Genomic DNA, 72,089 nt, shown 5'->3' on the forward strand with positions numbered 1-72,089 from the left:
GTCCAGCGCTGAAAAAATCCTATTTCCTGATATAATCCACGATCTTTTCTTACTTGTCCAGCATGCAACAGGGCTGTAAGTAAAGATCCTAAAGCCCAGGCCAAGCAGCTATGCTACCTGTAGGCATATTTGTAATATGTGGGAGGAAATGTGCACAAAAGCATGAAATTGCTTGTAATAGCACTTTTGCTTTTGAGACCTGGTAATACATTTGGCAGGGTTGGGAAGGAATGGCAACAACTTCAACATGTATATTATTCTTTTTGTGGTAGAAAACCATTCAGAAAGAAAGGACAGGATTTTTGTTTTAGTTTTTACCCTCAAATGATCCTCATAATATAGTATTGCTCTCAATCAAAACATATGACAGAAAAGTTTCGGAGTGGTTCTCACATGTTACATTCTTTCAGCAGCAAACATGTAATCATCCTGGCTGCTCTCTCAATTACCTTTGCCCTGTTCCCCTACTAATACTGTCTGGACCAGTATGTTGTGTGACATCACAGATTAGATGAGTTGGCCATGTCTGCACTTTTAGCTCTGGCTGTGAGAGAGGGAATGAAAGAGCTAATAAGAGACAGGAGAGCATGACTGTTCAGGAAGAAATAAATTTTTTTGGAGGATACTTAACAATTGCAATGTGTCACTGTTGCACAAGTTGACTAAAATTTGGTAGATTAAATTCTTTGGTCAGCTAATACATCCTCAGACAGCATTGGACCATGTGGATCATTAAAATTTATGAACAAGGGCTAAATTAATAAGTACACTACTAAAATGAATGTTTGAGTACTTTCTTTCAGTGATTACAGATGCTCACTGCGTCTTCTCAGTTCTACACAGAGAGCACCAGACTGCCCAAAGTTTAGATTCCTTTCATTCACTAAAATTTGCCCTTTACAATCAAGCACCTCTAAATCACTTTAAATATATGCACACATTCAGTCAGCATATTGAAGGCGTTGCTGATCGGCTCTCCTCTGCAGTCTGACAAGTGGTAAGCTCCTCTTAGAATAGGAGATTACTGCCTCAAATCCCAGCTCTGCATGTATGTACATCTCCTTAAGTCAGCTTTACCCCTCTGTAAAACCCCTGGGTGATTAGAGACGGCACAATGTGCTGCTCCCTCCTACCACTTCCCTCACCTGTCTCAAAATGATAACAAATCAAACACCCCTGTAGGTGCTGTGTGGTTTGGCTTCAAAAGGGATGCATGTCTGATCATACCTCTGTGTGAGAGGAAACAATGGAGAGAAACCACCGCCTGATGAGGATAGAGTTACTGGGAACCAGGGAGGTGTGATGGCTAATCAGGGGAGGTCTAATTGATGTTGTCACATTTTGTGACAGGCTTTGGTGAGAGGTAATCAGCAATGGATGACCTTGTGACTTTAGCTTGACTGTTTGCAGGGTGTCCCATCTTGGCAAACTTTGCTGCCAAGCTTTGTGCTTGTTATCATTTCCATCAAAGACAAAATGTGCTAAAGTAAAAACTTCAAAAGGCAATAATGTTTTGTGAGAATAGAACTGTCTCATCAGCGTAAATCATTAACCAAAGCTGCCAAGTAGAAGAGAGACCATCCCAGCTGTCAATTTTGGATTGAAATGCAGGGTCACATTTTTATTCTGGGTCACATTTTTTCCCAGTACATGTTGTGCTCCAGTGAGTAGTGCAAAATACCTTTTGGTACACCCTTGTACTGTAGTGCCAAAAGGAGACAGTTCCAGTGTCAGCTGGGGAACAAATCTTTTGAGTTCATTAACAATCAAAAGTAAAGCCAGGATAGAAAAAAATAATTCTTTGCTCCATTTCAGAAGTTACAAGAAATGTTTCAGGGCTTTGTGCTAATGCTGTAGGTTGAACAACATGTAGGAATTAATTAATTAGTTTTTTACATCCAATGCCAATGTTTTGAAAATTCTCCCTTATATCTACACATAGCAAATATGGAATGTTTCAAGAAAGGTCTTGGTTATGAAATTAAGCTATGGTTTAAGGTGCCGGTGAACATAATCAGAACTGCTTGCTGGGACGTCAAATAGCCTCAGAAAACCCCCTACTCTCCACATTTCTGATGTCAGAATTGTGGGTGGCTGTGTCCAACCATTTCAGGAGCTTTTTCAAAACCAGTGGTCCAACATCCACACCCACTTCACACAGTGACTGGTCAGCAGTGCTGAGATGAGAAAGTAAGCAGAGGTTGAACTTCTTCCCCCTGCTCTTTTTTCATTCATTGCACTATTCATTCTCAGTGCTACTTCTATCACTTTTCATGTGTTCAACCGAACTGCAAGTGCCTTTCAGGGATGATTGTCTGAAAATGAGCAATGTTGTGATCATATTTGAACAACTTTCGCCTCTCGCCTCTCTTTGTGACAGCTGGCCTTTCACTTCTCCTTCCAATGTAGCTGTTCAAATCAACAATAAGCACTTTCGATTTCCAATATATTTGAACAAGTCTTATGAGCAAGTTCTTTTCTAGCATAACCCAGCCCTCAGAGTTAGGCAACCAGAATGCTTGGTTAAGTGTTAACTGCTGGATGGGACCCAATACACAATAATCAGGTGAAAAATCACCCAGTGTTATTTCTCAGGGAAACTGGGCTAGTAGCAACTGACACTGTGCAGTACAAATTGACTATTGTAGCACTTTAACTTCATGGAAGATATTCAAGACAATAGCTACTCTATGGCAAAAACCTACACACTTAATAATGTGTGGGAAGCTGCTCACCCAGTGCAAACAAAATAAGACCATCACACTGCCATTTAGTGTTCCCAGCATGTTTTTAATCAGTAAATATGGAAAAACCAGTGCTTCAGAATGCCTGAAACCAGTGCCTGAGTTTGGTTAATGTCCGGCTACAGAAAATGTCTGTTCACAAAGTTCAGTGGCATAATAACCAAACACCTTGACCAGACACTTAGACATGTAGAACTCAATAAAAGTTGCATGAGCTTTATGTAGACTGAACAGTATCTGAATGTTATTGCACAGACATTTACAGTCCAACACATGCTGTTGTGGATGGGTAGGTACTGCAAAGTTTTTGACCAAATCCTGTGTCCACATGGAACAATCTGAGCCAGGAAGGTAAATAACTACCATTTACAGTATGTGCCCTGAAGTAAGGCACTAAAAGGGAAAATCCACCTTCAGATGTAGAGTGTTGTGAACTCCGTTGAGGGTGTCTTTGACACTTCCTCTATCACTTTCAAATTCCATTATTACATTTTCTGAATCATTGAATGTCATTCATTTATTCTCCATTATCTTTAGCCTTCAGTTGCAAGTAGTAGGGTACAAATGGTAGCCTGTCCATGAATTAAGCTTTAGTGGATCCACAGAGTGGTTAGCAGCAATGATAGCTCAATTTCACCTGCCAGCAAACATTTGGATACATGTAAGTGAAGGATGATGAGGACAGCTATGATGAGTAGTTTAGTGAAGTCGTGTGTCATTGTCATGATGAAAATGGTGGCAATAACAATTCATGTAGTATTGGGTCAATGAGCTTCTGGAGTTATCTGGAGTAATTTGTGGTTGTGATTTCTGTTTTTTAATTACACCAACAGTGCATTTACCTGCTTCAACCTCTTCTGCTTTAGTTATTAACCACATTTCCCTTTTCAGCAGTCCCAAGAAAACATACCTAAACCTGTACAATACAATAGCAAAGGTAATCTAGCTGTAGTTTTTCTGGTGAAAAGAGTCCTGTATTACTAGTCATGCTGCTGCATTGTCGATTTTGTGCCTCTGTGTGTCTAAATGACTGTTAGCTCTGGTTTTGTACAAAATATGACCACTATTCCAAAAGAGTTGAGACACTGGGTACTGTGTCTCAATGTACTTGAAAACAGAATGCAATGATTTTCAAATACTTTTGGACCTATTTTCAATTGAATACAGTACAAAGCCAATATTTTTAATGTTTCAGCTGGTAAACTTTACTTTGTTTTTTTGTACTTTGTGTTTTTCGTAAATATACACATTCTGAATTTGATGCCAGCAACACCTTTCAAAAAAGTTGGGACCAGAGCAACTAAAGACTGGGAAAGCTGTGGAATGCTCCAAGAACACCTGTTTGGAACATTCCACAGGTAAACAGGTTGATTGTTAGCAGATGATAGTATCATGATTGGGTATGAAAAGGGCATCCTGGAAAGGTTCAGTCGCTCACAAGCAAGGCTCAGGAACACTCAGACTTCCTTCGGTCAGATATCAACAACATCCAGCAACACTGCCGACTTCCCTGGGCCTGAGTTCATCTGAGATGGACTGACACAAAGTGGGAAATTGTGCTGTGTTCTGATGAGGCAGCAAACTCAAATTGTTTTTGGAAATCATGGGCATGTATGTCCTCCAGGCTGAAGAGGAAAGGGACTGTTCAGATTGCAAAGTTCCAGCATCTGTGATGGTATGGCTGTGTGTAACATCTGGGAAGGCACCATTAATGCTGAAAGCTACATACAGATGATGTCTCTTTAAGGGATGTCCCTGCATACTCCAGCAAGACAGTGCCAAACCACATTCTGTACTTGTTCCAACAGTGTGGCGACATAGTAAATGCAGGTACTAGACTAACTGTCTGCAGTCCAAATCTGTCTCCCAGTCTCCCTGTCTTTGTACTGTATTCAACTGAATGTAAATCAAAAAGAATTTGCAAATCTTTGCATTCTCTTCTAATTTTCGTTTTACACAGCATCCCAACTTTTTGGGGTTTGCAGTTGCATTTTTGTGATTGCGAACCACTTGCCAACTGCATGTTTGCAATTCTACTTTTCCCTTCCATTTAGTTTTTGTGTTTAAAGGTGGATTTTTCCTTTAAAACCCTAAAATTTGTTGACAAAGATCAAATGCATGCCAAGCCAATCCTCACAAGTTTGACAAAAAAGCATGCGTGCAGTATGCCATCCTCAGACCAGCAGCAGTGCACAGACCCTCTGAGGGGATTGTTTGATTCCACGAACACTGTACATCCATTTTTGAAAACTTTATTCCTGAAAATCAGACCATTTTCAAACAACACAGTGGAATCTGTTCTTAAAAGAGTTACTTATTGTTTTTACTGATACTCAAGATGACTCATACCTCATGGTAACCCAGGACATGCCTTGCTTTCATCCCAGCATTCGTCTGTTATTTATCACTCCTTCAGCTGGAAGCTCCTTCTTCAGATCTGACTGACTAACTCCTCCTGTCTCCTCACATACCATCTAATACGCAACATACCTTTACTCTTAACACTCACTTCTCTGTGTTCTGCAGTAACCTTTGAGGAATTTGATAATGGATGATTCATATCTTCGTCAAGTCACCTCTGGTCTCTTTCTGTCTCACTGCACATTTGGGGATTTGCTTAATTTGATTCTTCAGTTTCTCTGTTTTTTTTTTCTGCTGTTCTGTCTAAAGTGTCACTTCATGTTTATGTCATTCTACCATAGTTTATCTCCTCTGTTTCTCTCATAATGGCTGTACCATTTCATCACACATTGAGGACATTTTATGAAGGCTGCAGGTCAAGTCAACAATTTGTTTCGCCGCTTTGAAAAATGTCATTATTGCCTATTTTTTTTACAGGGTTTTTTTGTTTTTTGGGGTTTTTTTTGCTGCTTATGATGTTTCAGAAACCCCCTTTTCTGTCACAGAATGCTTTCTTTTCTCCATGTTTCAGGCTTAATTAGGATCTATATTTACTTATTAGCAGACAAACAATAAAGAACATAATGACTCAGGCCAATTAGTTATTGACTTTCACCCTTAGTTTTATTCTGAAATAGCCTTTTGGGTTTTCCAAACTCTAAATAGTCCAGTATAATTTCAGATAATAAGAGTCTCATGGTGATGAACATCACTTAAGTTCAAATGTGAAGTCATCCCGCGTTTGTCCTGCATTAGTGCTGTACACAGTGGGAGCGATTGTAGAAGTCCCTTAGATACTTCCTGCATCCGTTCTGCATTAGTCCTGCAGATAATTACGCCTAGAGGAGATCATGAATTTGGTTGTGTGTGTCAGGGTGTGCCTGTGTGTATCAGTCCGCAGCTAATCTCACACACTACTGGACCCATCAGCTTAATATTTTTCGTGCACATTTATCAAGCACCTCTCATGATGCAGTGATTTGCAATTTTTGAAAAACCTTTATTTCTGACTGCTCTGTTTTGCTGTGTATCACCATTGACTTCTGCCTCCTCACACCTCTTCATCGGCCCCAAACAATCAACAGCTTCTTCAGTTCAGAATCTTGTTTCCGTGAGGAACAATGTAGCAAAAGGCATTTCTGGCAATCACCTAGGCTAAAAACAAGGCTTGCCTAGTCGGTTGCAGGCCTCTTGGCCATTGTCCTGGCTCAAAACTGACATCCATAGAAAAATTCTGATTAATTAGATACCCAATATGACAAAACTCCATTTTTTGGCACCATCTTGACTTTAACTCTGACAGAGATCTGTTGATTTCCGCCATCTAGTTTGACCTATACTCTGAGGCAGCTGGGAGTTTGAGCAGCAGGACTTTCTAACTTCCTTTTGTCGTTTACATTGCCAACTCCACGTCCCCACTGACCCCATTAGATAAGCTCCAGCTGATATCTTTGTTCTCTCTCTCTGTTCTGTAACTGGTGCGATAACTGAAGTGTAAAACATCTGATCAGATAGCAGAATAAATGACTATTGATTAGACCTCTGATCAAACATCAATATCTCTCTCACTGGCTGAACAGCAGAAGTCCCGGAAGTCCCAGAACACAAGACTGGAAAACACCACCAGATAATATTTTGGGGGATTCTGTTAAATAAACATTTAAAGGACAAAGGTTATGATAATCTATATGCTTGTCATGATCAAATCCCATGAAGATGCTTGCAGTAGCCATGTGTCCTAAGACCATCTGCTCCTACTAATATTCTTTAAAAGCCTGTCACAAATACTTTATACGTAGTCTCTTTTCTTTAAAAAGGCTAAATACATTAATTTAATACTAATAATTGGCGCATTTGTTAGGGTCTATTTTCTGCCACACATTTGGTTACAGATTTTGTATGTGGGCTCGAATAAACTACACTCCCCACATTTATTAGAATGGAGGACCATGTCACCCATTGCAACAGTGCTGCCCTTTGTTTTCAATAGTTTTTGGACAACAACGGAGCTCTATGGCACAGAGGTTTTGGACACACACACACACACACACACACACACACACACACACACACACACACACACACACACACACACACACACACACACACACACACACACACAGTACTTGTTAGTAGGATCTATTCATTGTTAGTTTTTTTTTTTCTTCTTTTGCTATCAATAACAAAAACACAGAATATCTCCAGGCTCATCCTTGGACTTAAACCAGTACGTTAATTTAGCTGCTTATAAAAAGAGACCTCACAGCTCCACTTTGCTTAGTCTGAACTTCAGTTGAGGGGGGTTCTCTCTTGGTTCTGATGAAATTTCCAACTTCCCAGTGTACATGTAAAATGCAGATGCCATCAAGCAAACTAACAAAAAAATCCCATGCTCACAAAGTGGTATTGAAGGATTTTACACACAATGGCAATAGAGTGAGGGACTCCTGCAACGGCTGCTGCTGTGTAACAACTGATAATTGGCTGATGCCTTGGTGAGAAATGTAACAGCTTCTACCGTATGTACTCTATTAGAATCGATCCAATGCAAAGTCAACAGCAGATGATGAATGTATTAGTTATCAGAAATTGAAATGGGTATTTGTTAATAAAATGTGTTCAATTTTAAGAAATATGGTTTTTATTCATAGGAAGAAACAAAAACAGCTGACAGTAAAACGTGGTGAACACAATCGTGGTGGTCTGAGGAAAACCAAACAGTTGGGTTTTCTTAAATCTCTGTCAGTCACTGCCAGCAGATTCCAAAAGAGGAATTTAGAGTCTTATTTTGTCAAAACTGTCTTCCAGAGGAATGACTGGATTTATGGCAAAGTACAATAAAACAGTATGGTCAATTGTGAACATAACGTAAATGTATAGAATGTTTGGTCACAAATCTCAAATCTGTATTTTGGTGATGCCTTTTCCCCTCTGATATAGTTGTCTGTCTCATTAAGGGGTAATGCTAAAGATTTGGACCTGATATTTGTCCATGGGACAGCACAGGTCCCTGCAACTATGTCACTTTTTCAGTTCACCCACAAAACATTTGCAACAACTGCTGTCTGTGAGTTACCACATCCTTTGTCTCTGCTCTGCAGCCGCACTGGTCAAGGCACATGTAAAGTCTTACTGTGAAGCACCTTTGCTGCCCAGCTCTGTATTATAGTCTCAAAATGAGTTCATAGCTTGTTTCATTCCTTTTTATAGACATTTTTTCCGTTTGAAGAAGACTTCAATAAATAACACAAATATATTCATACGTCATATATAGATAGATAAACATGTATAAACTACATGCATTTCATATAATTTAAATAATTTATATGTACAGTTCCCCCTCACACACTCACCCCCTCCCTCCCTATCCCCTCTCAAACGAGTTCTTCTGTAACAGCGGCGCTGCACTGGCATGTGGACTTGCAGCACATTAATGTGAAATATCATTTAAATGGACCCAAGATTTCTTCGGTAGAAGTATCGTTTTATAGCAGAATGTGGCTCTTCACCACCATGACACATAATCCTGTGGCGGGGAGCACTGTGAACAGGAAATAAAATCCTATACAGGAAGTAGAATTCCAAGCAGGTAGTCCCCTGCAGGGTTTGTATTGTTTTGTTTACGTCCTGTGACGTTTCCTTGACAATGCACAGACACAGGAAGTGTCTATGCGTATCCACCTCCAGCCCACTGAATTGCGAACCTGCGTCAGCGCTCGAACGTACGTCTGAGTCGTCTTGCACTGCGAATTCCAGTTCTTGTCATCAATGCCCCTGCAGCCACCTTTAAAGGGCCTGGGGGTCCGGCAGCGGGTCTCATAAAAGTACTGTTTGATGTCCTGCGTGGCACTGGTTTTAATTTTGGCCAGAACAGTGACAGGGTCCCCCCTAGTGTCCACTGCTTGGGTTTTATCTGTCACCCACTGGCTCTCGCTGTCGCACACAGAGTATTCCCCACGATAGCTCCTGTGCTCAGCGTAACGTTTCTTTCTTGTCTTGTTTGCTGCTGGCCCTCCGTCCAGTCCGCCGCTCATGAAATCGTCAGCGAGGTACAGCGGTGGCGGCTGCAGTGGCGGCCGGTCGCTCAGCAGCACCCGAGGTGAATTGTACCGCTTGTGCTGCCTGAGAAGGTCCGTGTTCAACAGCATCACCTGCTGGTCGACCACATCGTCACTGCTCACTCCGCTGCGACCCCCCATCCCCCACTGCTCCGCATCACCTTGCTCCTCCAAAGGAAAGTTTGCACTGAGGAGAGGAGGCAGCGTGTCCCGGGGCTCCATGTCCCGGCTTTTCCCCTGTTGGCTTTGGTTCCCCCTGATCTTCCCCCTCGTCAGGTCAGCCTGAAGCAACTGGATGATTAGTGAGTTTAAGGGGTCGGGACTCGGCTGCTGCTGTTGCTGCTGCTGTCCCTGGCGACTGCTGTCCATGTTGGTTGCCTGGATACCATAGAGGTACACGAGGACCATCACATACAGCAGGATGGACATCACTAGATTCACCTGTAAGATCTGCAAAGACAGAAGGAGAGAAACTCTTAATATATATGCACATACTTCTGATTTTCTTCCTGAATTTAGAACTTTTCCTTCTTGGTGAACAATTAACATGAACATCAGTCTCCATGTAGCAGAGGTTTTCAGACTGTGAGGTGTACCATGGGAGATGCTGTGTGAGGTTAGAGGTGCTTGCCGGTACGGTGTTCTCAAGACAGCAGGAAATGAATTCTTGTAGTTTGGCTGGTGATTTGGCCGCTTACCAACATGATCAACAGTTGAAGCTGCAGCAGCGGCTGTGACACACAGCTCATGGAGGATATTGAGGTACTTTAAAATCCTTGGCACAGATTGTAGATTCAGTGTGGGTTATGCTTCCCGTCATTATCTCATTGTCATTATTTTGCAAACAAACTTGCCTGAGCTTGCCTGAGGGGATTGTTCAGTTTTCTCTCAGGGTTAAAGCTGCGATAGTCTCTGAGGCTTTGTGGGAACTTTTAGCTTGAACTTGGTTACCACAGTGTAAATAGCAGCTGTGTGTGTGCACGCGTGCGTGTGTGTGTGTGTGGATGAAGACTGCGTTTAAGGTTAGGGTTTGGCAAGTAGTGGTTGTGGTTATGATTCGAGTAAATCTCCAGGAAATGAATTCAAGTCTATGTCACCAATAGTGATGGAATCAAAGCTGTGTGTGTGTGTGTGTGTGTGTGTGTGTGTGTGTGTGTGTGTGTGTGTGTGTGTGTGTGTGTGTGTGTGTGTGTGTGTGTGTGTGTGTGTATTTCGATATGAACACACAGTTATGGGAACGTACTGCTGCATGTACATTAATAACTCATAATTCTGTCCAGAGTAATACATGGAAATGCTTGGCATGAACAGTTTTACTGCACAGAGTGAATCCTGGCTCTCACACCTAACAAACACACACTTTGTCGTGTCGCCATAGCGTGTCTCTGTCTCTTTAACAGCATCAGATACTTCGGCGAAAAGATGACCGAGTGAATTTGAAAAGTAATGTCACGCTGACTGTAAATTAAAATGTCGTTTACAGGTGGAGAGTCAGTTTTGTGATGGGAAAGTTGCCAGTTCGATTTCATGCACCAGCAGGATGACTCTGAGAGGTAAGTCCCTGCTTCATATTGAACAGTCTCTATACTGCGTAACCAGTTCAAGAGACACTGAAATGTTAAATAGATTGACTTCATGTGTAATCACAGGTAAGGCCTTAAAGTAGACAGAGCTGATCTATAAGACACAACCGGCTTTGAAGCCAGTTGTATGGTCTGTGAAATATCAAAAACTAAACACTTTATGGGCTTTGGTGCCTTCAAATGTGACATTTAAGTTACATTTTATTTGGGCACACCAAATCCTCTGCTCAAACCGAAATGAGTTCCAGGTTTTTTTCATTTGTTTGGGTGTTTGAGTCTGTTTTCTCCTCCACAGGAGTTTAAAAAGCCTGTGGTGATGAGTAGAACATTCATATAGTGTCACATCAAGTATTTTTCTAATGTTTGTATGTGTTGATGCAAAAGCAGATGTTTCAACGCCACATGCTTATTCCCAGTCAGAACTGGGGCTGCTGGTGCAAGCCTTATTCACAAAGTTCCACATATTAGCAGCCACCCACTGCAACCAGTTTTGCCACTGAACAATTTCACAAAGTGAAACTTGTAAGGAAGGGAGTGTTTTTCATTTATTTCCTTTTTGTCCACCTTTTCACGGTAAGTCTGGAGATTTCTTCCACCTTTTAAATCTGCAATGGCTGATATTTCAACAACTTGGGTGCAGGAGAAACAAACACTGACACATGAGCGGCTTTTTAAGATGATATGGCAAACTTGTTAGCATCTTTAGCTTATTCACACATCCAGCAGACACCGAGGAATAGTAGCATTCATTTGGAGCTGTGCTTCTGGCCACCTTACAAATATCAGTTTAATATTCACTTTCCCTTTAGCTCTATTTTCTCTCTCGACAAACTCTCTCTTTTTTGCTAAAGCAGCTGCCAATCCTAGCTTGACGTTGCCAGGCCCCCTGGCTAATAAACACCAGTATTTCCTCTAAGAAAAATGAATACAATCTGTCGAAAAATCAGCATACTTTTCTGATGTTTGACCCTGTGTAATCATAGTATTCCCACTGATAAGCAGGTGGCAATCTGCAGTTTTTGCCCACGAACACATTGACTAAACCTTCATGTGACGAGCAAAGGTTCTCATGTCTTTAAGAGAGGAGGAGAGAAAAAGGTGAGAGATGATGGACAAACAGGCAGCTGCAAACAAAAAGAGGTGACTTGTTCCCATCAGCGATGTTATGGCTGAATGATACAGCTGTTGAATGGAGGGAGGGAGGGGCATCTGTTCAGCAGCAATGTCACCTTGCAATCAATGGCTCAGAAAAGACATCTGCCCACAGACACACACACCCACACAAACTTACTGTGATCAGTTTTCTGGAAATCTTACTTACAGTATGTACACTCATACAGCTACACTCATACAGCTACATATCAGAGAAATTTACACTGTTGGACGGGCAGTTTAAATTGGATCAAGATCAATGCAACGGAGCCAGAGAGATGTTCTTTTTATTCCACACATTCTTCTTCCTTGTTAAAACCTGCTGTCTACATGACTCACAATGCCACCTGACCATTGATACTTCTTTAACATATGCAGTAGTACTTCCAAAACCTGTAAACAGACTTTGATGTTAAGAGGTGCCCTTAAAACTGATTTATTTTAGCTGTAACATGGACTCAACAAAAACCGTCAGGTCCATATAAAGACACCTGCAAAAAAGCTTTGCCAGTTAGCTCTAAAGTGTGCAAAACAGACAGGAATTTCAGTAGTTTATGAAATACGAACTGAACTAAAAAAATACTGCATCTGCCCTTATAAGCACATCTGGGTACTGTAGGGTTTATTACTATTTGCTCCTCAGCCTGAAATAATCTTCCCTAAAAAGAAGCAGATGTGATGAGCTCCTATTGAAGCTCACCCCCAGCTGTGGTGACAGGGACTATGTTGATCCTGGTCTTAAATGGAGCAGGGCTGTGTATGGAAAATCAAAACCATCACACTTTGACAATTAGCAACCTTTCAGTCTGAACTCGACATCTTTGCCTCTGCTTTGATGATTAAATCCAAATGTATAAATCAAACACCTGGCACATGAACACTGCATATACCATAATCACTACCAGAAAAGCCTTTCACTAATTTCTGATGGTGACATTCTGGCTCATGAAGCACAGTGGGTGATGATAGCTCTCTCAGTGGGCAGTGTGATAATGAGACAGAGTGTGTGTGTGTGTGTGTGTGTGTGTGTGTGTGTGTGTGTGTGTGTGTGTGTGTGTGTGTGTGTGTGTGTGTGTGTGTGTGTGTGTGTGTGTGTGTACGCACTGTATGCTGTTCTGTGTTTCTTTGCCCATCGTCCCAACAAACGTCTGCACAAGGACGGGAAAATGAGGAAACACCTCCCCACTGAGGACACTTTGCCCGTCCTCACCTCTACGAGAAGTTATTTTGGGACAAGGACTGGAGTTTAGGGCTAGGCTTGAAATTAGGTGCTGGTTACACTGAGGTTCAGGGTCAGGAAGTAAATGCAGTCACTGAAAGTCAAAGTGTGCATGGGAGAGAGATGAAGGGAAAAAAGAACAAGGCTGACAGATGTTAATGCTGCGGAAAGCTAAATGCAATAAAATATATTGGTGTGCAGGCACAGATTGTCAGGATATTATCGGTCCACCTGTTTCAAAGGCATCCAGGTGAATGTATTAGAGACACACTGTGCTATGTTCTGTTTGAATTTTCTCGACAGTAGCTGAGACGGAGCTCACTCCCGCCCACCTCCCCCCAACTTGACTGTTAGTGCATATTACGAAAAACAGCATTGCCTTTAGCTTGAGGTCTGAATAAGTTCAAGATTTCTGGGTGGATTTAAAATGTCCCACTAGCCAAAACAGTCTACCGAAAGAGGACCATGCAATCCTTTATTTGCAGCAATGGGCAAAACTTTTCTGCCATTGGATCTGATTCAGAGGGTGTTGGTTAGCTCAAGGAGTAAATGCACTGTGTACATACTATAAATTACTAACGGAGCAGGTCTGGGCAAGAAGAAACATCTGAAGCCTCAGGGAGCTGTCAGAGGATTCCTCGCATTCATCTACAGGTCATCAGAGATTGTGAGGTTTTGTTCAGAACGGGAAATTCGTAGCCGGTGCTCATTATCAGCCTGATGTTTTTAGGGTGAGGTCACCATCAGCATCTCTTTTGTGAGCGGGCAGTTTTCCTTAAATTAACTTTTTCACTCAGACAAGAAGAGATTCGATTCAGCAGTAAGCATGTTTACAAGAAATTCACCATGTGCCTCTAAGTGTTGTGCTTCACACTTTAATAGATAATTGCTCAAGGAAAATATATTTTTCATGTGACATTCAGATGTTGCTGTGGCCTGAAAATAGGCACAGAACTGGGTGAAACTGGAATGCAGGATTTTGGGACTTCTGCACCACCACATCACCCCATGTGACTCCCATTAAATTATCATGAATATTGGCCAATTATTTTCTGGCATTTTCTGGTGCCAGCTGCCACTTCTCCTGCCAAAAATCTGCCTAAACACTAAATGAAAAACAAGATTAATCTTTCCTTTAAAATCACAAAGTCTGACACACACAGAGAAAAAAAAAAAAAAAAACGACCTTGGTTTGGGTGCTGATACCAAGTCACGCAAATTATTATTAATCAAGACATGTTAGGAAGTTTTCCTCTACTAGATGTGTTCACTACTGGATCAAAAATGCTTAATGGTGACACTAAAATCAGTTTGTTATAACAAAGGTGGCACAGCTGGACTGGTCTTGATTGCTCAAATGTCAGTGCTCAGTATTTAAATCATCCCGAGACAAACTTTTAAAACACCAGCGCACGAGGCAAAAAAACATCTGAGAGCTGATACTCTGCACCTGATTGATGTTCTAAGCTCAGTAATTGTTAGCCGTATCAGCAGCATAGCTCTGGAGATCACAAGGCCACTCACTCAGTCAACAACCAGATGAATTGCCATGAAATGTCATTCAAATATTCACACAGATACTTTGGTTTATGAGCAAATACCTGCAAAACCAATAAGATTTCCATCACCCTCAGCTGCACCTTGTGTTTAGTGCTCATTAGCAAATGTTAGCATGCTAACACTGTGAACTCTAAACTATGATGGCGAACAGGGTAACCACTGTCATTGAAGGTATTGGTGAAGATGTTAGCATTTAGCTCAACGCACCTACTGCCTCACAGAGACACGACTGTGTCTGTGTTTGGAAACATCTCATGTAAGCCGTTTTTGAGTCAGCCATATCCCGTGCATCAAAGACCAGATTTGCTTCAACTTTAAGAAATTCAGCTCTTGTATCTAACTGTAATCGTGTGTAAATCATGCATGCACATGTTTTAATTCAGTTCTGATTCTCTTTGCATCACTGTCCTCCCTAAAACCTGCATATGACAGCACTTCCAACATATTTCAATCATGCACTGGTAAATTCAGCATAACCAAACTCAAGTTGCACCATGGAAGTTCAATATAAGTGAGCTTGACACACAAAACAGAAAGGAAAAAACATGATAGACAAAAAAAACATTTGTCACAAAGAGTCACCAAATGACTAAGGGTGAAGTGTTTTATCCACCTTGGTTTACTGTCACTGACACGCAAGACAAACATTTGAGGACAGGTCAGGGCAGGTATTTAAGTGTCAGCTCCAACATAAGATTACGCAAAAAAAAGGACCAGTTTCCTTCATTCAAATGCCAGAGTCGCTCGGCTAATCTCTGCCCTCAGGCAGCGGTGAGGGACAGGGAAGGAGTCGGGTTGGTCACTGGGACAAAGGAGGGAGTGAAGGAAGATGTGAAGGGAAGGATGAAAGACAAGAAGAAGACGTAATGAGGATGACAGGGAGTGGTTCATCAGTAGGGAAATCAACACAAACTGTCATGTAACATTAGTGAAAGTCACATAACTGTACTTGACTACTTAACAATCCAAAGATTGACATTGTAAGCTAGTATTATTAACTATACTGTACTATACGGAGTACCTACACCTCAAAGGCTGCAGATCTGTGCTCTATGGCTGATCTAGGCGCACAGAAAAAGCAGTCGGAAATAAAGGAAAGACTTGCTCTGGCCCATTCCACCAAGTAGAAATAGCAGTAGGATGCAACGCACTTACCAAGATCTGACTTAACTGTGCGTTTTAGAATGAGAATTTTCTAGAAACCTGGTTTGGACAGAAGAGGATGCACCCCTACCTGAGCCCCTGCAGCCAAGGGTCTTACTTGAGACTGAAGCTTTGTGCTGATACTGAATTAAAGCTGTCCTGTCTGCTCAGTTCATAGTTTCCCATCAACCTTTTTTCTCCAAACAATACACACTTCTCTTTCTACTTGAAATTTCTGTATAACCTTGATTTTAAAATTTATTGTTCAGTTTTTTCCCTCACAAAGGCCATTATTCAATACCTCAAATCCAGCTGGCTAGAGAGGAATGCAATGACCTGCTACACACACAAAGAAACACCAAAACCTCATCCAACCCACCATCACAAGACCTGCGTTATATTTAACAGACGCATCAGAAGCTTTTCAGGTCAAATGGAAAAGGATTACAGAAAGCATAAGGAGCACAAAGCCTTCTTGCTCAAAAGTAAAAAGGGTTTATTTTTCAAAGAACTAATGTTTGCGGACAAGTTATTAATATTTGTCTCATTCCATTTGCTCCCTTCATATCTTCAGCTTAGGAGGCTCAAGACCCATTAGTTCAGTGTCCAGCCCGCCTCCCCTCCCTCTAACATTATCTCTTCCTCATCCGCTCATGATCTCACACTGCTCATATTCATCCTCACTTCTCTCCTTTCTCCATCCACTTGTCCTACTTGCACACAGGAAGAGTGTTATGTAATTCAGAAACTCCAAAAAAAAAACCAATAGAATTCAGTCAACCTGAAGTTTTTTTTCCAAAATACCGAGGCATCTTTCTTCACGTTCCAAATCAAAGATTGTCCAGCACTGAAAGCACAGTCTCATTTATTAATACAAATCATTAAATGACCCCAAATACTGAGCGTGTGTGCACACGTTTATAAGTTTCTAAGTTCTCCCTTCATCACTGTGTACATCCATTTCCTTCTCCATGTCCAAAACACCTCTGCTAATCATTCCCTTGGAAATAAAACTGGGTAAATTGCCAAGATCCTCGTCTCACCTGCTCTCCACGCTCACTGAAGCGGTTAATCTGGCACATGCTGGCGCTAACGCTTCGAGCTGCTGTGCATAGAAACGCACATAACATACGGTGCAAGTAGGCACAAATGTGACAGTATGTATATAAGATGGAAGAGCTGCCCTGAGGTTACATTTGCCAGAGATCCGTGAATGTGCAGTCTGTGGGAGCCACAGGTACGAGCTGCAGGCTCATGCCCTCTCAGCTTTTAACTCCTGAGGGATTGATGCAGATAATCAGCCTCAGCGTGGAGGCGTCTTAGCAGGAGCAGCAGTGACGTACTGGACGGCTGCAACTGACTGTGATGAGACGGACAACATGAGGTTTTGTGTCTTTCGTGTGCACATGCATGGCCGGACACCATGATGCATGTGTGAAGGAGCGGTATCGCAGGTCATTCCTTCCTGCAGCCGTCAGACTACACAACAAAAACTGCTCCAAGTAATCAGGGCAATAATCTGTGCAATAATCTGTGCAATACAACCTGTACATAACAGTCTGCAAATACTATTTACATTTAAATTTACATTATATTTACATTACATTTAATTTTTTTATCCCACTCTTTTGTATATACTTGTTGTTTTAAATTTGCATGCACTTGTTATACTACTCTATCTATCTGCTTTATTGATGCTGCTGTAAATTGGAATTTCCCCTCGGGGCACTAATAAAGGAATATTGAATTGAATTTAATTGAATTGAAATTGGCAACTTTGATCCACTTTTAATGCAAACAGATGTAAATCATAATGATCAGAGGTTTGCACAATACAAGTAGGGGGCACATTATTTTGGAGAGTGTGCATGAAGGGAAAAGGACATCAGTGCAGGTGGAAACTGCTGATCACTTCAGTGAGCAAGGACGGTCAAACTGCTGAAGCTGGAATTGGGGGGGCTGCGTCCAATTTTAAAACAACTATTTCTGTCACTTTTTGTGTGCATTGCTATGAATGGATTCCAGGAGAGACTCTCTGAAAGTGTCTCGGCATTTTTTCCACATCCTTTGATTTAAACATATTAAGTTATCACACATTGCCCCATATTTGCTTTTCACCCTGCCTTGCTCCGTAGCAGCGCAGGCAGCATGGCTTTACTATGTGTTTATATTCCACGTCGCCTTTTGATGTCAATGAAACAGTTCACCACAAAAGAAAAAGTCACTAAAACAATCTCCTCCACTGACACATCAGTACATGCAGCAACAGAGAGCAGGCCTGTGTGTGTGTGTGTGTGTGTGTGTGTGTGTGTGTGTGTGTGTGTGTGTGTGTGTGTGTGTGTGTGTGTGTGTGTGTGTGTGTGTGTGTGTGTGTGTGTGTGTGTGTGTGTGTGTGTGTGTGTGTGTGTGTGTGCGTGCGTGCGCACGCATGTGCTTTTTTGTTGTTCTTCTATGCAAATGTCAGCGGAGCCTGAGGCAACGAAAGTCCGATCATGTCGGGGTTTGTTCTGTTTGTGTGTGCATCTGAACTTTTGAGTGATGTGGCCCAACTCCAGGAATGTACACCTAACATGTAAAAAAACATGAAAAATGTGTCTATGAGCATGTGCATGTGCGTCATCACTCTGAGCCTCAAAAACAACCCTGCTTTCTTGATGCGTATCATTTCGTGTGTTCCTGTATTTGGCTGTGTGCATGTGCACATCAGTGGGGTTTTTTGTGTGCATGGTGGATTGTGAAGGACATAGTGGACACTGCCGACTGCAGGTTAATTCAAGCAAACATGAAACCACAACCTCCTCACTTTGAGGCAAATAGACATTTGAAGGATTCAGAGAATGGGGAGGAAGTAAAGCTTGTGGTAGTGAGGCACCTAAATACTGATATTTGCCAGGAGAGGACCATCAGGAGAGGGAGAAGGAGCTGAATATGGCAGCAAGGCGAAGGATGAAATAAAAGCGGGAGAAGATTAAGCTATTTTAAGGAGTTGGGATAAAAACGACGGTGACCAGCAAATCACTGTCTAACCTCTGAACTGACTGTAACTGGGACGCTAGTCTGGTAATCTACTGGCTGTAATGCTTAATAAGGCAAGCCAACTGCTGCCAAAGGCAACAGAGGGAAAGGAAAGGAAAAACTCGTAACTTTGGAGACATTAACTTGTGACATCCAAGCATTCAAACCTGCAAAACGTCAGCGTTTGAGCAAGCATCTAGCAAATAACACTTGTAAATGTAAAATATGAGCACAGATGTATTTATAATTTGCACCTTACCTTCCATGTGCAGCTTTACCTGGCACATCAAATGGGTCATTCAACTCATGAGCTCTGTCTGGACTCGACAGGAACATATAGGGTCTAAGTTGCGCTGACCCTGAGTGTAAGGGCAAACGATTAAACTTCTGCTTTGGCTGCCAGGCTAAAAATGTAAGAACACCTGCTCTAAACTAATTAGAGATTCACCGTTGCATGTGGAGCAGGAGGAGAGCAGTACAGGCGTGCCTCCCCAGAACATCTCGGCCAGTTGAGTCATCCCAACCTCACAGTGCGAGGAAAGGCGAGGAGCAGTGGGCCGTTAGCTCATATGCTGCAGTTGATGGTGCAGATCTCCCAAAACGCAGCAGTGAAAACAACTTAAGTGTTAAGTTGCGTTTTGCTTGTCATACTTTAAGACAACATTTCTCACAGGCTTGTTTTTACTGCCTGTTTCCAGGTGGATGCTGTTGGCGGTGAGTGTTCCACTAGCTCAGTTACACAACAGACGCTTTCTGCAAAGCAATCTGATTAGTCAAACAGGTTCCCACTGTGCTGTAATTGACACACAGCTATATGTGTTTCACAGTGTCTCTGCCAGCTCCTGCGGTAACTGCTAGAAAATTTCCTGTGTGTGTTTCATTCTCATGCATGCTGTCTTGAGGCAAATTCTGCAGATCGTACATGACCCTTTTTGTTGTCCTATATTTCATCTTACACCTGTGGCAGCTTATTGTCAGTAATTTGCAACAAAGATAAGTAACAAACATAAATGCTTAACTGTGCAAGTTATATGGACAGAGGACGACCCTTTACTGAGACTGGAAATCATGTCTAAAAACGACTCATTTTATCTCTGATCAACCTAACAAAAAGACTTTGCAGCTGGCTGCCTCAGCTTATTCACATTATACAATCTGTAGTTAACAAAACTCACACAAGTGAATCAGCAGCCATCTTTCACTTTGTAGATATACTGGATATACTGAGCAAGCAAACCGCTGAAGTGTTTGAGCAGCTGAGGATAACAGAAGTACTACAACCACAGTCACTGGTGATAAAATGTTTGATTTTTTTTTGAGTTTCCTTTCATGTAGTAACAAAAACCTAAAAGTTTCTCATGCCTTTCACCCTTTAACAGAGTAACATGTATGGAATCAAAACAACTGCAAAAGTAACAGAATTTCAAAATAAGACAGCTGCTAGAATAAAACACATACACAGAGGAAAGACAAAAATACAGAAGTCACATAACTGTAGAATAAATAAATATTATGACATTAACTGTTAAAAAAATTATACAGCTGATGCAAATTAAATAATTATTACAAAAAATAAATTGAATATAGCCAGTTGATATTTAAAAAAGCCCCATATCACCTCTCTAAATATAGATTCTGACCCCACTGGCAAGCATCAATGCCTGCAGTTCCCTGAATATGACTTCGGTAAACACACACTGGGCTGAAACACACACTGTGTTGCCCAGTCTGGACCACCTACAGTGTTTGAATAGTTTCCCTGAAACGCTGTAAACTGCCATAGTCCAAACTCAGTTGGGCTTTTGGCACAATAAGGACAAACTAAGCGTTGGTCTTTCATATTTTTGTATCAGGTGATAGAAGTGAAACCCTATGTTAAAATCGTCTGGTTGCACTCATAATCAGGCAAGATTACCAACAATAAAAAATCAACCCCGGACCCATTAGTTACAACTTTTCCTCTTTGTGGCTCTGAGCAAAAAAGCCACAACTGCACCGATTTGAGAATGTCGCGATGGATGGAGTGCGTTACAGTTAAGGTGGAGACCCCAGTGATGATGCAGTCAGGGGGCTTAGTGACAGGGCTTAGCGAGCAGTGTGCCAAACCAGCAAATCCTCCAGAGGGATTTTCACCCGGCAATGTCTGAGCTCTAATACTGTCCAATTGACTCCAGATGTTACGGCAGGGAGAGAGAGAGAGAAAATGACAGATAGAGAGATCCAGCCTGCAGCTCAGTTTCCAGCCAAGTATTTGTTCTGCAAATTCTAATTCATCAAGACAGAAAAACTGAGGAGAAATATCAAAGGTTGTTTACCCCCCAAAGAAGAGCATAAAGAGAAATGAGATGATTGACACTGCTAGTCTCGGCTGTTGTGTAGGCATGGATATGCTTGCAATCAATGGTATGCTAAATAGCTACATTAAATTACACAACTATTCACAACTAGTGGTTTGTGTGGTCCTGAGCTGCAAAATGGTAAAAGGCCAAAGTGTTTTTATGCAGCTCAAGAAAGCAAAACTGATGGAAAGACGTGATAAATATGTGCAACTAAATTTTATGCAGCGCTCACAGAAAATGCAAACAGCGCTTATGTTCAGCATGTGTACTTGTACAGATGAGAGATAGAACAATAGGAGGCCGAAGTCTATCTGGAGTTTTTCATCTCAAACTCCCTCTGGTCTATTTCTGTGAGGAAAACCTTTAAAAGCCAGAGAAGTTTCACAGGTTTTCCACTGGTTACAGAATTCTTGAAATATCCCGGGCAGGGGAAAGTTGTGGTGCCATTCGCAGACTATCAAGGAATTTAAAAAATGAGAATGTGTTTAACCACTTGGTTCACACTGCTGTTGCATTAGAGAGCTAAATGGAAAACAATATTCAGAAAGCACATGCAAATACAGTTTTAACTCGTGGAAGTGCTTTAATATAGATTTTTTAAAAAAAGGTGTGGCAAGGTCATAGTGGGAACACCGGTGTGGAATTCTTCCATCATGACAGTTTGCCAGTGTGAAATACTGACCATTTTGGAATACACACCCGCCTTCTGCAGTGAAATCTCTTATCTCCTCTACCTACTTCTCTCTCTCCCCTGTCCTTCCTTTTAGCCCCAACATCCTCTTGCTTAAACATCAAAGTTCTTCTTTTCTAAAACACATTAAAAGTAATAGTTCGACATTCTTGGCAGCTTTCTTGCAGGAAGTTGTCTTTGTGCTGTGTTGGAAGCAACTGTGTGTGTGTGTGTGTGTGTGTGTGTGTGTGTGTGTGTGTGTGTGTGTGTGTGTGTGTGTGTGTGTGTGTGTGTGTGTGTGTGTGTGTGTGTGTGTTTTGAATGTTGAACTATTCCTTTAATAAGCCTTCCAATTGTCCACTTCCTGGGGGTAGAGGAGCATCCACGGACCCCCACTATGAGATTTAGTTTGTTAAGACGGTGCGGCTTATCCTCCTTGTCTTCCTCCGCCTCCCACCTTGCTCTCTTTTCACCCTCGGGGGGTTAAGGTAAGTGAAGGGAAGGGCAGAATTCCAATCATAACACTGAATGTTTCCCTGTCTCCTGCCAGGTGAGTCATCTGCATTCACTGTGATTATCCCTTGAGAAAACTAATTTGTGCCTGAGTGTGGTTGGAAAAGTGAATGTCTTTGGTGTGGTGTATGTGTTCATGTCAGCTTTTAAGAGAGGAAGAGTGATGTCAAAGTGTGTGCGATAAAAGACGCCACGTGTGTTTTGGAGAGTTTGCCGTGTGTGCACACAGTTAATGTACATGTACTGTACACTGCATGTGCATACCTACAGGTATACATTCCTTCAGCTGACATGCAAAGGCAAAAGGTGTGTACCTTGCAGCAGGTCTGACTACATATGGCAGAAAGGGAAGAGAGAAAATGTTGAAAACAATGTTTTCGAAAGTGACCCCCGCTTGATCCTTTATTGTCCAACATGACTTGGTACAGATAGGCTGGTGTATGGTGCGGAGGAAGGGAAACTAAGCATCACTCACTGCTGTGACTCGCTGTTTTAGACAGAATAATAATGAAATTACAGTTCAGTTCCTGATTGTTGTGGTGGGCCAAACAGAGGTTTTGGTTGGACAGTGGAATTTATAGCTGGATGCAGTCTATCAGCAAGTCTATCCATCAGCTAAAAACAATAAGCATGACAGCCAAGCACAGGTTGTTCCTGTAAACACTACAGACTATCTAACAAAGTTGATTTTTCCTGCAGGGTTGACCCCCTTATAAATTATGCTTTCATGACAGGGCTCAAATGAATGAACTATTTTAGAACTGCCAGTAAAATGTATGATTTCACCTCACAACTCACAGAAAATAACAATAGCAGTTAAAGCAGTGGCTGGCTCCAAATGGTAATTGTTTGCAACTGAGACATTTGAACTTTAACACTTGAACTTTAACATCAATAAACTGCACACAATCCCTGCTGCTCAGTGAAGGGAGGAAAAGATCTGAAGTCCACCACAGAGGTACCTTAAAAGCACCCTGTGGAAGTGGAACTCTAATAGCTCTATGGAGCAATGGGTTTACCAGTGGGCCCCCATGTTGTTTGTTGTTGGAGTGGGTGCACATGCGCAATGCAAAATACATTCCTACAAATGCTTTCACACTATTCCACTGATCTGCCAAGAAATGCAGCAATGTGGCAGGCAGGCAAAGGCAGGAAAGAAGTTGACTGCAGGCATGTGAAAATAGGTTTAGACAATGCAGGTTACTACATTGAAAAGATATTTGGAGACAACCTTGTGGTTTAGGGGCTAAGACGCTGTCCATGAACCACAGTGTGGTTGAGGCTAGAGCCTGACCTTGGACTCCTACTGTGTGCCGTTCCCCCTCCTTCCTTCTCTTTTCTAAAAAAGGCAAAAATATGTCATACATTATATTCATATAAAAGAGAATTGGCTTTGCGAATGTTTTACAAGGAAGGGATTGGATGTGACACGTTGGTAGGGCCCCAAGGATACACACAATGTGTTTTGTTGAGTACCGCTGAAAGTAATCAAAAAAACTCCTCAGGGCACCTTTAATTCTGTTTAGAAGACTTTGGAATTTAGCTCTTATGAAACCCTCTGGCATCCAAGAAATTAGTGCAAAGAAGAGCTGTATTGCACTCCTTTGTTGCAAACCTAATTCGTGTTTTAGGCTGACAGATGTATGTTTTACATTTAAAGTTTAGTATTGTACTTCCATTAAGTCAGAGGACTTGTGCGAGACATATTTTAAAATAATAAGTCGAAGCAGCAGGGGCTGCGATATGCCTCAAGCTCTCAAAGCTAGATCCGACATTTCCCATAATGCAAGTCATTAGCGTCTGAAAAAGCGCGGCGCAGATGCAGACGTAGCTTACCACGCACCACTGAGAGGCCACAGCATGCCTCACCGGAGCGTGCTTCTGTTTATCCGAGGCTTCACACTTCAAACACAGGAGACGATCTGCTGAGTGAAACCAGCTGCTGAAGTGTTTGGGTGGCAGAGTGCACTTGCAGACTCCCAACCCTCAGTGGCACATGTTTGTCCCTGTCCATCAGATGAACCAGCGCAGCAGTGTTGACACACGCCTGTTTAGTCCTTGAGGGAAAGATAGAAGACGAAAGCCTCCGTCCATCTCCATCTTACACAACAGGCCAGACAGACACAACAGGGTCGCAGTGTTAGATTTCTGCGGTCTTTTCAAAGGGTGAAGGAAAAGAATGTGTTATTACTTTGATGTGGTTTTTCATTATGCCCTCTATCTGACAGGGTCCTCTCTGACTGGGTTACACACAAACACACACTCAGCAGGGGTTTGTGCTCTTTCTTCCAGCAGCCCTCTTTTTTTAAAAAACAAAAAAACTTTAGAGTTACAGTTCACTTCATATCACACCAGCGCTTATCCACAACGTCTCCACAGGCTTGACGTGGAGCCTCAGGAGGAGAGTGAACGAAGGCCAAACACCGGAGAGGGGTCGACAAATGAGAACTGTGTGATCTGAGCACTCTGCCAGAGATGTGGTGGATGGGAGTGTCAGCACTGTTTATGTGTGAGAGTGAGAGAGACGGAGCAGTAATAGGTTGTAATAACCAACCCAAATCAGCCGCAGAGATCAGGGAAGCTAATCCGGTGTCAAGCCTAATAGAATCACAGACACAGGAATAGACTGTAGAGCTCAACAGTGGCTTTGACCTTGCTCCAGTGTGTGTGTGTGCATGTGTGTGTGAGATGGTAGTATTTCCTGGATTAATGGTCCAGGGACCAGGGCTGGATTACCAACCGGGCAGTGTGGAAGTGCCCCGGAGCCCTACAACTCCAAGGGCCCCCAAAAAAGCTCCAGGCTGACTGTGTTTTTGCTTTTTAGGTTTTCAGCAAATACTAGACGTTTCAACAATGAATAAGTCGCAAAATGATTTCCTGAAGTAAGTTTTGATACGGACCCTTGTGGTCCAGCTGCTATTTTTTACCCCTGGCATTTCACAGAATAGCAGATGACCTCATGAGCAAAACAAAAAAGGAATTTAGCGATATTAAAGTCGATAACTATCGAGGATGAACTTTTTTTTCCTCCCTTAAACTTTTCACATCAGTGTTTGTTTTAACGAAGCACATGATGTGCCTGATGCCAAGTGGGAGAAATCAGAGCCCTCAAATTAAACTCCATATCTCCTACTTGTATTTCTAATAAACTCTCAAACCATGATTAGCTAAGGATCAAATGAGTGTCTAATGTAATGTGCCACATGCAGCACACATGATCAACCTTCCCCTTAGTGACAAATGAAGAACGAACGGCACAAAATTACTACAAGCGCCTCAGCAAACAACAATTACTGAGTTTCTGGAACAAAAGTCAAGATGGATTTCTTCATGGTAGGATCTGCTCTGCTGTTTCGTTCTCCCCGGCACTATTTGTCATCTGACTCAGAACCTAAATGAGTTTTTTTTCACACCAGTGTATCGCACTGTTAAGGGAAGATGGTGGAAATCATAGCCAGACCTATGGGTTGTGTTTCCAAAGGAATGCTTCAAACTTTGACAAAGCTGTGCACAAGCGTACGTGTGTTTACTGTCATTTTATACTTCCAGCGACTTCCCACTGTAACTTTTAAAAGAGGAAATGATATTCTTCTTCTTACAAATTAATTGTTGAATTCATGAACAGTGAAACACATCGATACAGTTTGCTGTCACAACCTCGTTTTGCATGCTGTCACCAGTGGCTTATGATGGCTTCTGTTAGCTAATAACAAAGCTTAGATCACTATTGTTGTTTAAGGGACATTACAGATCAGTTCGCTGATTACTTAATCTTCTCATCTAGCAATACTGTTAATTTTTCATTATTTATCACTGTCCTGTTATTGTCACTTGCAGCAACATGGCCATCCATCCGCATGGGGTTGCGGGGGGGCCGGAGCCTATCTCGGCTGTCAATGGGCGGGAGGCGGGGTACACCCTGGACCGGTCGCCAGCCGATCGCAGGGCACATACACACAACCATTCACACTCACACTCACACCTAGGGGCAATTTAGAGTCACCAATCAACCTAATGAGCATGTTTTTGGTCTGTGGGAGGAAGCCCGGAGAGAACCCACGCATGCACGGGAAGAACATGCAAACTTCACACAGAAAGGCCCAGGAGTTGAACTGGCGACCTTCTTGCTGTGAGGCACGCGCACTACCTGCTGCGCCACCGTGCAGCCCAACATGGCCACCATTACAAATAATGGAGACTCTCTTTAGTATCACTAAAAGTTCACAAAAATGTGGCTTGTGTGGACATCGTCCCAAAGTCAGAACATTTCACTGACCCTCACTGGGTTTTACTTTGAGGTGATAGAGTTTGGGTTAGGTTTAAGTGATAAGGGTTTGGGGGTGAATGCTGTCATTGAAGGTCATCATTAGTTTGCTCCGGCCAGTTCTAAAAACACCTGCACAAACTGTACTGTGAGCACTCAGGATACAAGCATCCCTGAACCAATTGATATGTTACATGTCTGTGCACGTGTGTTTACACTGTAAAACATTCACTGGCTGAAATTCATCAATATTTCAACATGTTTCAGGCTCCCAAAACAACTATTTTGAGGCAAAGGTCTCTCGATGAGTCACAACTTAAACGGCGGCACCTTCTTTGCTTCACTTTACCAGACACCTACAGAGAGGCAAGCCTAATGTTCCACCGACTGCATGTCACAGACGTCAGATTCGTTCCTGTTGGCTCAAATTCGACGCTGGCACCGTTTTTGGTTCCCATCCACAACTCTTCTCCATACACAAAGTGAGGATTCAAAAAGCAAGATGTCTTCAAGCAGCAGCAGAAAGTGAGCGCCTTGTCCTCAGATACCTTTCATCTCAATCCAGGAGACAAATCCTGACTAGAGCCTTGTTGTACAATCAGTCAATACGGAATGATACAATTTGCTCTTGAAAGACGAACACTGTGTTTCGATTCTGTGCTTTTCATCGCTGTCAGAGCAGACATTGCTAAAAGTAAACAACGGTTATCTGAATGAAACTCTTCGGGCGCTTTATCTTTTTGATCTCCCACAGTAGAGAGCTATGCCGCTTTGTTAGCTACTTGGCTGTCAATGCGGTTTTATTTTCATTTACCAAATGAAAGAATCTCTAGTATTTCACAGTTTTGCTCCTCAGCATCTCTCAGCTTGTGAATGGTGAGAAGCAAAATTTTTCAGTCCACCACAAACAGCCGAGTGTTGACAGGATTGTTTGAGGATATGAGGGTTGCCTTCCAAACATGCATTACACTGTCCTGTCAAAATACGTAAGTGTCAAAAACAAACCTCTTCTGGAAGAAATGATAGAAGAATAAAATTGTCATCACTTCCAAGAGAATGATGCTAGAGTTTCTAAGAATATTTTGGCAGGCTCCTGTCAAGCCCACTGTGTTAAATTAGCGTTTTTGTCCATCCTGATGTTCTTGGCGCCTACAGCACTGTCTGAGACAGGATGTTGTGTTTTTCTCACAGAGCACGCTGCAGCCTTCGCCATCCAAACCAGCACTTAAATACTTTCACAACGCAACAACCACATGGACCCGCTTTTATAATCTGGTCATCCTGGGACACATCACGGCTCCTGTCACACCAGGATGGCAATATTAAATTGACCAAAAAAAAAAAGAATCCATTTCTGTCCCATTTTGTTTACAATGCGAGCATTCGGGAGAAAGTGAGGAGTCTGTCCAAAAAACAATCAAGTTGCTATTTATCTTTCTTTTCGTTACCGTCTTCTCTGTGCCAACACCAGTCCTCCAAGCAGCCAAAACTTTGATAAGTCTGCTGAGTTGAATTTGGATTCACATATTTAGCTATGTATGACTAGCATCAAGCTGTGTCACATCGCCATGATGTCCTTACTGAAAAATGAGGTGCAGTTTTATTTCTGTTCATCTGAGGCTCGGGGGTCACATGGCATTACGAACGCAGTCAAAGAGAGCTTTCTGCATGCACAAGCTAGACTTTGTAGCCATGCTAATGGCTTTAGTGATGGCAAAGTCAGTCTATCTGATAGACGGTCACTCAATAACTTTTGTGATCCCCTGACTCTTCCTCGAGCACCACTGTCACGCTGACATTCTCGTTTCGAGTGCAACGTCTGCACAACTAGAGGTTGGAGAGTGATGTGATGAATTGCCAGGAATTTACAGCTTCATTGAATGTTCAGGAACATGTTTAGGAATTAATGCCATACACTGACTATCTAAGAGTACACACACACACAAATCAATAACCTCACTGAATGCATTCTTTATGTTCAGATACCACAAACAATGTTAAATTATCAGATCATCTCTGCACTCTGCTCCATTCCCAGTATACTTTGCATGCTTCCAAGTTAGTCACATTCTACTCTGAGGTTCTATCACGGATGTTTTCTGCAAATGCAAGTGCATACGTAAGTCGGCCGAAGCTCCTTGTTGCAACTAGTACACTGGTGATAATGTGAATGTGAAATAGCAGCTGCCCCCCAGTGTAGTGCTTGGAATATCATCAGAGTGCCACTAATTTACCCCAATTATTCTCCTGCTGAAAGGTTGTCTGGGCATGTAAAGTTCTGCACACCGTCTCTCCAAAAAAGAAGTGCTTACTCTTTCATTTGGTGAAAGAGAAGTGCTAGAAATGTATATCCTGAGGACCAGGCATGGAAAAACACTGACATGCAGAGGAAAGAGCTGCACTACTCAGGCTGTCACGTTAAACACTGAGCACCCATGGCACTATTGTTTACCGTATTCCTACATTTGAATGTATGCAGGTATTAGAATTTGCCGTGAGGCCTTCATTTGCCTTCGCATGATGTTAACAGCTCTGTTAACTGTTCAGGCTCTCTGCGAGTCATGCAATGCATTTCCAGTACAAAGGAGGATCGTGCTTTTCCCACATACGATGCCCATTTCGTCATTTGTGTTTTGCAATGCTTATTAGATGGAAACAAAGTAACCGCAGCTGTCCTTCCACACGCACTGTGGCAAGAAATTATGCACTTCAGTACCAAAATGATACTTTTCCTTTGCTCTGGTTTTACTAATTGTTTTACCATCTATCCTGCATTCTTAATTCATGCTTTGATGGGAAACCTTAAACCTTAATGAAACCACGAAACAAACACAGTTGAAGTCATAAAAATACATGAAATAGTTGTTGGGTTGAGTTGATCTTGGCCGTTTTTTTATGACTAATTTAGCTGATGCTTTGGAGACACACTAGTCTACAGATTACGACTAAGCAGGGACATCAGGATTCCCAACCCTTTCAGCATGCAAGGCCAAGCAAACAACATATGAGCTGTCTGATGCCAGTGGATCCTGTTGAGAGTAAAGATAATGTTAATGTCATCTCCAGTAAAGACTCTCAGCGGGATATCCACTCTGTGAGCGGACGAACACATGCGTCGCAACAGCGGTAGCCTCCTATTCAGTGATGAAACAAAGCCAAAAGGCAGGGATGCAGCTGCGGGAAGACCAGGCACAGCACTGAGCAAGGAGTATGAAATCCACTCTTTGACAGGGAACCCGTGTTGGTTTAAAACAAGGAGCAATAACATCTGTTCTTTTAGATTTTAAAACGCAACATAAATGCCTCTGCTGCCCACCCATCATCATCATCATCATCATCATCATCATCATCATCATCATCATCACACCAACATACACAACTCTGCAGTCTTAGTGCTCATAAAACCTGCAATGGACCAGCGCCCTCCTCTGGGTTGTGCACGGCCAAAGCAAATGCAAAATCAAATAAATAAATAAACTAAAGGGGGATGGGAGGGGATCCCTTCACTGACCTGCCCTCCCAGTCTCCCGCTGGGGCTTCCAGTGGTGTTGCTGCAGGGGGGCCTGTCACTCGCCTCTCCGATGGCCCAGTCTGGCCTCATTCCTCATTGCTATATGAACCTCATATTATTAAACAGTATTGGCCATAATAACTACTTGAGTATATTCTATTATTTTCATCAATGTGTTATTAGTGGTTAAATCATATTGATTAGCAACATATCATTCAACTACGTGTTCTTTCTTTTCTCTGCCATGCGTCATACTCCTTACTCCACACGCCAACCTGACCAGGATCACTGAAGACACATGTTGATACCTTTCATACAAACAACCAAACACACGCACACACATTACCCACACAAGCCCCGACTAATCCAAGACAATCCCTCCTCCAGGACTTTACATACATACATACACACACGAACACATCCTCACCCAGGTAACAACCTCTCCTGTCCACACAATCATACATATAAACACGTGTCATATAAAGATATATAGATTTCCACTATATTTATCCCCATTGCTATTATTGCTGTAAAGTCACTACCATTTTGTTTCTGCACCAATTAAAAAAATACAACTCTGACGTCTCAGATGTGGGAGCCTCCAACCACATGACCACACCACACCAGCACACTTTTTAAATCAATGAGGGCTATCAAGTGCATTATCTTTGACAGATTACATTACTACTGTCAGTATTTGAAGAGCACTTTGGCGATACTGCATCAGCTCATGGCCAAGCCAATAGAGCCATTTGAATTTTATGCATCCATGTTATTCTTAGCGCATGAAAAGGCGACAATTTGGAGATACGTGGTTCCCATCAGACAGCAACAATATATGATTTGAAGACATTTTTCAACAACAGTCCTAACTTCCTCAAGGACTAAGTTTAGGGTTAGGATTTTGTCTTTAGGGTGAAGATTAAAGTTAGGATTAGTCTCATGTTTGGGTTAGAGTTTAACTAAATGTGGGGACAGGTAGGGATTGTGTGTGCGTGTGTGTGGTTTAGACTCAAAGCTGCAGGTTTCACCCCGAGGCTGTCTGAACATCTGTCAGCTCAAATATCAAAGGTGGCCACGAACCTGACACATCGGTCCTCACAGATGTCACCTACAGGCATCTCTTTCCATAAGAAGAAAATGAAGGTGGCTGCTCCCTTCTGTTCGAGCTGTGATTATACAACAGTATCGGCCAAACCATCTGTGACAGGTATTTTAAAAACAGCCTCTCTGGTATTACCGCTGTGACGGAATCATCTGTGTAAAACAAGGAGGAAACACAAGAGTCCTTTCACAAAAAGCAGGTTTTCCAGCTTTTTCCACTTCAACTAGTGGCCAAAACATCGTCTCCATGCCTTTTATTTTGCAGATTAATAAAAAGCAACTCGGTGTAAATCACTGCTGAAACAGACTAATCTGAATTTGGTTGTAGTTTCATAGTGAATGATAGTTAGGAAACAATAATCACCTGAATGGAAATTGCCCCCTGATGCTAATCTAATATTATCACTAAATATCATCCAGCAGCACAGTTGATAAGTTGGTAATGTGTGTATGTGAGTGCAATGTTACAGTACTTGATTAGTGTTTCCATTTATGGTCACGTTTTACTTTATACTTCTACTCCACCAGACTCCACAGGGAAATATTGTGCTTTTTATTGTATTACATTTCCGCATCTGACAGCTGCAGGAACTTGTTGCTTTTCAGGTTAAGAATTTACATTTAAAAAAGTGGTCCAGAAAATCCAATGCACTGTTGAATGTTAAACTGGTGGTTTCCATTTCACATTTCTATGAGTAGCAAACAGTTTCTTGTACTTTCACTTCAGGAGGATTTTGAATGCAGGACATTTCCTTGTAATGTATTGGCCCTTTACTTTTGAATACTTCTTCCGCTACTTAATACATTAAACACAGAAGCAACTTTCCAGTTTCTGTAAATATGTTTTAGAGTTAAGTGGATTTTAATTGCATAAAAAGCTAAACGTATTGAATACAGATAAAATCAAACCTGCAATGCACCTTCACAGGTGAGATGCATTGGAACAAATTAATTAGTTTAATTAGTTAATTAACAAGATTAACTACAAAACTGATCAGCAAGGATTTATAGGACCTGCATGCAGAAATAAAAAAAAAATTGTATGAGTTAAGGCAGGAAACTTGCAAATCAATCAGGAAGCAGTCAATTTGATTAGTGACCTGCTTCCCAGAAATTAATCGTTAGCATGCTGGTGGACAGAGAGGAAGCTGCCAGAGATGTGCGCTGTCAGTTTGATAGGATTAAACAAGACATGTGATTTCTCTGCATTCATCTATTTTACTGTAAAGTTTAAATACACTCCAGCAACGTCCAGACATAATCTAGGCTTGAGATGTCTGGTAATGTGGATCTAAAGTAATCAAATGCTGCACATCAACATAGATCAATGGCTCAGTTATAATCTACATAGAATAATAGCCAGATCTGTAGAGGCATATAAGTAAATGAAAGATAGGCTTGTACTGGAATTCAGCCGAGTCAACACTATCAGTGATCAGCTGTATCAGGATCAGGACGCTATCAGGAGGTCACTGAGTCTCCCTTTTCATGTGGAAACAGACAGAGTGAAAAGAAAAACAGGCTGGGAGGGAGAGTCGGAGATGAAGAGGGGGACGTAAAGAAAGCGGGCAACAGATGAGGGACGTAAAGATCCAGACAGTGAATGTGAGGGAGATAAAGAAAATCGTTGAGACAGAGAGGCAGATTACCGGGTCGGACAGAAAGGGGAGGGCTGAGCTGTCATATGACAGCCGGGCCTCACCTTGAAACCACATGATCTCTATCTGCTCTGTCGGGGCATTGTGGGAAAGATGCTGAAACTTTTGCTTCATTAGAGCTGTGCTAGGACTTCAGTTACGATTCAGGATCGTTTACATGAAGGTAAGCAGTTTAGGTTAAAGGTTAAAGGAATGAATTCCCTAAATGAGCGTCCTGACATGATTATGTGTGTTTCTGCTCACTGCTTCTCAGCACTGTGTTGTTTCTGTCTCCCTGCACGGAAAGCTGACTGATCCAGATCCTTACAGTATGTTTTGCTCTAACTAGCCATAAGAATGTGCAGCGTATAAACACTCCGCTAAATGTGTAAACCATCCCGGAGCAGGCAGGGCTGTGAAACTGCAACCATATAGGATGAGGGCAACAGCTTGATCCACACAGAGGAGGAAGGGGAGTGCAGAAAAAAAGCCTTGGTCCTAAACACAAGCTGAGCTCACCAACAGCTTTGCCTCTCTCATCCCTTTGGAATGAAGCAGCACAGACCTGCAGTTTACTCACATCACTTCACAGAATCTCTTAGTATTTAGGTTTAAGTCAGGTTTAAAGGACTTCAGTACACACACACCTTGTAAAGTAATGTCACTCGTGTTCACTAACTTGCTAGAAAAAGGTCCGACTAACCCTTTAGGTGCTTAATCCCAGTAGCCTTGCAAACACCACATTTGACGCAAATCTATCCGAAAAGTACTTGAGCTCCACTCGACTTTAATTACAAAACCCTTCAGTGTCTTGAAAAGCAGCAACAACCTGCAAGAGACATCCGCTAAGTGCTTGTAGAGCTGCAGAGGGGTGATGATGCACCTCAGGGAAGGCGGAAGTTCCTGTTGGTGTGTTTGAATGTGACATGACTGGAGAAAACATCTGTGATATGACGTAGCAATTTCACAATTCCAGTGTTTTGTTCACTCTCACCAACTTTGTCTTCTTTGGACAAGTTGATGTAAAAGGCACATCATCAAGCACACGGTGCAGTTGTGCTCTAAATTTGATTTGATCTTAATGCAAAGCTGGTGACTGGATGATTTGGATATGTTCGAGTAGATTTTCCAAAAATGGAGCGTAACTGAAAATAAAAGTCCCTTGACATGAATCTGGATCAGTGCCAAAATCAGGTGATCTCCACTTGATGCTGCTACTGACTACCCCGAATCAGAACCGTGGATTTTGCCTTCCATCTCTGAACAGCCAGTGTGTTCATATAGGCTTTTTAGACATGTCTTATTCCAAACAGGTGATGGTGATCTGCCTACAGTCTGACATCTGAGTTCTAACAACCAGCGACCACCTTCTGGCAGGGCTGGATTAAAGCATGAGGGGTCACCTTCTTTTGTTCACCTGGCTTGTCTCTCCCTCCGTTGTCTTGCTAACAGTGACATAATCAATCTCGATGAGCTGTTTTGAAGTTGAAGTGCAAACCGAATAACACATATTGCCACAGCATGTGGAGAGGTGAAGAAATGTGAAAGATCACATGTTGAATGAATAGATTTTCAGAACAGGGAGGCTCAAGGACATTAGAACTTCCACTCAGTCCCTTTAGAGGTGTCATGAACCCATATGAATGAAACATCTGTGATGGGATGACAGCAACGATCCACCGCAGCTGCCTTTCCCTTGTTAAGTGTGTGGCTAATGCTGTAATCCATTGACCAGCATTACAAATTAAAAGGGAAGTCAAGCTTCCAAGCACAGATACTTCAACATGAGACTGTACGATACTGCATGAACAGACGCCTTATGAGACATCTTCCCAGGGGCAGTGCGTATCATTTAAGACATATTTCAGCCTTGATCTTTGACATTTACATTTACATTTACATTTTACTTCTTTTTAGACTGTACTTGTTATATTTCATTTATATTCAATTCTCATATTTCAGTTTATATTTCAATTCATGCAACTACCGTCGCAGTGCGTATTGTTGTATATTATATATACCTACGTTAACTGTCTTTTGTTGCATTCAGTGTTGCATTTTAGTGTGTTTAGTTACTCCGTTATTCTTCACCTTATTCATGCTATATTATTCTAATTGTGCCTTGCACTTTGTTGCATTTAGTTGTGTGTTTTATCTATCCTCTTACTCGTACTACTTCTACACTTTGTATCGCAACTGCTGCACAGCAATTTCCCTCGGGATAAATAAAGCTTCTTGAATCTTGAATCTTGAATTTGTGTTGACAGTCATCTTTTCTCACTGGTACTTCAATAGTTACGGTCATCTTCCCCTCACACATTTCCATTTCCTCTGTTTGTCTGGGAATTTAAACCAGCGTGTTAAGAGTCAAAACTGCATTGCAACCCTTGAGGCTCAGTTTGATGTTGTTTACTTCTGTCATATGGTGTTGCTAGACAAGAACTGCAACATAAAAGAAATTGGGGCAACAAATGAAACTGCTGCACGGAGAGAAGATTAAAGCAGATAGAGGAAACAAGTTGGATGGACGAAAGCACAAAAAGGATGGAATGCAGAGCCAAAACAGACAACAGAAACTCTCCATAGTAACATTATCAGCCACCTGGGAGCCATTTTGGCCCCTGTCTACCCTTATTTACTTTGTTTTCCTGGAGCCCAGCCCCTAATCTGTTCACACCCCTCACTCCTAATTTCTGTCTTTTCTCCTGCAGTAAAACACGAAATGAATGTTGTTAAAGTTGTGAGTTCTGAGTTGTTGCAGCTGCACTGCACTCTGAGCTCTAACATGCAAAAGCCCACAGTTGTAGTAGAAAGCCTATCTCAGGGTGCCTGGGAGGCCATTTTTGACTCAAGTGCCCATAAAGGGAGTTACAGAATGGAACCGGCCCCTGCCTCTCGCCTCCTTCCTTGCGCCCTAATTTCCTTGTCCTGCTGTGTGCCTGTGCATGTCAGGAGGGGCTCTGCGTCAAATCCGCCGCTGCAACAGCTGCTCCAGCGGCCTCCGCCTCATGCGCACACTCCAACACATGCACGCACACACGAGTGGACTCCCACAGCAGCGGGAAAGAATCCACCAAAGGCTCAAGACGCCCACCGATGCGCGCCATTACGCAAAGCTGCCCAGACCACATGTCATTAACAGACATAGCCAACTGCACCGCAGCACTGCCCAGGCCATTACGCGGAATTGCTTCCAATTCATATTATCAGACTGGACACACACGCACGGACATGCACGCGCACACAAAGCACGAGTATTTTTGGGTTACTGGGCTGTTTGGCTCATTTGTCTTTAAAAGTTTGTATTTCCAAGTGGAGAAATGTGTAACTTTCACAGTTTTAAATACACATAATCTTGTGCTGATAGTCACTGACACACGTAGCATTGCTGTGTCCTCATTCGTTCCAAAAATCGTAAATTATTTAGTTGCATTTATCTAAGAAGGCAAATTTGGGAGAGCGTAGGGCTGCAGAAGACGCTGGAGAGGGCCTCTGCGCGCACAGAGGCCGTTCACCCTCTCCGCCTCATGCGCACACAGGCTATAGTGTGCATGCATACACAAACAAATAAGCACGCATGCACACGGGGCTGAGAACGCACAGGGAGGGAAAGGATTCAGCGCCTTTGTGCTGGGAGTCAACGGTGACATATCAGCTTTCACTCCCTCTAACAGTGAGCCGAGGCGCAATTAGCGCGTCGGTAATCCAAAAATACAAGCTGAACCTCATCTGAACCGTTCCCGTGCGCATTCAGCCAGTCCCGCTCCCTCCAATGCGCCGCACACGCCTTGGAGAGAAGAAACACTCCCGAGTGCGAGTGAAAACAGCGGCAGCCTCTCATGTTGGTGTGCGTAAACTAGCTTTGGAAAGACCCAACCCTTTTGTCTACCTGTGCGCGCGCGCGCACACACAGACGCGTAGAAGGAGTGAGTTTGTTCGCACTGGTTTGCCTTCAAGCAGCGCACAGCGTTGCGTCACATTCTACTTTGTTTTACCTGCCAAAGCTAAATTTCAGGGGAAGAAATGAGTTCTTGAACATATCATGACACTCTTCTTTTATACTAAAAGTAAATATTTAATGTGGAGCACCAATTCAGACGCCACCCTGGTGCTGAATTCAGTTTCTAAAACTTTTTAAAAAGCTACTCAAGCTTCAATTCTAACTGCAGCAGTTCCGAAGCTGCTCATCACACGATTTCATGCACTTCATGCAACTTTGTCAGTCTTTGGCATCTTTAAAAGTCTGATGAACATACTAAACACTTTGGGTCAGTTTCTGTCATTTCTTTCGTGTCAAATTCCGCAATAACAGTTCATCGGCCACATAAATGACCCACTGAGTACCAAAGTAAACTAATTAAAGCAGTTCCTACCGTAATAAAGGTAACCATAGCATCGGCAGGTTAGTATCCAACAGAGTCGACATGAAGGTGATTAATTTTTAGACAGAATCCTTTGGCGAAAACTTCCCACTTTCCGAGGGCTGCCGCAGGTCTGTGCGCCACACTGGTTCTGTGTGGAGAGGATCAGGGTGTGCGTAAAGCTCTCTCTCTCTCTCTCTCTCTCTCTCTCTCTCTCTCTCTCTCTCCTCTCTCTCTCGCTCTCTCTCGACAACATAATCTACGCCGCTCTTTCTGTTACAGGACAGATGGCTCTTGGCGCATGTTGCCGCAAAGACCTGCATGCATGCTGCCACTGTCTGTCAGCGGAGCAAGCCTGCTGACATGAATTAGGACACCGAATTAGGAACGTGCGTGTGTGTTTGTGCTTGCGTATGCGTGTGCGTGACTGATGCAACCATACGTCTTTCTGTAGTGCTGGTTGACATTTGGCAAGTTCGGCAAGACTGACCGTTTCAAGTCAAATAGGGCTATATTCTTTTAAGAAATTAAAAAACAAACTTAATGAATTATATTTGTTCTATAGGAATATAGACATAAATTAGTTTATACCCACTGATTAACAGAGATACATGTGCACTAAACTCCCTTTATACTAAAGATATGGAAGCAAACTGCAAAAGTTAAGTTGTTGTGACGTAAAGATAGAGTAAAAGTCACAGAAACCTTCTTAGAAAGAACGAAGAAAAGTTAAAGTTGAGCGACTTAATGTCCCAGTTTCTGAGTAAACTGGTTGGTCAGTTGAATGCAGCTTTGTTAATGCATATGACCAACTATCATTTTCAAGTTCTAAAAATCACTCACCATACTGTCTGTCAGAGCGTCTTCATTTTTAGAGAGCCTTTATGTGTCTTACTTCTTTTTTTTTTTTTTTTTTTTAACTAACTGTCATCTAAATTGATATCTGGTGGGATAAATTGAGAAAATGAGACCGTGGCTACATGTAAGCACTGTGTGATGCCTCTCAGCCAGAAGGTCCTTGTTTACTGAATGAATCTTCAGCCACACCAGCTTGGTGGAATGGAACTGGTTTGGCTGAAAGCTTGAAGAATAAATAAATGAAATATAATGTTTTCACTCACTCACTGTCATTATTTCTATACATTTGTATTTTAGAAGTCGATACAGTTGTGTAGAATCACGTCACATAGCTTAACATTTGACCAGTTCATAGCATTTACTGTACATTTTTTGAGTGGAGTAGGAGTTAGATGGCTTCATTTTAGCTCAATACCACTTACAGGTTCAACGCCTTGCTTGAAGGACCTATAAATCTGTTACAGCTCATGCTTGTCTATGTCTAAAGAACTTTCAGGTGGTGAAACATCCTCTGGCTGCGATGTCAGAGCCCCGACTCTTAGGGGCTTTAGAAACAAACACTACAGAAATCTGTATCTGACATGGATCAGATTATCTCCTGACTGACTAGTCTTACAAAATCCTACAAAGTGTCAGACTTTGACACTGAGGACATCAGTTCCCATCCCGTCTTCAACAAACAGAAAATGCTGGTTTATTTATCCATGACCATGAACTTTCTCTAACTTCAGTAGTTCTAGCTGTCTAAGCTTAACCAGAGCTTTTGCATTCTTAGCTTACATTTCTTTTTGGACAAACATTTCTATTTCTGTGTCTGAGCTGATTCCCAAGACAGCAAAACAGATGTGGCAGCGCTCTGTTAGCTGCACATCTGGTCTCTTTTCCCCCATCTCTTGTCAATCTCAACAGCACATCTGGTAAAGCTATGAACATTTTCTCATTGGCCAGTACACACAGGCAAGACCTGACCTGACTGATAATTGCGCAGGTGGGTGGTAGATGGACTGATGTTATTAAACTGTGGAGGGTTAAGTGACTGGCAGGCATGGCCTCATGTCAGGCTGGCCAGATGCAAAAGCCCTGCCAATCAAATCATTGTGGTTGGATTTAGATTATGTTTATGGAAAGTTTAGTGACATTATGTGTTTTGAACCCCTCAAACCACAACCATAAAGGCAGATTTGTACACAATTTGACAGAAACACTGCCTGAAAAGATTGACCCAGGGCAAAAAAACACCCCTCCAAAGGCAAACTCTCAAAATGTTTTTGTGGAGATTTTGACCCCTGGTGGTGCTATGGAGCCATGTTTTGATGAAGGGGGGGGTCTTCTTTTTTGTTTGTATCTCAAGGTCGACAAGTGCACGTGGATCACATGGTTAGTCCACTCATCCACACTTGATAATATAAAGAAACACACAGTAAAAAAAAGCAGATTTTATTTGAACACTTTTGAAAACCATCAGTTACTAAAAAGGGCCAAATCAGCTGTTTTCATGCCACATGACTCAGGGGAAGACCTGAGGGTCTAAGCTGAGGCCACTGAGAGATTTCTATCATGACACTAGTACTAGTTGTGTAAACTTTTGTTCAGACTCTGTAATTAAAACAAAGGCAATCAGAATCTACCCTATAAATTAACCACGTGTTCACAAGCAAGGTCAGATGCATGATCAAAAACACACAGGCAGATTTTAAGGATAAAGTTGAAGAGAAACTGAGATGTCTGGAGGCGGATTGAATAAAATGATGGGCAGAAAGCAGAAGCAGTGTGATGACCCCCCCAGTCTCTCAAATAATCTGAACCTATTCCAAATGTGATAAGCAGGACTTCAGTGGTGAGTGTGAGACTGTTTGCACTGGGATGACCCCACACCCCATGACCCTGCATGGGATGGTTCTAAAAGAAACTGTGGCCCAACTGGGACCTATTTTCACCCAACTGTTCCAAATATTCCTCGAATCAAGCTTTGACCCCCTGACCTGAAAGATGACAACCATCGCCTGTGTTCCAGAAACACCTCATGTCAACTCTCTTCATGACTTCAAGCCCATTGCTCTCACACCTCCACTTAAAAATGTTTGAAGCATCTAATGCATGAAGAAGTCTCATCTCAAACTGCTGAGTGTATGGACTCAATGCAATTTGCTGACCTGGCTAAACATGGTATTGAAGATGCTACACTCATTCTCTTGTGTGAAGTCCAGACACGTCTTGACAAAGCCAACGCTCATGCCTGAATTCATTGTATGGACTTCTCCTCTGTCTTTAATACAGGCCAGCCTCACCTCCTCGTAAAGGTCCTGTGTGACCTGAACGTCAGCTGCAGTCTGGTCCTTTGGGTCAGTGAATTCCTGAGAGAATGACCCCAGTGTCTCTGCATCATTAACTTTTTTTTGACTGTCTTGTCCTCATTACAGGTGTCCCTCAGGGATGTGTACTACCTTCCCTGATTTTTTCAATATACACAAATGAACACAACGGTGTCCTCTCTCTGGTTACCTGCCTACAAAATATGAACAGCACCTCCTACTGCCGGTACATCAGCAGCCTTGCCTCCTGGTTTGCCAAAACCCTCTTAAACCATAATGTCACAGAGACTGAGGGGCCAGTGTGAAGGGCCAGGAAGTGGAGCAGGTCTTCAAATATCTGTCAACAGTAATAGACAATAAACTCACCTTCCAAGACAATATTGGTTACATCTACAAGAATGCAAAGATGCAAACTGAGGAGCTTTAAGAGGCCATCACATCTTTTCCATGGTCATCTTTTCCATGGTCATCTTTTCCATGGTTTACAATGGACGGGATGTAACTGAAATGAAATTTCCCCTCCGGGGGACTAATAAAGGCTTTCTGATTCTGATTCTGAATTAGTAACTGAGAGTGTTCTCAGATTTAACATCATGTCACCGCTTTGGCGTCTCTCAGAAAAGCAAAAGAACAAACTGACACAGCTTGTCAAAGAGGCCAGCAAGATCATTGGAGAAAAACATCAGCTGTGACCATCCTCAATAAGAACCAGGTTAAACCCCTTGGAACTTGCCTACCTTAACTCTTTCCCCCAAGCCCCCTCCCCTGTGTACAGTGGACATTGTCTAAGAGACCACTGCCAAATATGAATTTCTATTTCATGTAGATTTAATGGACAATCAAGTAATCTGAACCAGATACAGATCCTTAAAACCTGACAGCCATCAGGTTAAGCTACAACATTTTTTTCCTGCTTGACAGAACACAATAGTTACCCCCACCCCTAATTAAAACCTTTTGTGTTTTTAGTTGTAAACACTGAGGGGGATACTTACTCAAGATTTATGGCCTTTCTTAAAAACGTGAGAAACAGTCAAATTGTGTTTGACCTTATTTACTGAAGGATCACGCTGTGGTTTTGCACCAATGAGATGGAAGAAAAGTGGTTCCACTCAAAATTGCGTGTTTGGGCTCATGCAGGATGTACCTGATTTATCACCACAGACAGACCAGTGGAGGAAACTGCATCTGAAATTCAACATCTGGGAAAAGCAGGCATGGCTCTCAGTCGAGCACCACAAAACAAAACAGCTTCTTCTTCTTCTTCTTCTTCTTCTTCTTCTTCTTCTTCTTCTTCTTCTTCTTCTTCAACAAATCTGCTTTCTCATACATGAAAACAAACAAAACCTGGCACATCAGTCTAGTCCCATGCAAAACTCAACCATCTAAAGTTAAAACTTGAAAATTCATAACAAATCAGTCAGAGATGCGATGACGTTCACCAAAATGTAGGTCCAGTGTGCAGGCTCATAGTTTCTCATAGCTGGCAGGACTTATGAAGTTTTCTACACTAGTTTGAAATCTGCCACTATATGCAAACCCTGGTGACTGCCAAGATCAAGCCCTGTAGTTTTACTTTGGTGTGTTTCACAAACATGTTGCCGTTTCTGTCGCCCTCCAGTAAATGTCTGGGAAGCGCTTAGTGCAGCTTTCAGCTATCAGGCCAGCCTGTCCATAATTGCTAGCAGATTCTACGTTACTCATTCATCCTCTTGTTCATCATCATTATGTCTGTTGCAATGCTTTTGTTCTCCATCCTTTTTTTTTAGGGTGTGTGTACTTTCACGAACATAAATCTTATCACATGGACGTCTTATGTAATAGGACGCATTTTCTACGAGTTGCTCCACATGATCGCAACATGCCGTTGGTGGCAAAGGTTGTGAACTCAGGAACCAGGTGATGCAGAATAACTGTCGTATACCTACTCAGGCATTTTGCGTGCGAATTTGAGACCGTTCTGTTGATGGACCATCTTCCTTTATAGACTTTTTTTCCAAATTGGCACCTAGCGAGAATATAGCAACTTTCTGAGCAGACCTTAACTACCTTCCCTGGTGCAGAGAGTTGTCAGCGTTTCTCTGTTAATGTGCTGCCATGTTGACCAATCGTCAGCCAGAATGAAACAAGGATGAGCTGAGAACCGCTTTTCACTTATCTGTGTATGTTACGAAATGAAGAATATATTCTGCATACTGTATTTTGTTTTTCTCCCCTCTATGACTAAGCATAGACAAGCATGACATCATAAGAGGCCCCATAATGCCAAGCTTTCGTTCAGCATCATCACTGTAAAAGATGTATTCAATTTTTGATGAGCACAATGGCAACGCACATCTCCATCAGGTCCCCCGGGCTCCCCACGTGACACGACAACTGTAATTATTATCCTGGGCTGCAGTGAAATCATCAAATATGAAAGGAGCGAGGGAGAGGGGAAAAGTTTTAGAGGAGAAAGGGGAATGAAGAGGCAGAGGACGAGAAGAGGAGTCAGCTGAGGGAGGGGAGGGTGACGAGGAAGAGGAGAGGATGGGAAGGATGGAGGGGAGGATGACAGATGTGGAAAAAAAGAGTTGAGAGAAGAAGATTACGCAGGAGGAGGAAAGGTAAAAAGTGAAGGAAGCAAATATGAGAAAGGGAAACTTCAGATAACTTCAGAAATGTCCTTCTGAAATCCAGTGCTGCCTGACAGACAGCATTTATCCTTTTATTTAGAATCGATGTTCAAATCTTTAATTATGCAATTCATTTCCTGTTTTCTGTTGAAAGAGTCTCTCATGTTTTCTTTTACTTCCTGCCTTTGTCTCGTTCCCTTCCTTGTGATTGCTGATTAGTTTCACCTGTGCCTCATTAGTCTTCCCTCTCTTGTGTATTGAATGAGTGTATTTTCCCTCTTTCAGCTGTCAGGTCATCTTCTTCTGTTCCCTTGTCCTGCCCGTCCTGTTCACCTGAGCCACAGCGGTTTGTTATCAGTTCAGTAATTTGTATTTCTTCTTTGTTTATTTTGGATTATGCCCCTGCCTGTTCCTGCAGTTTCAGCTTTAGTTCTGTTTGACGTGATTCTTGCATAGGTGGTAAAAGAGGCTAGCGGTGTCTCAGCATGTTGCCGGGACCAGTCCGCGGCAAAATTTCCTAAGTAGAGTTTGCAACGTTAAACCCAACATTGCTCATGAACTTCCCAACCTCACTGTAATTTAACTTGCCCCAGTGCAGCTGTCCTGGTTGCACAGTTTCATTAAAACAGTTAGCGTTGGCTGAGAAGACCTCTGTTGGTGGGCAGGTCAGCCAATAAAATTTTGGCATTGTACATTTCTGCAAATCACAGATACGTGTCATATCTATCACATCAATGTACAATAGGTATCAGTAATAGGTATCAGTCAGGTAGCTCAGATTACCAGAATGTATAGAACTTTTCTGCCTAATCCTAACCAGAATATAACCACAACACTGTCACAACATAAGGGTGAAATGTAAAATTCAACATTTATTCTGGAGATTGGGTAGTGGTGAGTATATATTTTAAATAGTTGACTTTCTCTGTCATCCTTAAATATAGTAGTAATGTCTTTAAAATGTGGAGGCACTGAAAACTAAATGTCAAAGCCAGATGAATTAGTTGTGAAACAGTACGTAGGAGGAAACATGATAAAATATTCAGGTAAAAATAGTGATTTGACATATGATTAAATCATCTAAACAAGGATGAACAGTAATTCCTTTACTGTTGTACTGGGACCATCAATCAGCTGAAGCAAAGCCTGCAAGCAAGTTCAGGCAGGTGACACACTCCTCCACTGCAACATACAGTATTTCCAGTGCACCCCTTTCATCACAGCAGTGGACTTAAACCATCAGTGCACTGCTGAGACTTTTGCTGCCACACTGCTCATCTCACCACTCAAATTAATACCATCACTCCCAATACTTTGTTGTATCTTAGTGGAGAGGGATGAAGTCACATTTTTATACTTTATACTTTTTTTTTGTTTTGTTTTTTTTTTTGTTTACAGAAGTAATAAAAAACAAAAAAATTGAACACATTCACCAAAACCCTACTGCCAGACAAGAATATAGAAAACACATGATTCTGCAAAAACCCCACAAAAAATCTTCTGCAAATTATGTTCACTCTTGACCGCTGACTGTTACTGTAGCAGCAGCTTCAGTCCTCCATTGCTGGATGTGTTGAGTGCAGGTCACCTGTGGCTTGTGAACGTTTGAAAGCAAAAGTCGACGACTCGGGTTAATTGCAGGTCCGTGATAGGGCACATGGTCAAGTCTCCTGCAGTAAAGCTACCTATCCTGGTGCATCCTAGCTTCCTGTGGGACTGCTGCTCCTGCTCTGCTCCTCCTGCTTTTGTTTTGTCTTCTGTCGTTTCGTTTTTTGTTTCTGTCAGCCGAAACCACCTCATAAATAAATACAACTTGTATTAACCTGACTGGATTCTACATTTCGAGTGTGGTGTTGGTCCATTAAGCGTGGAACATGATGCCATGTTGGAATTCTCCAGATAACCTTAAACAAGGGGACTTAGTCTTCTCTGACAGACTAAATCCTGACGAAATCACAAGCAACATCCTAAATTACATGAACGGATTAGATTTGTGTTCACAGTAAATTCCATGTGATTTAAACGGGGATCCAAACACGCCTGTTCAAACGCACCGCGCGCTTCTTTCGTTGTTTGCACAGTGATAAGCATCAGCGAACAATCCCAACCACCAACAGCAAACACCATTCCTGTTGAAAATATCAACAGGGAGCGATTGACAGGACAATTCTGTCACGGCATTCTGCGTATCGTGCAGCTCTCTGTCCCATGGAAAATTAAAAAGCGCTGTTGACGGACACCCACCTATTAAAAAGAGATGAATGCAGCACACGCATGCTTAGTCAAGCTCCATAAAGAAGATAAATGCAAACACACTCACATACTCTGAATTAATAGAGGCAGATGTGTGCTGGCACACAAAATAAACACACCTGAGGGAGAAATGGAGTGAGGAGCAGAAGGCGGGAGAGTGGAAGGAAGGTGTGATGGAAAGTGGAAGAAACTGGGATAAAAAGGAGGAAAAAATCCATCCATCCGTTTTCTATGCCGCTTATCCATTTCAGGGTCGCAAGGGGGCCGGAGCCTATCTCGGCTGTCAATGGGCAGGAGGCGGGGTACACCCTGGACCGGTCGCCAGCAGGGCACATGCACACAACCATTCACACTCACACCTAGGGGCCCAATCACCCAATCAACGTAATGAGCATGTTTTTGTTCTGTGGGAGGAAGCCGGAGTGCCCGGAGAGAACCCACGCATGCACGGGAAGAACATGCAAACTTCACACAGAAAGGCCCGACCCGGGAATTGAACCGGCAACCTTCTTGCTGTGAGGCACGCGCACTACCTGCTGCGCCACTGTGCAGCCCAGAGGAAAAAATAGGAACCTAAATAAAGCAGGTAGTGGATGGAAGAGAGGAAGCACAGGAGAGGATTTGATTAGAGAAGGAAGAAAGGGTGAAAGGGGGGAGAAAAGGGGGGAGAGGGTGCTGCTGTGCTCTACTGCCTCCCAGACATTTAGTCAAATAAACAGAGGAAGAGGAGAGTGATGGCTGTGGACGTGGTTCTAGCAGAGGAGCAGCCTCCTTAAATGCTGGTGAACATCCCAGAACACAAACAGACCTCACAAGGAGCGAGTGTATTTGTGTCGACGCAGGCACCAAGTCGGTGCTGATTATAGACGACCAGGACCAAATGAATAAACCATGCGTACGCACGAAAACTGCGCTCCCGCCACTTTCCACGCAGGTTTCTGAATGTAGAAAAACCTACGGGCGGAGAGAATGTGCAGACTGGTGGACAACTTTCACAACACGTGGTCTTTTGAGTCAGATTAGTATGATATTGTGAGTTAGCAAAAAAGGACAAAAAATCTGTGAATTCGGGTGACATTTCATTTGGGTTTTTCTTATTTTTTCAGTATTAGGATGTATCTTAAAGTTTAAACAACAACCTTTTTTTTGTTCTGTCTTGACTGGATATGCGTGTTTTTAGGTGTTATAATAATAATAAAATGACAATGATCTTTGTACAAATATATGATATTTATATAGATCTGTTATTATTGTTCTTTATTAGGGACTATATGTTTTCTCAGTTTGATTAACCTTCTTCTTCTTCTTAGATGCTAACCCTTGTTCCTCAAAATTGCAACAGCACACACACACACAGGACAATAAAGGATGAGATGGAGAATTATTTATTTTCAAGATTTGTTTAATTATTGCTATGCTAACCTTTTGTTCAGTATAAGTGGCTTTATTTCCTGAAGAGCCAGTTCACAGAAATTACGAAAACATGCACCTCTCTCCTCCCTCGAGTGGTATCTATCCAGTCAGATATTTTGTTTTCACGGACACACACTTGGACCATGGCTTTGACCCTTCCCCTGTGCATGAAACACGAAATCTAAACTGACAAAATCAACACTTGAATGAATAATCCCAACTCACCAACAGTTCCCTTCAACTTCACCAAGGCGTTGCACAGTCCCTCTCCTTTGGCAGCTTTAGATTCATGCCCTGAAAGATTATTTATGTAGCCAAAAAGTGTGTCTCTAAGGACTCTGCAATCTGTACAACACACAACACCCCCGTTAACCTTCAACTCTGAGAGGAAATAGACACCAAAAACAAACAGCTGTATTACAGTATTTTATGACTGCTCTGGCTTGAGCGCAGTTGTGCCTGTCAGAAGTCATTTTTTATGACGAGTGAGGCCAAAAAAAGAAAGAAAGAAAGAGAAGGACATATTTTACTGACTAAGAGACAGAAAAAAGAGAAATCAGAGGAAAGACCAATGATGATTATCAGAGCAGAACACTGCATTATTCATCCTGCTCTCTGGGGACGCAGACGGGAGCTGGAGGAGGGATGGAGTGAGAGAAGGTAAAAAAGTAGGTGAGGGAGGAAAGAAGGCAAAATGAGCGAGGAGCACGGTGAGGACAGAGGAAGAGGAGGATGAGTGGGAAGAGTGGAGTCTAAGTGTGACAGGAGGTGAAATTGAAAGAAAAGATGGGTACTAGAAAAGAGACGAGGAAGGACAAACCCAAAGTGAAGAGGTGAATGAGGATGGAGAGGAGGCAGAGACACTGGAAATCTGTCTTTGACCGACAATGCTGCTTTCTTTTAACCTTTAATCCACAGTATTTGTCCAAATATAATCAACAGTTCTAATTGTCTAATCTCACTCAAACCCCAACCATAACTTGGTGTTGTAGTGGCTACTCCCAGGCGAGTTGGTGAACTGCTGTACCTGACGAGCTAACCGTTAACTAAGATACAATCACATAACATAAGGAAAATAAAGCTCTCCTGTTAGCAAGCTTGTTAACTAGCTAGCTCGGTCACTGATTGGGTTGCCACACGTCCCATATAATATGGAATTGTCTTGTATTGAAAATTAAAATGTACCATCTCTTACTGAATCATACGGACGATTTCTGTCCTGTATTTCATGCACACTCTACTCTAATGCATATACTACATCTTCACAAGGCTGGAATGACAAGAAATGATAAAAGAAAGAGTTTCACAAGACATAGCGGAGAAGTATTAAATCAGAGTTTGTGGTTGAAATTTGATTTATTTTACAAATACCGCCATAAAAGAATATAATATGTCATAAAATATACTAACCAATTGAGCATTGGTAGAAATGAATCTGCCAAAAGTTAAGCCACTTCATCCCTTATGAGACGATTTGGACTGCAGGCCAAAAATATATTTTATGATAGCTACAAAAGATGTACATGTAGTGTAGAGTTTATTTCCTTTACATTCATGTTGAGAGTAGCAGAGGACTTTGATGCACAAAAAAGTGCAAATTGGTAGTTAAAATTGAATGAAATGAAATTGAATTGAGCCAGAATGCAGGAAATAAAGTGCGTGATGCTCAAAATCTCATGTGTGACGCCCCCCGGACGCCCTGCTTTTAGGCTTTGTTTAAACAAACATTGGATGGGACTACAGTACAGCGCAGGAGCCGTAAAGGCCACATTATGCGCTTCCTTGAAAGAAAATACACTGTGTGTATGTTACTGGCAGTCTTCCAGCATGTTTTCCAGAGCATGGAAGTTGTCACAGATGCTCTTTGGAGGTGTTTACGAACAGGCTGTGACTGCTTTTGTGTAGAACAAGTTGGTACAGGGATGATTGGAGGTGTGATGACAGTGGTGGTGGTAGATGGTGAAGAAGGGAAAAGCAGCATAATGACTGATTGAAGGTTACTGTCGGTTGAAGTTTCCGTTTATTTCCTGCATTCCCTTATTGTTTTATGTAACACTCTGTATGGTTTTCCAGTCTTTTAACACACCTTGAGATACTTGACATCTTTATTATTTATTATTTTCTATTATTTCTGCAAAGGAACAGGCTAAACAGATAATCTAGCCTATGAGCAAAACTGTCACAATTTATTGAAAGAGGGCTTCTCATTCAGGAATTGCTCATGGACATAAATCAGGAATTGCACTTTAATTATGTGTGATATTTCATGTCGAGTTAAAAACTATTTGCGATTGGAAGAATGTTTTCCTAAAGGCCCGCTGAGTGAAGTGTTCTCGACAGGACTGTTACTTTGTCCTTATTTGGACAACAGAATTTCTAGTATCCAGAGGCAGAGACAGTGTCACAGCTTGCACTCTTTATTATCTGATCAAGCTCATTAAAAGAGATGCCATACAGTTTAAACATATCTCACATCCTGAAGCAACTGTTGTTCTCAATGACACATTTAAATAATTCATCGATTTAAGATGTAACACAAAAAACAAATGGCAACAGAATGAGGCGATATTACTTGTTTTTAGGAATATTTCTAACCCTGCAGGCACTTTCATCACCCCCAACAAAACTTGTATCCTCAGCCAGTCTTAGGCCTGTTTCCCTTTTGAAGACTGTGCGTATAAAGTATACTCGGGTTCAGCTGGTGACAGCTTCCAAATTACAAGCTATTATGAAAGCAGATACGAGCCCACTGAGTCTGGTCCGCTTCGACAGAAAAGCATTTGTCCTGCGTGAGTCACTGAAAGCAGTAAGTCAAACTTGACGCCTCTTGTTTCTATTCCACTTTTGAAAGGTTTCTCTCGGGATGCAAAATTATTTGGCCGTGAATTAAATGAATTCCATATCATGATTTTCACAAGCCTCAAAGCACACTTTTCCATTTTGTCTTTTTTGAAGGGTCAAGTGTCTTCAATCAATTGGAAACTCCTCCTTAACTTCTTTGGATGATTGAGCTGCTGAGTCTTGCAGTCCATTTTCTCAGAAGCATTATTTAGTCTGCCTGTGGATGTCGCTTTGCTAAACTGCATTCAGATCACTATCAACATACAGATGAAGATATGGCTTCTCTTATAACTGCACACTCACTGAACTACTCCTTTAAAAAAGTGAAAGTTTCATGGTCATTTCAATGGAATGAAGTTCGACTTTGGTAAACTGGCCCTCGTATTTGTGCTGTTATCTCATGTCAGAATCACATGTTGTCTCTCATCCCACTGTGTGAACGGCGTCCCTGAGTTTTGCCTCTTGTGTGTATGCGTTTGCTCTTTCCAGGTATTTGTGCTGCAGAGGGGGTTGTGTGGCTCATGTCCCGACTGTGTTGGGAGCACATTAAAGTTGCTTCGTGTCCAGCCAAAACTTTAAATTTCATATTTGTTCGCAATCTATCTACATGAGATTGTTCTGCTTCTTGATTGGAGACTTTTACTGTTATATCAGCATTCTGTTGCGTGTCTGTCCAGACTGTGCCGCCCTCTGAGAACTGAGGATTCATCTGCATGTTTAGAGGTTCATGCAAGTATAATCCCACTGCGTGACAAACAGGAAAGAATACAAGACAATGCACTTCGAGATGCCAAAACATTCCCAACCAAGTGTGAACAGCTTATTATCCCCCCTCCCACAATGGGGTCCCCATGAGCGAGGCACTAAGCCTCGAACTGCTTTAAAGAAGCAGCTCCAGTTGGGCGTCAGAGTGTGGGCATACTGGGCTGCAGCCTTTGCATGTGAGTATGAAATAGGGCGTTGCTGAAGGTGCACTGGTGCTAAGCAAACCTTCCCTGAGTAAATAGAGGTTAATTTAATTTAATATAGATATGCAAACACACACACTGTACACAGAGGGTGAACGAGTGACCAAAAGAAAAATGTCGCTTGTAAAAACGTGACAATGCTTTGTTCCCTGAAAGCCACCATGAAGGCCAGTATTTCCATTTCTGTGTTTATTACAGAGGACAAACACATGTATTTGTGTCTCATTGATCATTTGGTATAACTGAATATAATGCTTCTGCTGTTAAAATATACATTGCAGAGCGTACGCTGGTGTCCTGCCAGAGGTGTTTCCCTGCCTTTCACCCAGTTCATTCCGGGAGAGGCTCCAACAGGAATGCACATGACTTGCATGAATGAGAAACCACTTCGAATTTATTTGAATTGACTTCATGTTTAGAGGGACATTCCAAAAGTGTTGAGACGTCCGAACTGTGCCAACACACAAAATTAAGAGCAAAACAAGCAACAGTTAGAATTTAATCTAACACATTTAATTTAATGCATTCCCCACCCTGCCAGAAAGGCAAAAGTTGAGTGCTGCAAACATTCACCAGCCTACATAAACAATTAATTACACATGTCAAAAATGTAAATATAATGTCATTACTGCCCAGCAGAATAATCATTTAGTGTCTTGGATTCTGCTCACTTTCTGTTCAGGTCTTCACGTTGGTTTAACTGAAGTGCGTGGAGAACAAATAAACAGTGTCAGACCATCAGTCAAGGCTTTTATTTATTTGACTTCGACACAGCAACATCTGTCGCTCTGCATGTCAGAGGCAACAAAACATGAACAGAAAGTGAAAAAGGCTTTCCTCCCGCTCCACCTCTCTGCTTGCCCAGTCAGACAAGTTGGATTAAGACAACAAGAAGCCGCCTGATGAGGAAAAACCCTTTGCTTCAGAGAAAAGGAGGGACTCATGTGGGCTTTGTGCTGCGGCACAATTTGTTGACTTACTTTACAAATGAATGTGTGTGAGAGAAGAAGGTATGCACGCTTGTGTGTGCGTTCATGTGTGTGCATTGCTATGAGCGTCTGTGTTTTCAGCATGTCAACACCCACAGCAGAGTGCAATAACAGTGCTCTGTTCTACATAAGCTGGCCTGTATCCTGTCCAACAGACACTGAAAGAGAATTTTATGTCTTGAAGGCCGTAGCGTGCAAAATTCCCCAAAGCGTTTATTAGTGAAGGTACTCTGTCTCACTTAAAATAAAGTACTTCTGCCTATGAGAGAAAACTTTTCTCTGTATTAGCTTCAGGAAAAACAAGCAGTAGACCTACATCACACAGCAAAGGCCACAGAGACATCCATTAGTTCATTTAGTTTATGCAACGGTTCAGACCACTGAGCAGCACACATGGGGGGATGTTTACAAAACCCTTAAAAAAGTTTTGAGTTTACATCTGAATTGTTCAAAAAGTAGGGTCTCATCTCATCTTCAACCACTTATCTGGGGTCGGGTCGCTGGGGCAACAGCTGCAGCAGGGGACCCCAAACTTCCCTTTCCCGGGCCACATTAACCAGCTCTGACTGGGGCTTCCCAAGGCGTTCCCAGGCCAGTGTGGAGATAAAATCTCTCCACCTAGTCCTGGGTCTTCCCCGTGGTCTCCTCCCAGCTGGACGTGCCTGGAACACCACCCTAGGGAGGCGCCCAGGGGGCATCCTGCCCAAACCACCTAGAGTCTGTTTTATTAAATATACTGTGTATTTTCAATTACATAATTTAGCTATGTAGTATATTCCAAAAAAGTTGAGATGCTGTGTAAAACATGGATGAAAACAGAATGCAAATGAACCATGTTTACTGACAGCAGTTTTAATAAATCTTCCTGAGCCCATGTCATAATATCCTTTATCCAATCATGTGTTCACAAAGTGGTGAACCTCGCTCCATCCTCGCTTGTGAACGACTGAACCTTTCCAGGATGCCCCTTTCTTACCCAATCATGATACTATCACCTGTTACCAATGAACCAGTTTACCTGTGGAATGTTCCAAACAGGTGTTTTTGGAGCGTTCCACATCTTTCTTTGAAACGTTTTGCTGCATCAAATTCAAAATAAGCATATATTTCCAAAAAACCATGAAGTTGATGAGGTACAACATTAAATATTTTGTCTCTTTTCCATGGAGTATATGTCAAAAAGGATTAGTAAATAATCCATTCTGTTTTGTTTATGTTATGTTACGCCACTTATTAAGAGTTCAGTCTTGACCGTCTAATTGTAGGCCTTGGAGCTACAATTAGTGTAGCTCCAACCACACAGTAACAGAGCTTGAGAGACACATAACATCCACTTCTAAGCACTGCCTCTGCACGTCAAGAAGAATGAAATAAAACTGATAATAATGATAACAAGAAAATGATTAGGGGCTGCGTTCAGAATGACATCATTTTCAGAATAGACGCTGGCGCTGCAGAGTCGACAAAATGGGATGAATAAACTAGTCGATGATGAGGGGATCAGTTGGATCTACAGAACTGGCTGAAGTTTTTAATCTACATTGCAGATCTGCATATCCACAATAACTGAATCGGGGACTAAATGATAACACATAAAGGCAAAACATATTTTAACTCATAATTTCCAGACTTGACTTTGTGCTTTATTATTTTATTTTGTGCTTTATTATTTTGGATACAGCATGCAAAGCAATACATGTAATAGAAACCTGGGTCAGTGTACATTTTGCCAAGTAATTAAGATTCTCCAGCAGAAATGTGGCTGTGTTAAATCAACAATGACCCTGTTACTTTACTGCTTGTAGACACTGCTGATAAAAACTGGGACATAGAAATCTGATCCAAGATCTCTGGCATGATAAGCAAGTGTTTACTCCATGTATCACCTGTGAGAGTGCAGATTAGAGGATTTGAATCTGTACATATGTAACAGATCAGTTATGACTCAGGCACAGCAGGCCACTTCAACGAGGCCACGTTTCAGCTTTGTGTGACTTGGAGGTCAAAACTGACCTCATGACCTCTTTTGATCCTCTCAATAACAGCAGTTTCTCAGTTTCTAATAGGCTGAAATATAATGTGCTGTGTGACACATGAGCTGCAAGAAAGGGCATCGCGTGGGCAAGAAAAACTTTAACTTTAAATTAGGATCAAAGTTGAACCAGCATTTAAAACAGTGGCAAAATCAGTTCATTCAAACGGAATCACCAAAATCAGTGCATTGTTATTTGGTGTATTGCACTGTCGTTACTTTCCCTGTCTAATTGAACTTGGACCCCTGGATCACTATATTTTTGGAAGTATTTTCATGCACCAGCTTGCTTGACAGTCAAAATCTGCACAGTCAGTATTTTAAGGCTGTCCATGGACATTGTGGTCTTCTCACAGCCCATTTCTTTTGAGGTCTTGAAACGTTTGTGTGAAACGTAAAAAAAAAAAGTGTAAAAAAAAAAAAAAAAAGTGAAGCTGAGGTCGTCCAAGAAGCTTTATTTTTTCAATAAATATTCACTGAGTTCTGGTGTGAGAGCCAATGACAAAATAACAAACTGGGATGATCTAGTCATCAAGTGGTTGGAAATCTCATCCAGATTAGCTCTTGTGTCAAAACACTTGATCCAATGTTCGTCATGGATGTTTGGCTCAGATGTCCCCACCTGGGTTTCAGTGTGTCTTTCTTATGAACAGCTTGTCTTTTGTGCTCCGTCCAACCCGATTTCAGTATTTGTGTAGGTGTTTTCCTACTTGTGCTTTGGAAAATGTCTTGTGCCTACTCAGATATCATATGTGTCAGTCAGCATCTGCAGCAGTTAAAGCAGACTTTTTGATGCATATATATCCATCCAAAGGAGTGCTATGGAATTGAAATATTATGGGTGGACCAGAACTACAGGAAGAGAAAGACATGGAAGAATTTTTTGCTCAGAGTAGTTTTAAAGTCCCTTATCTTGGGGCATTTTTGCCTTTTAAATGCTGCAATACACTTGACAGGCAGACTGAAAACGCAGCAAGAGGTGAACATCACACGATTTCACCCCTGACCGCAGTTGAGCCAAGAAAGCTGTGATTTACTCAGTATGTCATCGCCCTAGGCCACCATAACACCCCAAACATTTATATGTCTGTTAAAATGAAGATTACATGAAAAACGTCACCTGACTGCATCCATAAAAGTACAGCATGCAATTCCACTTGCCATAATTCAGAGTTATTATATTGGCTCCTCTTTCGATGGGTAATTGTTTGCCAATTTTTGCACAAATGCAACATATTGGCATCAGTAAATGAACAGGTTAGCACATGTTAGCTTGCCAGTGCACTAAAATTACATGTTGATTTGTGTAGCATGGTGGAGCTGAGCTTTCACCTCTGTCCCCCTGACAGACAGAGTCCATCTCTGAGTTTGCTGTATTATGTGTCTGTCCAAACAATAAATTGCAGGGTGGAAATAGAAGCAAGCCACACAGCCATCATTTCTACACACAGCTTGACACAATATGGGCAAGAGATGGTTTACCTTAACTTACACATCTATTTTTCTTTCCTTTTACAAGCTACTTATCCCCCAACCATCTTCTCCCATTACTGCATTCTTCAGTGAGTATGCATGTGGGTGTGTGTGACGGTGATCTGTGGCCTAGAGCTGAATAGGAGCATGAGAGGAGGAGGAGGTGCAGAGGGGAAAAAAGAGAGAATGGAGGAAGAAGCACCAGGATGAAAGTGGAAAAAGAAAAGATACATAGAAGGAAATGTGGTGTAGGGAAAGAGAGGAGAGGAGAACAAATGAGGCGGGGAAAAAAAAGGGAAGCAGGGAAAACAGGTGAGGCAAGGTCAGAGAGAGAGAGAAAAGGAGGAGAAGAACAGCTTTTGCTCCTGTCTGGATCAGATTTCTACCCAGTTTGACGGGTCATCGCTTTGCTTTTACCCCACATGCTAACTCTGGTGATCCATGTGTCCAAAAAATACATATTAGCAGAAAAAAATTAAGCTTTAGGAATGTTAAAAATGTTCTCAAGTGGAAAAAAAAAAACCCATGACGGTGTAATAAAGGATCAAAAAAAGGGATTAATTAAAAGAAAACAAACAATCAAAATCGATTTTAAAAAGAAAAATAAAACACACATGTACAATATTACAGTGCCGCTCAGTTCAAGTTTTCCCAGCAAGAAGTTTGTGACTTTTCCCTCTGGGCCTCTCGATTCCTCGGCTCAGTTGTTGGCTCGGTCTCATATTTACACCCTTCCAGCACACACACACACTCTCTCACTCGCACACTGCCTTTATCTCCCAATCTCGCTCTGTCTTTTGCTTACCCACACATGCTCCTGCTGACAAGAGCAAAATTTAATCTGCTCGGAAAAACACACTGTAGCTTGCACACGACATCTCATCAAAGGCTGAGGATATATCAATCTGCTGTTGTTTACACATCGGCCATATAGTCACCCCAAACAGAAACACGCACGCATATGCTCATAAACAGAGCTTAAACACTTGCACTGTGTTGCGGCATGCAGCGACGCTCACACACATGAATGAAGTGTGTAGATTTTGTTTAAAACTACACACACAAATACATCCACAAGTGCTCACTCATATGATCACAGGGATGTTCCCGGGGTTTACTGGCCTCCAGGTCTGCATGTTCGTACACAGTGTCTCTTGTGTCACAGTGTCTAACTATGATCACACTGCCCACCCACACTGCTTGAATTCAGTCTGTATCATTCATAAGTTATGGTATTGTGATCGTTATCAAAACTATATATAACATCATATCAGTCTTTCGTGGAGACCCTCTCCTAAAAGTGGCTTATTTAACTAATTCCTTGTCCTCAAAGAACCCACATGGTCGCACTGTAAAGTGCAGCCAGGGAGATTTCTGCCTGAGTGAAAATGAAGTGCAGGGGCATTATTGGCCGAGTACAGCAATTCACCGCTACCAAACTAAGGGTCAGCTGGTTTTAATAATCTAAATGCTGTCACACAGAACAAACAAAGGCTCTGGTGGGGTACAGTGTAGCAATCTGTGTCTTTTCTCTGCAGATGGAAAGGTTTGTCTGCTAATTGGAGGTGATTTAATAGCCGTTCATTGTCAAGCAAATTTTGCAGGAATTTGTTTCATTCAGGCAAGTTGTAATTGTTCTTTCATGTCAGCTATTATTGGCCATGTTTCGTCCAGAGACGACAACATCGGAAACAGCTTCTTCTTCCTCTTTGGGTTTTGTAGTGGAAACAGCTGTTCGGTTATTTGAGTTGTGTTCGTTACATCAGAACTTATTAGGGAAAGGTGTGACCACCTCATATTTAGCGTATTGTATTGGCGTAACGCTTTTTTAAAAAAAAACACCTCAAGCGAGCGCGTAAACCTTTTGGCAAAACTCAGACTTTGCCTTTTCCATCAGGCTTTTCAGATGCCATATTTCAAAATGTGCATAAAAACACCTTCATGGAAACATGGCTATTGATTTGGAGATTGTACAGGTGTTTAATTAAGGCTCAGTTGGAATGTAGATGAGTGACAGCTGCTGGAGGCACAAACTAGACTGACAGTGCAGGAGGTCAGGGCTAACAGCAAAGCTCCTTCCTGGAGGAGTAGAGTATTGCTAGGTTAGGAGAAGTGAGGATGTGCTTTGTCTGAATTATCATTATCCCTCATTCTCGCTCTACCTCCCTCTCTCTCTCACTCATTTACATAGATGTACACACACACACAGGCCATCTGTTGTAAGGGCAAGTCCAATGCCACGCATCGCTAACCTAAAGCGTGAGACCATGTAGCAAGACACAGAAATGGGAGAGGACAGAAAGAAGGGGGAAGGAGAGGACGGGAGAGGAGGAGGCAAAGGGAGGAGAAGGCAGGATGAGGGAAAGAGGGGGGTAATTCAAGGCCGTAGGTATAGTTTACCTGTCGTGGCAGCCAGACGGCAGGAGAGCTGCTGCATTAGATCACTCTGCCAGATAGGAGAGAGCGAAAGGGGAAGAGAGAGAGCGGTTTTGTGTGTGTGCATGTGTGTTTGTGTGTGTGTGTGTGTGCACAAGAGAGCGTACAAGAGCACAAGAGAGTTGTCGGGTTAGATTGCCCAGTCCGATAAGTCTGCAGTTCCCATATGGGAGTAGGAAGGTAACAGGTAACACTAGAATAAGTGGTCCTCCTGGAATAAATAAAGGCTTCTCTTCAATGAAAAGGGAAGGGGAATTGGGAATGAATTGAAACGTTTATAGAGCTGCGGTGAGCTGCTGAGGGAGCCTCTCGTTTTAGAGGTTTGAAGTAACAAAGAACGAAGACAGCGTATTTGCATTAAATCAAGTTGCTGGGGTTAAAAAGATGAATGTCTAACAGGAAGATTACTGGCAAACAGACAGCAGAGACGCTGTTGTCATCATTTGTCAAAACTAAGTTTTGGGGTGAAACAAACGCAGACTTGTGGAGGAAACAGACCGTTTCTGGCAAGAGCGAATCTGGACGCACCTGATTGCTAGATGGGCCCTGCTTGGCTTTGGCTTGTCTGTTTTCAAACAGATAGAAATGGCAGCCCTGGAGTCCCTGGCCTGGTTAAGAGCATGCCAGTCCAAGACTTCAGCTGGTTTCCTGTTGGCTTTCTGCACACATGAATGGGCCAGAATAATGTAAGCTTACAATGTAATCTTATGGCTTTTCTAAAAGTTGGTTTGGGCCTAGTGTGCCTCCATTGATGCTGCAGGAAATTGCAATCATCCGTACAGCCACTATGTCGAAATCATCTCACACCCCAACACTTTTGCTGGGAGTTTGATTGAGACAGCGCACCTGTCTGCTTCATTTCTGCATCTGTTCTCTCTCTAACTCTCTAATGAAGTCATAAACCAGTATTTAAAAACAAAGGAAAATGGTTTTGGTCTTGTTGGAGGACAGCGTTCCATTTGTTCCCCCACAACAAGACAGTAAGTGGGATCAGGTGACTGATTAACGCGACACAGATGTGAACCTTGGTTTCTGAACAATGACATGATCGGGCCCCTGTTAAGAAGATGGTGGCAGGGGATTTCAGTAATTTGTCCTTGCAAACACTTCAATGAACATATAGATCAAAGCTGGTGTGATAATGACAACAAGATGTTGGGTGGGACAGCTCTCAACAAGGCAGATGAAGATGATGGGTGGTTTGAAAGTTTCCGGTGTCAGACAGAGGTGCACACACATGTCAAAAGACTCCATTAACTGCAGGTTAAGATTACATTTACATGATAAAAACATGTTTGTGTCATATTCACTGACACCTTTACTGTCTGCATATTGTAAGACATATTTACAGCAGAGGTAAGCTTCAGAACTCTCAACACTTTAGTCAGATATTTCAGTACAAAGTCAGGGCAAGAACAAGACAATGTTCGTTCAGGTGACTTTCCTTGCTTGACTGATTCAGGTGCTTGACAGTCAGAGTCAAGGCTGATTATACAGAGCAGAACCTTGATTTGTTTCTTCATGTCTTGAAGCTCAGCGGTTATTTTTTCAGGAGACGTGCCATGGCAGATTGTGCACCAAAGCTAACAGAAGAGAAATGTGTGCCGTCTGAACCAAAGCACTAGAAGAAATTTTTTTCTCCTCATCCTTCTTCTTATCCATGACAAATTAAACCAAGCTGCAACATGTGTTCCAGATAACGCGTAGATTCTGTTATGAAATTAGACAAAGTTAATACTTTTCAGCCATTATATGTCACAGCTGACAAAGGTTCACCGCGGGAAAATGCAGCAATAAAAATATCATTACTGTGGACTTCTGCTAAACCATCATGATACACTGTGGATGATCACCCACACATAAAGCATATGTTTCACGAGGCTTGACTGAGTTAACCTTTTCTTAACCTGGTGTCAAGAATTACTCTAACATGGACTCACAAGGTGGATATTAATTTCAGTCAGAAGGATCCTGAACACATTATGTGGAATTTTGCAACATAGATATCAATCTTAAAGGTATATTATGTAACATTTCCACAGTGTCTCGAATATATATATATATATATATATATATATATATATTGTTGATTTGTAATTTATGTCCTGTAGCAGTCGTTTCCTTACAATCGTCACTGCTTCCAGGGTGGGGATGCATGTGAAGAGAGTGGAAACATTATAAGATACCATGGTTTCATCCGAGTCCAGTTTTAAAATTGGCACTTTGTGGGCAAAATCCTGGGAGGTTTTGATGTGATGTGAAGTGTTGCCGACCAAAGGAGCTAGGATGTTTGCTAGCTCTTTGGCGATGTTGTAGGTGGCTAAGTTGATGCTGCTGATGATGGGTCTGAGTGGGGCCCCTTTCTTGAGTATAATCAGGACAACTCCTATGATCCCTCGCTACTTCACGATGTCATCAAGCTACATGCTTTGTCTTCTTTGTTTTGATTGAGAGGCTCCTAGTTCACTGTGCCTTTAAAGGGACACCTTTGGTGATTTAAGCTTATTAAAGCTGCAGTACTGTAGGTAACTTGTATAAAAGTATTTTTTTGTCATATTTGCTAAAACGATCCCTATGTCCAGACAGCAGCACATGAAACGCAATCTGTGAAAAAAAAAAAAAACGTTCCATTGGTCCCACCTACTGCTCCTACTGCGATTTGCAAGAATCCACCGCGGCCGACACAAAACAACCAATCAGAGCCAGAGGAGCGTCTGAGGGAGTGTCTGACGTCTGTCAATCACTACTCAAACATGCTGCAAACCATCTCTTCCCTCCGCTCATGCTGCCGACTACCAATCAGTCAAACAGCTCTGTGAGCGGTGTCAGGAGGCTAATGAAAGTTATGGCGGAGCAACAGCCACCCACAAAGGAGAAACTGCCCATACCGCTGCTGCCAACAACAGCATATACGGCTAAGACAACAAATAGCCATGAAGCTAATATGGTGATTGTTACAATAACACTCTGCAACGCGTACATATGTTAGCGACTATGATGTAGCGGCTGGGCAGAGTTAGCTTGTTTTCGATGCTAAGGCTAATGTTACTGGTTGTCATGGCAGCCGTGCAGACGCCACAGGAAGGAGGGGCTTGGAGGCAGGCATGAGTGCAGTGGAGAGGGAGGGGGAGAACTTGTGTTGGTTCAAATTTTCAGGCTAATTATTTGGTTGTCACTGGAACATGCACCACTTTCTGTAAGGCAGAGGACTTTTCAGGAAAGAGCTGCCAGACCCTTAACCATCAACCACAGTACGTTGGTACAAGTGTGTGTACAACATTCACAGACTGCTAGTGTTTCCAAAAGTTACATTACCATGACCATAAAATGTATCTACTTTATTCTACGCCTGTATTTTTGGTCATTGTTTTCAAGAATGTCATGTCGTATCCAATCCAGGTACAATGCAGGGCAGACTATATGACTGAACTCAATATATTGAGGGTTGAAAATGTCTATTACTTTATCCCAAAATACATTATCAAGCAGTGAAACAGACTGAATCAAGGGAACTTATACAATGCAGTCTGCACTGAGGTATTTCAGTGCTGTACAATTCAAAATGTTGCTATCCCTTAAGGGAAATAAACCTTTCAGACCAGACTTGCAGTAAAAAACACATAATGAATACACATAATAAAGAAACAGTAAAATGTAGTATAAACAATTAAACCATATTATATACAAGACAACAAAATCATATGGACATGTGTTCACCCAGCAAACACACACACACACACACACACACACACACACACACACACACCCTTGCTCTATAGAGCTGTTTTGTAAATCTGTTGCTGGACAGAAGCTGAAAAGCTTCACACTTTTGTACAATTTTTATCTCTTTTTTTGTATATTTTATGTATTGTTACATTTAGTAAGTGGTAGAATCTGAAGATATCCCTGTATTAAATCAGAAAGTGTAGATATTGTTCCCTTTATCTTAGCCTGATCTTCTGATCTTTATACTCATTCGAGTTGAACAAAACATCTAAGGGAGCACAGAGTCCGGCTTGTAAACCTAAGGAAGCACAGAACTATAAAACCATCCTGCTGCTCCACACTGGTATTTACTTCATCACTGTTTACTATCACCATGACGTACAGCAGCATGCTTTCATACAAAGACACTGGGTCTGATTAAGCAACAGGCCATAAAGTGCATGCTGAGAACGGGAGAAACATACAATGGAGAGGAAAAGGGTGTTGCCTGTGGAGAATTACGTGGGAATTGAGAGTGACAAAACAGCAGGCAATCAACAGTAGAGGTAAATGCAGACAGGAAGGGTGTAATGCATGAGGACAAAGTATGCTGCGTAGCCTCAGTCCTTAAACACAGACAGGGAGGAATTCATTGAATGTGTTCTCCCGCCAACCTGTTGTGTTTCCTCTCAAGCAATAAAAGTATCGTGCAGGACAGCAGTCCTCACTGACTATTTGGTGGGTCTTTGCCTCAACCTCTGATCCCAAAACTGAAAACCTGAATCAGATTCTAGAGACTTCTGGGAATCTAAAGGTGGGGTAGTGTCAAACCTGTTGCAGGTTGATACATTTGCAAAGAGTTTCAAAAGCATTCACAATAATATCCTTGAAATGTCAAGTCTCGCACCATGACAACAAAACATCTCTGATTGAGCTCCACTTGTACCTGAAGCACCTGTCGTTATGTCTTGCCGGCGTGCGCGTCACCTCGGGGTGAGTGATGCTGGCCATCTGGGGTCTGTTGCAGGGTGTGGCTGGGTGGGGCGCCACCCTGAGGGGAGTGTGATACCGTGATGTGTTGTCATTGTGTTAAAAAGCCTTTAATGATGTTGCTCATGAAACATTGATGTCAGTTAAGCAGAGTGAAGCTGCTTCAGAAAAAACACGTAATACTCCTTTGTTAATAAGTCCAGATGTGAGAGTAGCAAAGAAGTGGCTCCATATGCATTTTTTATTCTGAATCTGCCCTCAGGCCTTCTTCAAGATCAACAATCAAGTGTATAATAAGTACAGATATACCGAGCTAAGCTTTAAAACCTGTGGGTGGATGTTTCCCATGGCGGCGGTTGACTGAGAACTAGCGAGGCATCATCAAGGTCTGTGTCGTTGCACTACTGACTGTAGAACATCAGACTGTATAGTTGACGGATCTTGATCAAGATGTCCATTTTTCAATAAGCCCACAGACTAGGCGTGGACGCTAAGTGGACGCTAGGAACCTGGCTATATGTGGAAGCTAATTGAAAAAGCATGCTAAGTTTAGCACTGATTCCCGCAAGCTGCTGTATTTACACACTCAGTAGCATGAGCTGTTCCATGGTTCCAGTTGTGGTGATGGCAAATAGCTCAACTGTGAAGAAACCCAGCAGTATGGAGTCAAACGGCCTCAACCAAGGTGATAACATGTACACTACTGGGGGAAAATGTCCCTTTATGGAACTGTTACATTTATAATCATATGTACCAGTGTGTCACAGCTCTGACAGCACAGCAGCTTGGCTAAACAATGCAAACAGCCAAGGTGACAGAAGCTATTTTAGGAGAGAAAAGACTTGAATGGTGGTGGGATGGTATCCTGTCAACACATCCTGTAAGGCCCTGATGTGTTTTTACATTTGCCATCAAACACTTGACAGGAAGAACCAACGACTGTGCATGTTTGCAGATAATGGAGTAAAGTGATACAGCAGAGAAAGAGTGAGGCCTCTACCCTGAACATCAACCTTGAGGAGAAAGGGAGAGAGAAATGAACAGGCTTCCTTTGTCGCCTTAACTTTCCGTCTCTTGTTCTCACGGCAGCGAGGCGTTTTCACCTGCTGGAGGGTCAGAGGGAGCAGGAAGTTTCCTCTCAGGGTATAGGAGGGGTCACAGGGTTGATGCCAACGCCCGGATTGTATTATTGCTGAGACCTTATTCATGCATTTATCTGCTTTGAGTTGAGCATTGCAAACAGCTGAATTATTAATCCACATGTTCATTCTGCTTTGTCACAAAGTGCTTGCTGGACCTCAGAGGGATCAACTATTATTAAAACAGTATGGACGGGCCTGTCATGTTTTATTTATGAGATGGAAGAACATTGCTCTCCAATATCAAAACGATTGAATATATTTTATTTATTAGGAATAAATGGATTCGAAATGAATGCATTTAGATCAAATATCCAGTAATCTCTGTTGTGTGACAGTCATCTGTAAGGAAGAACAAAAGCATTTCTTTGAACTGGTGCAACTCAAATAAATACTGAATATGACATTACCCCTCCCTTTTTACAGTAAGTGAGATGCAATTCTGAAAAAAATGACCAATTGTCATCTGTATGTTTTTTTTCTTTTCGGTTTAGATTTGGCAAAGTGACATGCATGCCTTCCTTGGAATATGAGTGATTAATTGCAGCCTGATCCATGCCAACAAATTCCAACTCACTGGAAGAAGAGCTTAAATGTGCGAGTTGTTATTCCTCCCACATCTGAGGAATCTGTCGACGGGCGATGCCAACCATGCACCGCAGAAGAGGAGTTGTTTTTCAGTAAGTAAAAGTAAGTAAGCCGCATATAAACCCTTGATGTGTGTTTTAACTTGTGTACTTCTTTGGCTAAAGACTGTAATTAGCAAAAAGCATAAATTAAACTTTTTCTATGAGGCATGACAGTCTGGTGACAGGCCCATGAGAGACACATTTACACCTGGTATAAAATTTGGATCTGTGTCTGGATATTAAACCACCCATCTTTGTGTTTACACCTGGTATTTTTGGCAGCAAATCAGTCCCAGACTTCTTAATTATTTGTCCCCTCTTGCAAATTTGGCAAATACAAGTTATTCCTTTCTTTGTGCAAAAACATTTTGTCAGTTTGTCTCACGGTCTGTGATCATATTCCTTGTTAAGAGCTGCTACAAAAATAACATTAAGATCAACAAATATGAGTGTGGAAGTGGAACATTAGCTATAGCACTGTCGTGACTAATTATAGCAAAAGAAGTCAGGACACGAGACCGCCCAGGACCCAGGCGGCAGAAGAAAAAGCAGAAGAGAGATGACAGTTGTATTAAGGACAAAGTTTAACAAAATGGATAAATCACTGTTGGATGTGTGTGACGTACACAGTGTAGAAGGCATTGGAAATAACTGCATTAGAGGGTAACGAAGAATGATCCAAAAAAAAGGTTCTCCACCCCTGCAGTGAGCCTGGACAGTCACTCCGTCCTGAATGGCCTCCTAACGTATTATTCATACTAACCATGACATCAAATTGAGTGTGTAATACGTTCCAACTGCAGTATGTAGATTTTGTGTCTTGAGATGTAAGAGAGGTGCTGGCTGGGTGAGACCAGCCGTCAGTCATGTAATGCAGTTGTTTGTTTGAGTATACTTAACTGCGAACACTCTGATGATAGTGGCATATTGTTAATTTAGTAGGCAGTACGTTAGTCTGCAATTTCTGACACAGCCATGGTGACAGTGAGCAAGCATGCACAATACCAGGACCCTGACACTAAAGCAGCTGAATGGGATTCAGCTGACATTCATTTGATTATTTACATGTCAAAATATCTCTGCAATAAACTGAACAGCACAACGCTCCCAAGTGCTAAATGATGTAAAAGCACAGACAGTTTAAATTTCTAATGCTAATTTAAAATGAACAAATCTGTTTCACGTCTAAACATACTGTGTCTTCAAGGTGTAACTCTTTGTCATTTTCTTGCCAGCATTGTCTCACACCAGACTATCTCTCTGAAGAGTGAAAGTTCAAGTGTTCATAATGGCATTATGATGGTGTAATTATAGCGTGTGTGTCTGTGCGTGCACGCCTGTGCATGTACATGTTTAGAAAGTCTTGGCAGAAGATGCAAATTTGACAAATTACAGTTGACATCTAAATAAAGGAGCACACATCCCATTCGTTGGATTCAGGCTGGTTAACTTTGAGAGGAACTGCTCGCGTTGGCAGACTCTCACCTGCAGCATTAACCCTGTCAGGGAGGCACGCTCCAGTAGCTCATGGGTGCATTTCACAGACACAACATTACTGAAGTTTTAAAGTCTCCGGAATTTCTAGCATATCGTGAAATTCTCGAAGCGCTGGTGTTTTTTTTTTTGTGAGTAAAATCTGCAACATTTTGATACATCAGGGCTGGGGACTAATTTGTGATTTAACTTTTAGCCAGTCGTATAGCAAAGATTATTCATGTGCAGATCATCAACATACCTTGTACAAGTCCAGTCCCAAAAAATTGTGATGCTGTGTAAAACATAAATAAAAACAGAATGCAATAATTTGCAAGCAAACTGTGTTTACTGACAACAGTTTTCTGAAGTGCTCCTGATTCCATGTATTTATATCCTTTATATAATCATGTGTTCACAAAGTGGTGAACCTCACTCCATCCCTGCTCATGATACATCATGATACTATCACCTGTTACCAATGAACCTGTTCACCTGTTCCAAACAGGTGTTTTTGGAGCGTTCCACATCTTTCGCAGTCTTTAGTTGCTCCTGTCCCAACATGTTTGAAGCATGTTGCTGCATCCATTTCAGAATAAGCAAATATTTACAAAAATCAAGGAAGCTGATGAGGTCACACATTATTATGTTGTCTCTGTGTTTTCAGTTGAGGATGAAAACATTTCCACCTTTTGATTTATTGATGTTTTGCACAACTTTTTTTGGAATCACTGTTGAAGGCGCCAACTCTGTGTGTGTTTGCTCCTTTGACACCTGGTGACTAAGTTGAAAGCGTCTTCACAATGATTTCATCAAACCAGAATGTTTTCTTTGGGGCTTATTATCTGCCACTTTGTGTGCTGGGTTTTGACTAGAGATAATCTGCCGTGCTTTCTTAGACCGAGGAACTCCCAGTTGTTCTTCTTTTTTTCCCATCGCTACTGAAAGGAGCCGGTTATACCTTCATATTTAGCGCTGTCAGCCTCAATGCACACTTTTTATGTCACATCGTCCGATATCGTTATATCAGGTATCAGGCTTTTTCCATCACCGCCCTGCTGCTCACACAGTTTCCTCAAAGTCTTACCTTGGCGTGAGCAGCACGTAAGCAGCACATAGCTGTCTCATGTAAATCCTCCACAATTGTTGATTCTAGTCCCATTTAAGCTGTGCATTCAAAAGAATAATGTTAGGACTGATCCAGAATCAACACGATTGTCTTGCATGAACATGATTAAGTGTGCTGCAGGTATTCAGCACTTCCTTTACATTTAAAGTAGAGTGTGAAATTTAATAACGTGCTACATGCACAGCCCACAGACTGTAGAACTCGATTTTTCAAATCATCGTATCAGAAGTTCACTTTTTGCATGCAGCAAAGTAAAAGTGCATCACCTGAGTCATCCACAGCGATGCGTACGTTAGGGAAGAGATACTGTAGGCCATGGGCTCTCCATTGTGGACTCTCTAGTGGTTGACTGTAACTGGGCGTTTTTCAGGCAGTACAAACACTGGGTTGTGTAACATGAACTTGGGTCAGGCAGCAAATAAGCATCCTGTCATATTGACCATATTTGAGAATAGCTGACTTCTATAAATACAGGCATCACTCTAGATTCCCTTGCTTTTCCGTAACTGTACAGACAAAAGAGATGATCGTTGCCATGCCAACAAGGTCACTGCCTCTGCACCAATGTCACCATGACAAGTTCCTGTCTATTTATTGTGTTGAGACAACAAAGTGATTCTAATGTCTGATTGCTCTCAGGACATGACAACAACATATCTTTGACCTCAAACCTTACAACAGGTGAACCATGTGGGGGCATCACGGTTTTAAATTACCAATAGATTAGTGGGAAGATTTAATTAATTGATACACATCTGAATGTCTGTTCTTCACTGCGAGGTAATGAGAGCGGAGTTGGAGGGATGTGAGATACAGACGTGGAATCAAGAGGGTGTGCAGACAGACAAAGAGTGATCGACCTTCAGCCCCCACCCCTCCATACACACACACAGCTGCAACACTGGTCCTTATCAGCGCTAAAGGGAGATGAGGGATTGCGCATTAAATTGCATCATTGTTCCCACTCTCTCTTTTTTAATCAGGGGAAGTCACAGCTGACATCTCTCTGCCCACACAGTAGCTTCCTGAACAATCTGGATACACTTACAGGTAATACTGTATGCTGTTTGTGTGTGCGTGCGTGCGTGCGTGCAGTGGCGGCTGAAGCCAGTGACCTCCTCTGTGTCCGCTGAAGTCCTCTGTGATTATGTACCACCCTGAAAGACCACAGAGCAATTACTTGATTTGTGTAGGAAAACAGCTTTATGAAATACGTGTGCATGTGCAGGTTCAGGTGTCCCATTTAATGCAATGACAATGTGTTTACAAAGTGTTCCTAAGCTCATGTGGTAATATCCTTTATCCAATCATGTGTTCACAGAGCGGTGAACCTCGCTCCATCCTTGCTTGTGAGCGACTGAACCTTTTCGAGGATACCCCTTTCATACCCAATCAATCAGCTGCAGGTAGCCTTTGAGCGGCACAGTGAATCATCATTTTTGTCTCCAACAGCTCGCTGACATTAACGAGGAAAGACAAAAGGGCAACAAAACCATCCTTTCATTCATCATCCGCTCTTCTGCAGTTTCTTTATTCGTGATGATGCATTTGCAAAGGAACATTACAAAGCCAGCCTGTTAAACTAGGCCAGTGCTGCATTTGCAATGCCTGCAGGAAAGTTTGTTTAGCTACGTTTTCATAGCATATTAGATGAGGTTGACCCCCGCCTGCACTGCAGCTTGTCCTCAGAATGGGTGTTAAGCATGTGGCTTCATTTGCTTTGCACAAGTAGATTAAATAATTCAAAAGAAAAAACACTTGTGTTCATTCACCGAACCTGCTCGACAACATCTACGGCAGGGCTTGTCAAAGTCCTGCGCTTGTCTTTTAGATGCAAGTGGTGCCACTTGGTCAGCTGTTGCATTGAGTCTCAAACTGAGTGTTTTTACTTGCTTTCTGGGATCCCAAAGAGGAGTTGTTTGTTGAGATAAGGACACATTCATTGGAAGTTGAACTGGTGGTTTTGTATTGAGCGCTGACTGCCTCCTTAGTGGAGGTCTTTCTGGGTAAGTATCTAGTTATCATCATGGATTTTCCATGTTTTAGGAGTGTGTACTCACTGATATACAGTAGACTTCTAAAAATAACATTAGCTTTGTAAGAAAGATAAAATATAAACTGGTGGAGAGAGCGTTGTGTGTAATATGTTTGTGTTAATGTGTTTGCAGTAAAAGAAGGCAACACACTGTCAACTAGCATTTTTGCCTGTATGTTTGTTTGTTGATATCTAAACATCTTGGTTTTTCTTGTAAACAACAGCAAATGTCTGTCATTTTTATCTCAATCTCAATTATTTTCCTTTTTATTTATTTATTTATTTTTTTTTTTTCTATCTTTGCAGTGTATTTGTTTTCACTTTTGTAGTCCAGGACAGGGCAATGTAAATTTCAATTTGAATTCAAATGCTGCAAATGGAGCAATACATTTGTGTCTCCTCACTTGACTGGTTTTCAAAAAGCCATGAGACAGGATGAACTATGCATGAACCTGTGACTGGGTGAGACACAAGACAAGGGCAAAGCATTCATCTACACACACAGGCTAAAGCAACATAGCTCGTCACATGTGTCCACAGGTACTCTTCCGCATTCCTCCCAATAATCCTAAACCTCTGCTTCTCCTCCAGCCAAACCAAGCCTCTCCACGCAAATTCATCAACAAACATCTGTCCATGGCCCGCTGAGAACAACACGCGCCCGCTCAGTACATTTAAGTTGAATGTTATCTCGTTGCTGCCATTTGTAAACCAGAGGAAGCAGAGCGTTTCTTTGGTGTGGCTCAACGCTCTGTCTCTTCTGCTGATGAGGCAGAAACACTTTGCTACTTAAAACAACTCTGTGAAAACCTGATGCAGAACAGCTTACCTTCAGCACAGGCGTAATAATGTTTTATTCTTCTTCTTTTTTCTTTTTTTTTGGCATGTTTATTTACTGGGCAGCAGGTAGTGCGCGTGCCTCACAGCAAGAAGGTCGCCGGTTCGATCCCTGGGTCGGGCCTTTCTGTGTGAAGTTTGCATGTTCTTCCCGTGCATGCGTGGGTTCTCTCCAGCACTCCGGATTCCTCCCACAGACCAAAAACATGCCCATTAGGTTAATTGGTGACTCTTAATTGTCCTTAGGTGTGAGTGTGAGCGTGAATGGTTGTCTGTCTTTGTATGTTGCCCTGCAATCGACAAGCGACTGGTCCAGGGTGTACCCTACCTTCCACCCAATGACAGCTGGGATAGGCTCCAGCCCTCCTGCAACCCTGAAAGGGATGGTTGGGTATAAACGATGGATGGATGGATGTTTATGTTTTTCTTTTGTCCACCTTTCAGCATACTGAAAACTGAAATACCAGCTGTTTAAGGCAGCAAAATGTTACTGTGAGATCAGTTTATTGCAACGAAGTCACAGCAGTAAGTAGATTTGCTCAGTAAAAAAATGCCTCTGACCAATATCAGGCCATCTGACGGCGCTGAGCTTTGAGGCAATGATGAGTTCAAAATGGAAGAAGCTGTCAAAGCTTATTCACCATGTTGTGCTGCTCTTTTTTATTGAACCCTTTCTTGTCAGAATATAGACTGCTCTACAAAAGAGGCATGGATTTATATGTCCTTTGAATAAATTGTATGAACTAACTGTCCCATTGGCAGCTGAGCTAATGAGCTAACAAACGGAGCTTTTCCTTCCCTCTTCTGTAACTTTGATTTGAATGATGGACAATGCTGAGAAGACGTGTGAGTGTACAGGGAAAATAGAGAGAAAAATAGAAAGAAAAGAAAAATGTGGCTAGTTTATATCAAAGGAGATTCTGTCGGCCCCTTTTTAGTCTTTGTTTGCTGGCAGCAAAACACGCAGTGATGGTCAGAAATAGAAGCTGAGAGCAGAGTTGGTGAAGAGAAAAAGAGCACAAGGAGAGCAGAGGTCATTTGTATTGACTGTGAAGCTTCAACAGCCTAGTGTGAACCACCCTAATAATCAAATTAGGTCTCACTAAATGAGTATAACGTCAGTATACACGCATTCATCTCTGAAGTGGGTATTTATCTTGAGAGATTATAGAGAGGCTGAAGGTCCAAGTTATGGAATTCTGGCGCTTGCTTGCACAGCTCTGGTCAGGATATCAGAACGTACATGGTATTTGCAGTATCTGAAAAGAAAGCATACTTTGCTATGACTTAAAAGTGTTTAGTAACGGTGGAACAGCAATGCAGTGGGATACCACTAAAATTTGGTATCTGCCACATGCAATGTCCGATTTCGACAGTGTTCACCTCGTGGTTTGCAGCTGTTTGGTGCTTCTCAGCTGTTGTCCTGCAGCAGTCTGGTTTACAGATGCAGCGCACTAAAAAGCTGTTGTGTTTTCACTCCACCCCAGAAAGAGGAATGGTTTGGAGACACCAAACGTACGTCATTCCAAGAGTCAGGCATAGAGCTGTTGGAGTGGCTGCTTCAGGGCCATTTTCTATTGATACAAAATTGATTGGCTTTTAACGCTCTGGAATGCTTTCCCACAGTAATAATGTAGGATTGATGGAGGGATAAATGCTTTTTTTGTTTCATTACAGTTGGCAAAGAGAGGGACAGAAAGAGAAGAAAGAAAAAGTCCTTCCACCCTGGCAGAGATGATAACAAGGAAGCTAAAATTTAAAGAATATGAAGAAGGAAGGAAAACAAAATAATAGCTAGAGATTAACCCGTAGGTCATGCTAAAAGGGCCTGTTTTATGAGCCACAACTACCTTGTATCCACAGCCTTTCTCTTTAAGGCTGTCCTTGGCAGTCAACAGAGGCACACTGTCAGCACAAAATACGAGCATGACTTCACTGTTCAAAATATAGTCGGCTTTTTTCAGCCTTTTGTCGTTACAGATTAAGGCGAATGGGGAAAAAAAGGCTGCTGTAGTTTCATTTCCCTCCTACAGATACCAAATCTGACAAGAAATTAAACCTACCCACAGGTTTCATCTGGAGTCAGTAGCTTATGGCAGAAATAGTCAGCATCACTTTGGTCATAATGTTTGCCATGTCAGCTTCTCTTAAGACAACAGATAAATCGCCCTTCAAACTCTCTTCATAGCTGACCTTTCCACGTCTTTGCACTGTTGCACTCTTGCTGAGTCACTCTGAATAAAAACAATACCCGCTAGCCTACATGTCAATTAAGTGGCATTTGTCTTTAAAGCACAGCCTTTGTCGGGGGAACATTTCTGAATTTAATTTTCCGTTACAGCATCTTTCCTTTATGCGGTCGCAGGCAGTCTCTACGTCCTTTGTTAGGCTGGGTTGTGAGACGATGCCTGTTAAACTTTTAAAGGCATTCACAAGTGCTATGAAAATACAGACATTATTGTAATTTAGTCCGGAAGGCAGAACCACTCCCCGGTGCAGCAGTTCTTCATCTTCCTCTGACATGGGTGCCGAATAAAGACGAGGGAGTGGTGCTCAGAGTGAACGGGCCGAGGTGATCCATCATCTCGTTACACTTGACTTAACAATACTACCAGACTGACATTCTAAGTATTAATAAACACATTACTAGACTGTTTTCCTCTTCAGATGAACAGGCCGGCTGCTCGCG

The 72,089-nt window shown here is 42.1% G+C and overlaps 1 protein-coding gene across 1 annotated transcript; it reads right to left on the reverse strand.

Moving 5' to 3' along the window:
- Positions 1–8,541: 8,541 nt before the first annotated feature.
- On the reverse strand, positions 8,542–37,407 carry ntf3 (neurotrophin 3). The gene is made up of 2 exons (XM_070992174.1): positions 37,286–37,407; positions 8,542–9,652 (listed from the first exon to the last, which is right to left on the reverse strand). The coding sequence occupies exons 1-2, from the start codon at positions 37,301–37,303 to the stop codon at positions 8,765–8,767; spliced, it is 906 nt and encodes a 301-aa protein (XP_070848275.1). The 5' UTR covers positions 37,304–37,407; the 3' UTR covers positions 8,542–8,764.
- Positions 37,408–72,089: the final 34,682 nt, after the last annotated feature.

Source organism: Chaetodon trifascialis, chromosome 22 (genome assembly GCF_039877785.1).
Source record: "Chaetodon trifascialis isolate fChaTrf1 chromosome 22, fChaTrf1.hap1, whole genome shotgun sequence".
NCBI classification, from domain to species: Eukaryota; Metazoa; Chordata; class Actinopteri; order Chaetodontiformes; family Chaetodontidae; genus Chaetodon; species Chaetodon trifascialis.